Here is a 72,089-nt window from a genome sequence, read left to right on the forward strand (position 1 = left end):
CATGCAAAGGGGCAGAGAGCCATTAAGTTGGATTTTCATCCATTTAGCAACCCACCAAATTTTCTCACAGGATTCTTGGAATGCCATAAGAAACATCTGCCAGACTGCAGTGGGATGTATGTAAATGACTTCATTTGCAAAGTCTAACCCGAAATTTTAAACAAAAATAAATGCAGTCTGATGAGCCTCTGTGAAAACGAATCGAATCTCATCGTCACTGAGCAGCAAGCAGATGGAAAACTATTTTACTCACAATCATGCGAGGGTGTCATATTTTAACATTGTGAATCCAATATATGTACGGATAAATATCAGTAGATATACGTAGAGATAAACTCAACAAATCTCATCTACCTGGTATTCTACCTAGCCCAGCCTGGATTTGAAAGCTCCTAATGTCTGCATTTCTACTTCCCCACACCGATTAAAAAAATAAAATAAAACTTCATATGCAGGGACACAAAAGCAAAATACTGCGGATGCTGGAATCTGGAATAAAAACATAAAATGCTGGAAATCTCAGCGGGTCAGGCAGCATTTGTGGAGAGAAAGCAGAGTTAATGTTTCGGGTCGATGATCCTTCATCAGAACTGCAGGGAATCTGAAATCGAAACAGGGTCGAGTGGAACTACACTGCAGTCCGGGGGCGGGGAGGTGCTGACTGGTCTGCTGTAGTATCTCCAGCAGTGTCTGTCTGTAAGTCTCTGCTTCCCAATTTGGCAGATTACTCCAGGAGCCCGTCCCCCGTTTGTATAAAAGGAGTTCCGTCTGAAATCTAATCTGCATTTATTTTACACCAGAGGTTTCTGCGTGTGTTTGTGTGTCTCTGTTTGGGGAGGGGTCTCACTGCCGTTATTGACGTGATCCTGGGGAAACCGCCACAAGTCACCATATGCTTCTCGGGCCTTCTCTTGTTCCACCAGCCATAACTTTGCCAGAAGTACAGTGGATGATTTCACTTTCTATTAATAATCAAATGGCCAGAATTTGCTGAAAAAATAATGGTGAGTGAACAATGCTCATCATTATTAATGTGTAAATCAGCCAGCAACTTGTGGCGAGGAAGAGATACCCTATGAATTGCAAATCGCCACAAGGTGCTGGACGATTTGCACCACTCCTCATTAGCTTCGCACAAACGGCATCTCACACTTAGCCTCCCCGTGAGTTTCATGAAGTTGCTGCAGTTGCACATTGATTGCCCATTAAACTCACCACAGAAAGTTAAATCTAGTGACTAACAGTGTTAGTATCCTTTTAAAGACGTGTTAGTTGTTAATGACTGCAAATCAACTATGTTTCTATAGGAAAGGGGTACTGAGGGAATGATCAGCTATGATCTTATTGAATGGTGGTGCAGGCTTGAAGGGCTGAATGGCCTACTCCTGCACCTATTTTCTATGTTTCTATGTTTCTATGTTTCAACCTCCGGACCAGAAAATAAACAATTAAAAGTGTGGAGTCTCATTCCTTCATGCAGTGAATTATTGCAGGAGAGTTTAAAAATGTTAAATTTGGGGGAGAAAATTCTTACTTTCCTTTTCTGTCTCTTTTTATCTTTCCCTCTCAAACTAATCTTTTTTATCCACTTCACTTCATTTCTCTTCCTGTACCAGATTTGACATTGAATTCACCCACTCCAAGTCACCCTCCTTTTTAGTCATTCCTCTGTTTATTTCTCAAGCATCTAATCTCCCTGGTTAAGGATATAGATTATTGGTCCCGTTATTCACCGAGGTCCCAGATACCCTGTTGCCCTCGTTATCAGCTCGCACTTCCAGCAAGTTACAGGGAAAAACATGATTGATCTGAAGGGAGCGAGAAACAATCTAATGAACCGGGCATGCCACGAGATGAATTTTCCAGCAAATTCTGGCCCATTGAGTATCAAATGACTTTGCTTTCAAAGAATGTTAATCTTTATTTGTGTAATTCTCTGATGTAACCTTGGAGTCACATTCCAAAGATTAAAACATAATCTGTGCAAAACTTAACACTCCCATTGCACATAAATCGGAACCAGTCCTGGAACCGCAGTGCTGGACACAAATTGAGATTCATAGTGTTGCTTGGAACTAAACATTGTTCTTTAATTTTTAAAGAATGTCACTGTTTTAAAGGCAGGAAGGGATTGACTCCAATTCACACAGAATACCAACACTACTATCCAATACCGCACCAAGTCACACTCACCGACCACGCTTGTCATTCCCGCCCTCGCCAACTCCTCGCCCTTCAACACATTGATTCAAAATCCTTCTCCTCATCTTCAAATCCCTGCACATTCTCACTGCTCCTTATCTTTGCAGTTTCTCCTCCAGTCCTGTGTCTCAGCTTATTCTCTTCTGGACGTCTGTGCATTCTCCCTCCTCTAAGCTTCGCGCCGCTTCTGCCCCACCAATGATGGCACGGTCATCAGCACCGTCACCTCCCCCCCACCCATGTCGCCCCCAGCCCCCACCTCCTCACACTCTGGTGGTCTCTTACTAAACTCCTCTACTTCACTACATCTGCCCACCCTCAAAATCTTCCTTCAAAATGACTTTCTTTTTCTGTCTGTTCCTACAGCAACTTGTGTTAACTCCTTTGCCCTGTTGAGTTTGGCTCCAGCCCCCTCGCTCACCTATGAAGCCCCCTCCCAGTTGTTCACTAGTTCAAAGGTTCGGTACAAGTGGAAGTTGTTGTGGCTGTTGCTGGATATTTAGTTACGCCATCTTCTGGCGCTGATCGCCGAGTGTTTGTACATTATATATCATTTAAAAATATCCAATTGCAATTTGCTGGATTTCAACAGAAAGAATTAAACCAAAAAAAGCCCCTGGCAATAATTGGGTATTGAGTTTCTTCTTTGAAGAAAGGAATAGGAAGGGTTCCCTTTAAAGGATTTTTAAAAATCGTCCCTGCCTCTGTCAGTCCAGGGCTGTGGGCGTTCTCTGACTGAACGTCACTGGGAGGGAGTGAAGGAGGGGGGGTGAAATCATTCTTAAAAAGTCAGCCTGCAGACCAGCTGCCAGTAACAAGTCCCCAGCAGTCGCAGGCGGAGAGAGTGCCGAGGCCAGAAGGATGCAGCTGCCCATCTCCCTGACGCTCACGGCCGCCTTGTTTAGCTCCACTGCGCTGATCCCCGGTGGAGGGGAGCCAGTCTTCAAGAAAAGGGATCACTCCGACTCACAGCGTTCCAACCACCAAGCTCCCCGCGTACGCACCACCCAAACAGCAGAGGTGAGTGAGCAGAGACCACTCCTCCCAACCCTGATTCATATGGGAAGTGACTCGGTCGGGCGGAACCTAGACTCTGATCTTCTGTCTGAAATTGTATTGTCAGCTCTGAAGCTGAGGCTGTCAGGTTCTAAACCTGCAGTTCTGAAATTTCTCCTTTTCAATCTTATTTTGTTGTTGTTACTTGCTGCCATCCTGTTTTGACTGAGTTGGCAAGGTGTTGGTCGGGAAATGCATCAAACCACTTCCAGTGTTGCCATATGTAGATTTTTTAAATTTAGGTATGGGATGCTGGGGTTGTGAGCAACTGGTACTGGGGCTGAAGTTACACTGCACTTGGTGCAAAGTCAAAACAGTAATCCCCGTGAGGACCCTGGTTGCAATCTGTTTGTAACAATTGGCGAATTACAGGAGTTGCTCCCGCCATGTTTACCGTGCTGCTGACCCTTACCCCGCGGTTTATTTTTGACCTTGTACACTTTTGGGGTGAAATGTGTCTGTGTACGTTTCAGAGTAACAATCCCTTTCATTTAAAAGGACGTTAAAGTTTAATGCAAGCTCCCCCTGCTCCCCTCCTCCATCCGTCCGTCAGTTTTCTCCCCCAGAGGCATTGAAATCTGCCGGATTGCAGTTCCGTAGACACTGGCATCCCTCAAGCTCCTTGCCAAATTGCCCATTGGGAAAACGCAATTCTGTCTTCACCCATTGTCCGTGGGCACATAATTTTGGCTAGGAATCACCAGATGGCAACCACGAGTGTGGACACCAGCTGATCTTTCCCTCCCGCCTGTCCAACAGTGGCTCTTCTAAGTCTTCCGTCCGAGAGTGGCTAATTAAGAGTAGATTGGCAATCAATCCTTCAAAGGATGGATCAGCTATGCATTTGCTTTACCAGCTGAGCCACTGAGGGAGTTTAGCATCTGCTTCCCCATTCTGTATCTAACGTTTATTTGTTCTGACTCAAAACAACTTATGTCCCCACATCAGAGGAAATAGTTTCTCTGTATGTACCCTATTGAATTCTTTTAAGATATTAAACACCTCCATTAGATTACCCCTCAATGTTCCATACTCAAATGAATACAAGTCTCATAATTTAACCCTGTAAGCCCCAATATCATTCTGGTGAATCTGCGCTGTACTTCCTCCAAGGTCAATATATCCTTCCTGAGGTGCAGTGCCAAAATGGAACCAAGTATTCCAGATGGGGTTTCATTAAGGTTCTATCAGGCAACAGACGTGGGATCTTCCTGAGCTGTATGGCTCAGGAGCACCCAATAAACCAATGCTGGAACCCAATAATTGATCTTTGAAGCTACGTAATAGCTTCAGTGGCACTGACGTGTTCAAAGGTGAGAACAGGAGTTAACAGTGTTACATAGTTGCTGGACATTTTGCTGCTTTTTTGAGCAAACTTATATACTTGTCAAGTTGAGAAGTTTAGAGATATTAGTGATGGGGAATGGAATACCCCCGCATCCCCCCACCCCCTGCCACCCCCAGCCCCCCGCAGTGATACCATTAAGATCAAAATGTCATGTATTACAGTTAGCTATAGAGTAAAAGGCTCAATTTTCCCCAATTATCTGTGCGTTATTTTGGCCTGCAGTTTTTTTTGAGTAAATTAAAATCTCCAAGTTTCCCCAAAGTTTCTGCGCCTGTGTAATTCACTTAGGTAGGATTTTTTTTAAGGATACGATTTTTTTTACCTCATTGGGGGCATAACCTGCCACCCGCGCCAATTCTGGCCATTTAAGCCAGCTTGGCCAGCTCCGATTTACTCCAATCTTTCTTAGGACGGGGTATGTGACCACTCTGGAAAAACCTTCTGGGCAGTTAACAAAATCAGCGCAGGTAAGAGAATCAGTGCAGCAGATGCAGTTCCACGGCCCGGACAGCAGCAACAGAGTGGGGAGGAAGAGGAGAGGGGAGAGAGGGGAGAGGCCTTTCGGCCAGAGTTAGGAGCGGCAACCGCCACCGACAGGGGAGGGAAGCCTTTGGACCAGGGTTAGCCATGGCACACGGCATCAGGAGGGGGAGGCCCTTCGACCAGGGCTAGCAGCATCAACCGGCACCGGCATCAGGAGGGGAGGGAAGTCTTTCAGCCAGAGTTAGGAGTGTCACCGGGCACCGGGAACGAAGTGGGGGGAGGGGACAGGGGATAGACTTTTGGCATAAACATTTCAATAATTTAATGCTGCAATGCTGCTGCAATGTGCAAGGTGCTTGTGCAGGTTGCTGTGAGCTGGCCAGAATGTGTTGTATGTTTCACTTTCCAGCCTCAGCCCACAGTGTGTCCCTCATTACCCTGGCATCCTGACCTTTTTGGCACAGATCTTAGGCTCCACCCCCAAAGCTAAGGGACAGGCTCGGCGGCGCCAAAATCAACAATTCAAATGGGGAAAGTTGGATTTTTTTTTGCCGTAGTTGGGCCCCAAAAACCGGGCGTAACTCTTCAAGTACGCCAACAAACGGCTTTGGGGAAAATTGAGCGCTTAAGTCTTCCTCTGCTCTGCTCTGCTCTGCTATATTGCCTCTGATCCAAATCAATTGTTGCTCATTCACGTTCAGAAAAGTATTGATTTGGGAATGGACTGGACATAAAAGGGATAAGGAAGAGCGGCGATGGTCCATGCAACACAGCTGGGACTGGGGATCGGGATGGTAGAGGGAGAGATGTCCTAGGAGGGGAGTGGGAATCTGGAATTCTATCCTCCAAAAGGCTGTGAATGCTGACAATTGAAGCTTTTAAGGCTAAGAGGGCCAGATTTGGGTAAGAGCATCAGGGGATTTGGAGTAAAAGCGGGTGAATGGAGTTGAGGTATGGATCAGCCACAAATGAATTGAATGGCGGAGCAGGTTTAGAAACAGAAAGAGGCCATTCCGGCCCATCATGTCTGTGCCGGCCGACAAAGAGCCACATGGCCCTTGGTCAGCAGCCCTAAAGGTTATATATAAACCTATGAACAATGATGGAAAGGCAAAGAGCACCCAGCCCAACCAATCCACCTCACCACAACTGCGACACCCCTAAAACTAAAACATTCTACACTCCACCCCAACCGGAATGGTCTACTCCTGTTCCTATGAGGGCACCGGGCATGTTGGACATGTTGGACATAAATGTTTTAGAATTTTATTTGATAACCTTTGAGAATCAGGGTGTATTATGCAGCTGTTTGCTCAGGAGATTAAATGGACTATGTAGAGCCATGAGAGGCAGGCTGTACATGATCTATGAAAGGTTTGGGCTTGATAGGAAGCTTGGTCCTTTCTTACGCACTCAACATGTAACCTCTTCCATTCGCCACAGCAAAAGAAAGCAAAGAAGTTGCATTTAAATCGAGCCTTGTCACATCCTTCAGAAACATCCCAATAGTGATTCATGGGGATTTAGCGCCCCTGGCACTGAGCTTCACAAAACTGGAGCACATGTCAGGAATTTGAGTGCGAAGGTCAACGTGCTCACGCAACAAGGGATGGGATGCTGGCAACAGAATTCTGGTTGAGTTTATTTCAAAAATGTGTTCATTGCCATTTCCATTAGTCTTTAAGGTAATTTCTTTAAAAATAAGAAACTATCACCTAAAGCGAGCTAAGATTCATTTACTGTTAAAATATTCCCCGCAGGAATATTTGACAAAATTTGGATGGGACCAGCCCATTGATTGGGAGCATCAGGTGTCTGGGAAGGCCTCGGCTCCGCAAGAGGAAAACCCAGCTCCCAGAGATGTGCCTCATATCATGACTGAAGGACTTTCCGAAGAGTCGGTCACACAGGATAGTTCGAAGGAACCCATCGACAATCCTTCTTATCTTCAGCACCTCAAGGAGTTCCAGAAAGCCAACGGGTTGAGTCCCACTGGAGTCCTCGACAACGCCACCCTCGACATAATGAACCTGCCCCGTTGCGGCGTGCCCGATAAGACTCTGCTTGGGAACGACTCCCTCTCCAATGCGACGGCACGCAACGACTCTGACCGCATGTCCGCCGATGGTGGCTCAAACTCCACGCGGCCTGCCGCAGAGCCAAAACCCGTCAGGAAGAAGCGTTTCCTTGCCAGCTTGGTGGAGCATGCCAGGAAGAAGCGAGACAGCTTGGATGCCCTCGGAGGAGCCATCATCAGCCTAGGCTTCTCGAAGAACAAGCTGAAGTGGCGCCTGATGGATGAAGGCTTCACCATCCAAATGAGCATCGAGCAGCAGAAGAATATCTTGAGGCTGGCCTTTCGGATGTGGAGTGAAGTGACTCCGCTGGAGTTCGAGGAGGACTTGGTTTCTCTTCCAGTTGACATTGACATCAAGCTGGGCTTTGGAACAGGTAAAACTAAATGGGCACACATTGGCGCGTGCGCACGCACTTGTAAATTGTAAAGAGTGTCCCGGATTGAACCTCTGATCGGAGTTCTCTGCTCCAAACCAGAACAGTTACATGGGTGCTCAAAGGTGGGCTATTGATGAGGGAGTGGGGGAAACAGCCAGGCTCCCTCCTCCTCCACACTACGCCTCAACCTTTGCTGGAAAGTGATCATGTGCGAGCGTTGGTTGTATACAGGTAAGGGCTGGGCCGTGAGGCTTGTACATCCTGCCCACTGACCTTCATCGTCTGGGCTCACGTGTGAGCAATGCCCACTTGGGCACAGTACTGGGGGGCAGTGGGCACTCACAGTATTTGCACCCTAGCCTGAATCAGGAGAGGACAGTGGGACTGTGCAAGAACAAGAGAATAACCCTCACCGTACAACTTAGTACAACGTAGCCCAATCATAACGCCCCATAAATGGAGCCACTGAGCTAGTGACTGAATAAGTCACATTTATTATGTTTCCATTAAACTGAATGCCAGGATTTTTCCAGTGTTTTATAGATTGCATTCTTCAATGCTGTCCATTTTTTCCATGGAAACCGAAATCCAATGGATTTGCCCATAGTGTTTATGGGCTCAAAATTGGCCCACCCCTTTTTCCGGCACACTCACCAGGGATGCACCGACTTTGTGGGCTGAAAAGGGTGGCGATAAAATGTTCCCCAATTCTGGCCGCTGCGTTGCCTCTCCCGGGGCTTGGCATGAGGTGGCCAGTCGATTGGGGGGCGGAGCTAGGGCCCTGCGCGAGAAACATTGCCAGCAACTCTCCAGATGCGCATTGGAGTGTGCGCGCATGCGCAGTAGCTCCTCGCCCCAGCGCGTCCTGCAGCTTATGTGGGAAGGACCCGATGCTCGCTGCCCTTATCCCTGGCCGAGTGGTCTCACGTACCGGCCAGGTCCGCTATGGAACGCACTGAGCCCGATCCAAATGTTTACAAGTGTGAGTGTTGTGAAGCCGGGTGCTTTCTTCACAACAGAAGGTCGAGTCAGATATGAAAAACAATGCCACAAAAGTGTTTCAAATGAAGACTTCGTCAACATTCCTCACTTTTTAAACAAAAAGTGCCAGGCAAGACATCCTAAAGCTAGCTTTAGATAAGCTGAGTAGGAACAAGAGTGAGGTCAGACAGAGAGGATTCTTTAGGAAGGGATTGGAGCTGGGGCTGAGATAGGGCACCCTGGGACTGGAATCTGGATTTACTTCTGTTACACCGGCCGGCCTGCTGACTTCCCGAGGTAGGACTTAGTTTTATTTTTTATTTCTTCTTGAATGTTTCTATGTCTTCTTGAATGCTTACTACTTGTTGTGCTTTATTTAGTGCTTTGCAAAGTCCTCTCCACTTCCCTTCCCGCCCTTATCTCTGGACGATTGGCCTCCGATGTGCCTACCTGCTCTGATTTCTTAACTCTCAGCAAGGGCTTTCTGTGCGGCCACATACGCTGGCCTAAGTTAGTTTGGAGAAACCATTAGCTGTCCAAAGTGGCTTAAATAGCCAAAACGGGCATAGGTGGCTGGTACCACCCTCTTTTGAAAAAAAAACTAAACGAAAAAATCCTAACTAACTCACTTACACTGGCGCAAATTGAATGTGCAAAATGAGGACTTTTAAGATACTCCAGAAAAATCAAGTTGCTCCACAAAAAATGGAGCAACTCCTGGCCAATTTTGAGCCCTATGTCTTATATACAAGAAGAACAAAGAGAGTGAAAGGCTCCTGCCTGTTGGAACTCTTGCTCGCTTATCATAAAAGTGTTCCTTCAAGGATGTAAGTGACAATTATATAGAATTAAATTGAATGTACAACATAGAAACAGGCCATTTAGCCCAACAGGTCTATGCCGCCGTTAATGCTCCACACGAGCCTCATCCACCCCTCATCATTCAACACTATCAGCTTGTCCTTCGATTCCTTTTCCCCTCATGTGCTTTCCTAGCTTCCTCTTAAATGCATCTGTGCAACTGCTTTACATTCTCACCACTCTCTGGGTGAAGAAATTTCTCCTGAATTCATTATTGGATTTATTAGTGACTATCTTCTATTTATGGTCCCGAGCTTTGTTTTCCCAACAAGTGTAAACATCTTCTCTACGTTTACCCTATCAAACCCTCCCTTAGTCTTAAAAGACGACATAGAAAAGCCACTATTAAACAGTGGCATATTATTAATAAGTGATAAGCTTTGCATTTCCTATTGAGCCCTTGGTGCCACCACTTTACTATACTAATGGGGCTGTGTTTTTCGCACTTGTTAAAGGTGAGGATGTCAGTACAGGTTGTACCTCTCCAGTCCGGGACTCTTTAGTCCAGTAACATCCCTGGTCCGGCATGAGTTCTGGCATGGGTGGCGTTCCGTGCTGTTCGTTGAGGTAAGCGGGCCGGGCAAGGAAAGGGAAGGGAAGGGCAGATGGCTGACTGAGGCGCCAAAGCTGGGCCTGGCCCCAGGCTCTCTCTCTCTCTCTCTCTCTCTACCCCTGCCACCTGCCACCGCTACTACTGCTCTCCTGCCGCAGTGGCTCAGCAGGAGGTTTGGGACCCAGTCAGAGGCTCGGGGCTCGGCGGCTTGTGGCTCAGCTCTCTTTCTCTCCCTGCCCCATCGCCTCTGCTCTGGCCCGCCGCTTCTCTTGACTTCTGGATGACTAAATGCTGCACAGTAGGCCTCTGCGCAGCGCATGCGCAGAATACGTCCAGGTCATTGTCACCAGTTGACCTCCCATGATTCGGAAAATTCTTTGGTCCGGCATCGGTCAGGTCCCATGGGTGCCGGACTGGAGAGGTACAACCTGTAGTGGGGAACGGGACACTGCCTATGAACGTTAAGAGGTAAGGCAAATGTTTCATTTAATCTGCCGCAACAACAGAGGAGCACCAGTACCGACTGGGACGTCAACACTTCTCGCACCAGCCATCCTGTAGCCCCCCTGAGAAAGAGCGTCAAATTAGTGCTAAATGTAAGAATTTTTTTTGTGCAGTCGGCCCATGCCTACTGGAAACTTTTTGAAGCTGCCTTAAACTCACTAGATGTAAGACCTTTACGTCATCCCATCAATTTGAGCTAGATTGCCACCCAATCTAAAGGTGTAAAACCAGTCTCTGATCCATTGCCCCACCCAGTGCTTGTAATTTGGAATAAGATGAGTACTTGTTCCCTGGCACACTCAAAATATAATGGCGATATAAAAGTGCATTGGATTATAGTCAAATAAATAGCCATTGAAACAGCCTTACTATCCTGCATAATAATAATTGTGCTTTGATAATAGCCTTGCGTCTAACGTTTGCCTATCAGATACCAGATATCCCACTTTATTGCAATCTTTATTCGAAAACAGAGACAGACCGGGCATTTCATCTTGGATTCTTCTGACCTGCAGTTGAATTTACAAGCAGATTACTGACCTGTAATTGATCTCAGGGAATTGCAACCAGTTACAATTAGTTGAATCCCCATAGGAAGCATTCGAGCTCTTAAAGGGACAGCCTAGATTAGCAGTTAAACATCTAAAGCACGCTCCATGTCTGACATCATAGGTAATTAGCTTTTGCATTATGATGCGCCTTTTGTGTTGGAAAGACTCAAGATGCCTCAAGCAATGAATTACTTCTTAAAGGGTGACTACTGTTGTGAAGGTGAATTTCTAATACCAGAATGAACATCATTAAATGGAATAACAATATATTGTCCCTCAGTCTATGTCATGAATATACTCTCAATAAAGATTGCTTAACTAAAAAGGAGCCATTGGAAAATATCATCTTATAAATCGTCAAGTCTTAAGGGACTTGCACGTGAGTCTGAGTGTCCTGGTCAAGATTTATCCCTCATACATGCCTTGATACTCACCAAATGTCTCACAAATATATGGTGTGCTACTGAAGCACTTAAAAGAAAGAAAGGAATTGCATTTATAGAGGGTCTTTCACTACCTCAGGACATCCCAAAGCACTTCACAGCCAATTAAGTACTTTTGAAGAGTAGTCACTGTTGTAATGTAGGAAGTGCAACAGTCAATTTGCGGACAGCACGTTCCCACAAACAGCAATAAGAGAAATGACAAGACAATCTGTTTTTAACACTGTTGTTGGAGGAATAAATATTGGCCAGGACTTTCCTGCTCTTGTTCGAATAGTGCCATGGGATCTTTTACATCCACCTGAGAGGGCAGGCGGGGCCTCAGATTAATGTTTCACCTGAAAGACGGCACCTCCGAGAGTGTAGGGCTCCCTCAGTCCTGCAATGGAGTGTCAGCCTGCATTTAGGGGAAGTCACGGGCTGCAGGCGTGCAGACTGCTCACACTGCATGCAAGCTGCCACCTTACATCTGTGCCAGTGAACCTCATTAAAAGCTTGTTTTACAATTTGAACGGCTGGAGGTGACGTGAAAGGATAAAAGGGAAAAAACAAAGAATGAAATAAGGAAATATGAGAGTTAATTATCTAGCGCCACTTTTAGAATGTGTTGACTCCACCTTGCTGTGCTTTTGAGGCATAGAGTTCTCAAAGTACTTTATATTACATGACTGATAGTCCCTGACAATTCTTGTAAGCCTATATTATTGAAGTATATAGGGCAGATTAACTCCTTCACTGCCACAGCCTTATAGGGGCAGCCTCCTGTATGGTGTTAACCAGTTTTTACCTGTACCGCATGTCTTCCAAACTTAATGAAAAAGGACACTTGCATGCACTCCAGATTTAAAGTGGTCCACGGTCCGCTTCCCTGAAAGGCTGAATATCTGTAAAGGGGTCGATGAATAGAGTGTGCAATTGCACTGTTTCCCGTGTCAGCCATGGAGGATAGGCTTGTTCTTAAAGGAGAAGGTTAATCTGGCTGACTTCCATTGGGCTGAGATGGGACAGGCATCCTGCTCTGTCAGGTACACTCTGACTCCGACGCAACCAGAGGATTAGCTGGTTCAGTACTGGATCCCAGCCAGACTGGGAAGGCTGCCAGTCCCCTGTCAACTCTGATGGCTGCCGGCCAGAGATGGACCCAACAAATATGTCATCGGAGCAGGTTTTATCCGTTTGGAAGAGCTGACACGACTGGTCCCCACGAGGCTGCCAGATCTGAGAATATCTCCGCCCAGATAAGAAACATTTTAGCTGCGTTTACATCAGGCCTTCGGTTCAGGCCAACATCTGTGAGTCAGCTCCTGGTGTTTATGCTGTTGAAAGTCCGCTCTCTCACCGAGAGCAGGGACTCTGGGAGCTTGGGTCCCTGATACAAGGCATCCTGAAATCTGAATTTTAAAAGTGTTAAAAAAAAAGTTTTTGAATGATTTTGTTTTCCTACCAGGTCTTTCTTCACAATGAAGGTGCTTACCTTCGCCCCACAATTTTAACAGCCCTCTAATGGTTTCTGGCTGAATAGCTGATGTGGGAGCACAACAGTGGAGTAAACAATCACAAAAAAGGCAGAGCTTTTATGGCAGAACTTGTTTTTTCTAGAACTGAACTCGCTCCACACCTCCTCTTTATCATAAGCCAAAGTTGACCTGTAAGGCGCTGCTCATGATCCTGAAGCCGAGTTTCTTTCACTTCAACATCGCATAACTGATGAGGTACAATGGGGAGACTTTGAACAAAAAAGGTTGGCATTCACTGAGAAACAAGGGCACATTCCAGGCACACAGGCTTGTTCTTCACACCTGCAGAGAATAGGCATGTGGGAATCAATCTACTCTGCACAGCTGGCGTCCCCTAAAATTCCATTAGCACCTAAAAGAGACGAAAGTTCTGTACTGAGTTTCTTCGTAATTACAATCAAGAGTTTACGATTGATTTAGTATCTTATTGTGTTGCATAGAAAAAACAAATGTCATTTATAATCGAGCCTTCATTGTAGATAAACATACAACAGGGCCACCCATTAAACACAACACTTGAGATTCAGCTCCACGAACTGCAGTGGAACTGAGGACTAGGCGCTGCGTATAACAGGCGTCCGATCCCATAACGCCCCTTTTACACCAGACGAAGTTCTAGGCCCAAATATTCTGGTAAATCTCCAGTTTTTAGGTGGCTTATAGTTTACCCACCCACTAAGTGGCAGCTATAATTCACTGGTAGCACTCTCGCTTCTGCCTCACAAAGTTGTGGGTTCAAGTCCCACTCCAGAGAATTTAACCCATAATCCAGGCTGTTAGTCCAGTCCAGTACAATACTGTTGGAGGTGCTGTATTTCAGAAGAGATGTTAAACCAAGTCTGCCCTCTCAAGTGGATGTAAAAGATCCCATGGCACTATTTTGAGGAACAGCAGGTGAGATCTCTCTTGTGTTCTGGTGTTCTGGCCAATATTTATATAGAAATATTTACTGTGGAAACTAGTATGAAATGATTAGCTTTCTTTCTCAAGTTTCATATTTTGGACTTATTAAAGTGTGACAGTTGCTGTTAAAACTGCTATGTAATAGTAAGACTCCACTAGCACAGCTCACAATAAGGGTGGGATGTTTTATAAAGATAGGAACATGTTATGTTATTCTTTTATTAAAGTATATATGATTGGCCCTCTAAGGATAAATTGCTGTTAAATAAACTCTAAATTCATCCACTCAGCATCCATTTTTTGGTTGATAACTGGTCCAGTAAGCCCTCAAAGTAGCGGTCAGGAAGCACCCACACATTTCCGGCCACAAGTGCGACACCCACCACACATTGTGAAGGAAAAAAATAAGCAGACATATGAAATCGCCATTAAGCTTTTTCCACATACAAATAAGGGGCCTAACACTGGCTTGAGGTCCTGCCTCCACGATTGGTTTGCCCTGAGGTAGCCAGCGCCATTGCGGTCTTCACTCAGCAAAACCAGCCCCAGGGATCGCCTGACAAAAAAGAAAGTTAGTAGCTTACCTGAATCTAGAGCCGGAAGAGTAGGTGTGCTTCTCCCGACCCCACCATCAAGTACCCAATCGCCGTCACTCCACCTGCACCCCGCCCCCCCCACCCCCCCCCATTGCTGCCACTCAACTTCCATCGTTGCTGCCCACGACCCCGACCCCAGATCTCACCCACTCCTGACACCCCGATCCTGACCCCAACTCCCCATCTTCCCTGTTCATCGTCCAGACCCATGACCCATAGTCACCGCTGCTCCTGACCACCAATCCTCCCCCATGGCCTCCTCTGCTGACTATAATGTATTTGCTTCATGGGTGATTTGCTTAAGAATTCATAGCAAAAGCTATTGCTATTCATCATAGGCAGTCCCTCGAAGCGAGGGTGACTTGCCTCCATGCCGAAAAGGGATGATGAGTTCACAGGTGTTTCAATGAAGGATCTAATATTGCAGATCGCGAACTACATCCTGAAGGGTGGAAGATGCCTGTGCGTGGATTTTTTTAACGTGTGGTGGCCGTTGCACACCAGCCACCACACGGGCTTGACAGAGCTAGACGTTGGTCCAGTGGCGAGGGTTAACCAAGACAACTGGAGACCAGCTCTGCTGCACGGACCTAGTGCACACACATATCGCAGTGTGGGCTGGCCCGTGCTGCCCCGGGCCCTCGCCTCTTCTGGGCTCCAAACTCTTGCCTCTCTTGGGCCCCGATCACATCCCTCTACAAACTCTTGCCGCTCCTTCATCCCGACCTCGCCACTCCTGCTGTACCTGCCCACGCTCCAATCAGCCGTCGCCCTCCTGCAGCAGCACACGCTGCTCCCTGCAGTGCTATGCTGCTGCATGCTGTTCCCTCTAATGGCCCCGCCTGCTGATGGTCTTGCAGGCCGGGACTACGTCAATTTCCAGGCCGGACTGCCGCACGCTGCTCCCTCTAATGGCCCCGGCCTGCTGAAACATGTGCAATAACTGAGTGCCCAGCTTTCTTCACAGTGAGAGATGAACCCATGTCAAGTGGTCTCTGATCTGGGAAGCAACAGTAACCACCACCATTATTGCTATTCATTGCTATTAAGAACTAGTTGGTTTATTGGCAAAGGTTTAACAATCATGCTACCGCTACACATTACCAGTTCATCCACCAGGCTCACAACCATCTGCCTCATCATGGATCCCCTGAACCCAACTGGCTGGGGTTTTATTGACTCTTGTGACCATCACGTGACTGACTAAGCCACTCCCAACTGAATAGATCAACAAGCCTGTGAGCATACTCACAGGTACATATATTACATTGACCCTGATCCGATCCCCTCAGCCGTCCTCCGCAATCCCTAGACTCCCGATCCTGGTCTCACCTGATTCCAGAACCAACCACCAGATCTACTTACCTGAGGGCTGCCTGATATTACACAACTATTCGCCAACGGGCTCCATTATAATGAGGCCCGAGGCTCAATATCTGGGGCGCCCCGGGCCTCACCATTCAGGTACAGAGAATATACGCTTCGCACGCCCAGCACACTCGAATCTATGGGCCTAGTTTTGTACAACAATTAATTAAGAAGCTACATATATTCTGTCTCAATTATTTTATATTCTCAGAGAATTCCTTAGTTTCATTTTTTTTCTTGAAGTGTAATGGACAACTGAAGATAGAATGTATGTGATGGGCCTTCCAGGCAGTTCTGGTGGACTTTGGCCATAACTCCAGCTGGAGATTGGACTAAACTTGATCTCGTCTTGACCTTAGACAGAAGTTCCCAAGGAGCTTGGCAAAGGCAGGACCTCCGTCTGCCCCTTAACTGGCCAACCACGCTATTGGGACAGGGGCCAAGTGAATACTCCCAATGCTGGAAGTTTCTGCATCCTCAGACTACAGGGGATATCTCATAACATCGGGGGCTAGTATGCTCAAGGAGAAGAAGCCTTCATTCCAATGCAAGTAAGCATCAGAACATTGCACTGTCGGAGATACCATCTTTCAGTTGAGGCCCCGTCTGCTCTCTCAACTAGACGTAAAAGATCCCATGATACTATTTCGAATAAGAGAAGGTGTCCTGGCCAATATTTATCCCTCAATCAACATCACTAAGACATATTATATGGTCGCTATCTCATTGTTGTTTCTGGGATCTTGCTCTGGCCAAATCTGCTGCCGCATTTTCTACATTACAACTGTACTTTAAACGTTACTGTTGATGAATTTTCAGCAATATGCTTGGTGTACTGGCCAATATTTATCCCTCAACCAACACCACAGACTGTATAGTCAGTTAACTCATTGTTCCTTGTGGGAGCCGGATGTATTCAAATTGGTTGCCGTGTTACCTACATTACAACAGTGCCTACACTTCAAAAGTACTTCATTGGCTGTAAAGTGCTTTGGAACATCCTAAGATTGTGAATGGGGCTATATAAAGGCAAGTACTTCTTTCATAAGAAAGCAGGGAATGAGAGAAGTTCATTTGGTTGAATTAGATGGTAATTTATCTACATCCTACAATGTTTATTCTCAGTATGAGATTCCCAAGGTCCTTGGAGCTCAGGATACATAACCTTCCAGACAATGTCCAGGAATCTTTCTGTACTTATCTTTACAATCCTCAATCACTCTCTAAAGTGATCTTCCAAACTAGATCTTCAATTACCTCTTTTCTTTCTGACCATCGCATTACATCTTTAGCTGGGAGTCCTTTTCCCCATTTGCACTACTGCTGAGTGGTGAGCAGGGTGTCCTAGGGAAGAGTGTGGGGACCATTACTCTTTCTTAATTTACCTCAACAGCTTAGATTCAGAAGCTCAGTGCAGTTCGGTTACAATCGCAGATGATACAGAGCTAGGCGGGGTAGTTGATTCTGTTGAGGCAGCTCAGAGAACACAAAATGAGTTGGACAATATTTCATGGATTTTCCTGCTCCCGCTTGGCATTGCATTGGGATTTCCTTGCACTGGATATTAATATGGCAAGCCTCATTTCTGTTGCTGTGCACTAATTAAAGAAAAAAAAATCAGCAATGTTCTCACTGTTTTCCTTTGATTTTCAGAACTTGGAACTGGAGTGTCAGGAGCAATAGAGGGACCGCGCATGGACAAGTTTGGAAACCATGTTCTAATCAGATAGATTTGTGCTTGTGTTCCAGGGCAACACCTTGGCTGCTCTCAGGACTTTGATGGGACGGGACAGGTCTTTGCCCACGCCTGGTACTTGGCCGATATCCATTTTGACGATGCTGAACATTTTGTTGTCACCAACAACGGTCAGGGCATTAATCTCCTTACGGTATTTCATGTCTTTTTTTATACACTGCGATTCTGACTCTCCCTCAAAGCAGCAATATGCCTTAGAATCATAGGGAGTTATTTTGGCCAAAGGGTGAAAATAGGCACTCAATAGTTGCTGTGCTATTAAGCCACATCTGTTTGAAAGTTCTGGATCGCTGTCCGGTGAGCCCCGGCTAAAATATTCAAGTGCAGACATCAGGCGAGAGCGAGATTGGACTCGGCCCCAATGCCCTCCATGGTTGAATAGCCTACTGAATAGACTCAACAGCTTCAGTTAGGGGAAGAGAGGAGAAAACTGCCAAACCATTAAAATAAAGTGGTACAGCAGAGACAAAACAATCTTTGAAGCTGTAATGTAATATTTGGGGTCAGGTGACAGCTCGAAAATGCCTGAGCTTCGCTCTCAAGGTATCACCTGGACCCCGCAATTATCTGTAATTGTTCACATGAATGCAGTAATCTCTGTTTGCTGAAAATCAGTAAAGAGAAATCACGATGTTCTTGGAAATTACTTTGGTACGGATTAAGAACAGATTAGTTTAAAAAAAACGTTACAGTCAAACAGGCAGGATGGGATCAATCCAGCAGTTCATGAAAAGAATAATGTGCCTTCACTTTGTTAAACATCTCAATGAACCTCCACAAAAGCTGGAGGAAAAGGGATACTGCACCTTTAAGTAAACCTCATTGTGCTACCTTTTTCCTTTTAAGTAACCTAAACCAAGAAAATGATCTCCTTGTTGTACCTTGGGTTTGCAGACTACTTCCTTATATTCTTCTCTTTCAGGTCGCTGTCCATGAAATTGGCCATGCACTTGGTTTGTCCCATATCTACCGAACAGGCTCCGTGATGCACCCAAATTACAACACACGAGGTGAAAACTTTGAACTGGACTGGTTAGACAGAAAGGCGATGCAGACCTTATATGGTAAGTACAGGCACTGGAAGCATGTGTGCCGTTGAGGGGTAAGGGGACTATTCCATTTAACAAAGAGGAGAAATGGAGGGGTTGCACTTCTTACTGAAGTTGTCTACATCCTTCCTTTTCATTTAAATAGAACAAAAATCTCGTCCTAGATTTATTTAAATTTCTTTTGTCTCGGGAAGACTTTGGAATAGGATCTTCCTCAGTCCTAGGCCACTCCAGTGATATCACATTCAGGGGAAGCCCCATACCTCTCAGAGCTGCTCCATCACAAGCAATGGGAGCCTGCAGCTTTGGGAGAGCCAGATATAGCTGATCTTTGGGAAATCTGCAGCCCCAAGCCATACCGAAGTCATGGCCACTCTGCCCCCGCAATTTAAAATGGGACCCACTGCCCCACCTTATAATCAACAACTCTTGAGCAGCCAAGAAAAGATGGTCTTTAAGGTAGTGAAAGCTTTTTGCTTCAGGTTTATCAGGATAGTTGCCCCTACAACCACAGCCTAGTTATGGAGGTTGTACCCTATGCTGATGAAATGCCCTTCCACTTTGAGGAGGGCATTTCACCGTGCCCTCATCCAATCTAATACTCGATCAGCATCTGAAAATCTGTGTTAGTGCCTGTTCCACTTTCAATAAGAACAGCAATTTGCACTTATACAGTTCTTTTAACATAGGAAACATCCCAAGGTACTTCACAGGAAAGTAATAGATGGACATTGGCACCAAGCCAAAGAAGGAGAAATAAGAGATGTGACTAAAGGTAGATTTTAAGGAGGGTTTAAGGGAGAAGAGGTATGCAGAGATGTTTAGGGAGAGAATTCAAGAGGTTAGGGCCTAGACGGCTGAAGGCGAGGCCGCCAATGATGGGGTGAAGGGAGTGTGGGATGCGTAAGAGGCCGGAGTTGGTGGAGGGTTGGAGGAGACTACAGAGATAGGGAGGGGCGAGACCATGAAAGCATTTGAAAATAAATGATGAGAAATTTAAATTTAAGGTGGACCGGGAGTCAATGTAGGCCTGTGAGCACAGGGGTGAAGGGTGAGCTGGACTTGGTGTGGATTAGGCTACGGCTAACAGAGCCTTGAATGAACTGAAGCTTATGGAGGATGAAAGATAGGAGACCGGCTAGGAGAGCATTGGAATAGTCAAGTCTAGAGGTAACAAAGGTATGAATGAGGGTTAGGAGATGGGCTGAGGCAGGGGTGGAAACGTGCAATGTTACAGCGGTGGAAGTAGGCGGCCTTGGTGATGGAGAGGATGTGGGATTGGAAGTTCAGCTCAGAATCAAATAGGATACAGTTGTGAACAGTCTGGTTCAGTCTCAGGCAGTGGCCAGGGAATGGTGCGACGGGAATGGGGTTTGTGGCAGGGCTGAAGATAAATTTTTAAAAGACTGACATTTCTATAGCACCTTTCATGACTTCAGGATATCCCAAATTGCTTTACAGCTAATGAAGTAGTTTTGAAGTGTAGTCACTGTTGTAATGTAGGAAACATGGCAGCCAATTTGTACACAGCAAGCTCCCACAAACAGCAATGTGGTAATGACCAAATAGTTTTTTTTGGGGATATTGATTGAGGCATAAATATTGGTCAGCACACCGGGGATAACTCCCATGCTCTTCTTTGAAATAGTGCCATGGGATATTTTACGTCCACCTGAGAGAGTAGATGGGGCCTCGGTTTAACGTTTCATCTGAAAGACGTCCGTCAGTACAGCGCTCCCTCAGTACTGCATTGGAGTATCAGCCTAGATAGTCTCAGCAGTGGAGTACCCACAAGCTTCTGATTGAGAGGAGAGAGTGCTACCAACTGAACCACGACTGACAAACATTGGCTTTGGTCTTCCCGATGATTAAATAGAGGAAATTGCGGGCAATCCAGGACTGGATGTGGGTCAAGCAGTCTGATAACACAGAGGCAATGAAGGGATCGAGAAAGGTGGTGGTAAGGTCAAGCTGGGTGTCGTCAGCGTAAAAGTGGAACCTGATGTTGTGTTTTTGGATGATATCAACGAGTGGCAGCATGTAGATGTGAAGCAGGAGGGGGCCAATGATAGATTCTTGGCAGACTCCAGAGGTAATGGTGCGGGAGCGGAAAGAATAGTCACTGTAGGAAATTCTCTGGTGACAACTGGATAGGTAAGAGTGAGAGGTAAGCCTCCAACTTGGCCAGAAATTGCACACACTACAGTGCATTACTTATATGATTTAGGTACTTAGCAATTAAGCAATGAGTTAGATTCAAGCTGGAAAGAGAGTCAATCTGCAAGATAGAGTTTGTAACTGTTGTTTATCTGTAAAGCATGCACTCCCATGTTCCGCCACCAGGGAGCTCATCCCCTGAAGTCCCAAGGGATCCCAGCATCCCTTGGGAGCACTGTATATAAGCCGGCCCCGAAGGCCTGTTCCTCACTCTGGAGTATCTTATTAAAGACTGAGGTCACTGTTACTTTAACCTCATCTGTGTTAGGAACACAATAACTGGCGAAGAGAATACAAATCTAACGCAAAGATGCAGCAAACTGTGGGCATCCTGGAGAAGTTCTCGGAGGTGAGGACTGGGAAGCCTATGTCGAACGGCTAGACCAGTACCTTGTAGCCAACGAGCTGGATGGAGAAGGAAGCGCTGCAAAAAGGAGAGCGGTCCTTCTCACAGTCTGCGGGGCACCGACCTACAGCCTCATGAAGAATCTTCTGGCTCCGGTGAAACCCACAGATAAGTCGTATGAGGAGCTGGTGTACACTGGTTCGGGAGCATCTTAACCCGAGGGCGAGCGTGCTGATGGCGAGGTATCAGTTCTACACGTGCCAGCGATCTGAAGGTCAGGAAGTGGTGAGCTACGTCGCCGAGCTAAGGCGACTTGCAGGACAATGTGAGTTTGATGGCTACCTGCAGCAAATGCTCAGAGACTTTTTTGTACTGTGCATTGGCCACGAGACCATCCTACAAAAACTTTTGACTGTAGCGACACCGACCCTCAGTAAGGCCATTGCAATATTACAGGTGTTTATGTACACTAGTGATAACACCAAACAAATCACTCAGCACACAAGTGCTAGCAATGTTCATAAATTAACTGGAGCTGTGTTTGCGAGCAGAAATGTACAGGGCAGAACCCACGAGTCTGCAACTGCCAGCGGGCCTTAGGTGACCCAGATGATTCACTGTCCCCAACAAAGGATGAATGCAAGGCAAATCACACTTAGTGTTAGTGTTATGGAGGCTTACATTCAGCCTATTCATGCTGCTTCAAAGGGTATGTTTGCAAGAGCTGTCGAACAATGGGGCACCTCCAACAAGCTTGCAAACGAGCTGCAAACTCTGCAAAACCTGCAAACCACCACGTGGCAGAGGAAGATTGGTCCATGGTGGATCAAAGCAATTTCGATCCTCAGAGAGAGGAGACAGATGCTGAAGTACGTGGGGTGCACACATTTTCGACGAAATGTCCACCTATAATGCTAAATGTAAAATTGAAAGGTTTACCCGTAGCCATGGAACTGGGCACTGGCGCTAGCCAATCCATCATGAGTAAAAAGATGTTTGAGAGATTGAGGTGCAACAAAGCATTCAGACCAGCCCTGAGCCCCATCCACACGAAACTGAGCACGTACATCATAGAGCTTATCACTGTCCTGGGTAGCGCCATTGTCAAGGTCACCTATGAGGGCACAGTGCATGAACTGCCACTCTGGATTGTCCCGGGCGATGGCCACAAACTGCTTGGAAGGAGCTGGCTGGGCAAAATCCGCTGGAACTGGGATGACATCTGAGCGCTATCACATGTCGATGAGGCCTCATGAACCCAGGTTCTTAACAAATTTCATTCCCTTTTTGAGCCAGGCATGGGAAACTTTTCCATGGCAAAAGGTGCGGATCCACTTGGTCCCAGAGGCACGACCCATTCACCACAAGGCGCGAGTGGTACCTCACATGATGAGGGAGAGAGTGGAAATCGAGCTGGACAGGCCGCAACGCGAGGGCATCATCTCCCCAGTGGAATTCAGTGAGTGGGCCAGCCAGATTGTTCCAGTACTCAAAAGTGATGGCAAGGTCAGGATTTACGGCAATTATAAAGTAACTATTAATCGTTTCTCGCTACAGGACCAATACCCGCTACCTAAGGCAGACGACCTATTTGTGACACCAGCAGGAGGCAAGACGTTCATCAAGCTCGACCTGACTTTGGCCTACATGATGCAGGAGCTGGAGGAGGCTTTGAAGAGCCTCACCTGCATCAACACGCCCAAGGGACTGTTTATTTACAATAGATGCCCATTTGGAATTCGGTCGGCTGCAGCGATCTTCCAGAGAAACATGGAGAGCCTATTCAAGTCGGTACCACACACGGTGGTCTTTCAGGATGACATATTGGTCATGGGTCGGGACACCGCCGAGCACTTACAAAACCTGGAGGAGGTCCTCCAGCGACTGGATCGTATAGGGCTGTGGCTGAAGAGGTCGAAATGCATCTTCACGGCAACAGAAGTGGAGTTTTTGGGGAGAAAGATCACGGCGGACGGCATTCGACCCACAGACGCCAAGACAGAGGCTATCAGGAATGCACCCAGGCCACGGAACGTCACGGAGCTACGGTCGTTCCTGGGACTCCTCAACTATTTTGGTAACTTCCTACCGGGGTTAAGCACCCTCTTACAGCCCCTACATGTGTTATTGCGCAAAGGTGAGAAACGGGTATGGAGAAAAAAAACAAGTAATTGCATTTGAGCAAGCCAGAAACATTTTATGCTCCAACAAGCTGCTTGTATTGGATAACCCGTGTAAAAGACTTGTGCTAGCATGTGACGCGTCGTCGTATGGAGTCGGGTGTGTATTACAACAACCTAACATTGCGGGGAAGTTGCAACCTGTCGCCTATGCTTCCAGGTGCATGTCTAAGGCCGAGAGGGCCTGGAGCATAATTGAGCAAGAGTCATTAGCGTGTGTGTTCAGGGTAAAGAAAATGCATCAGTACCTGTTTGGCCTCAAATTTGAGCTGGAAACCGATCACAAGCCCCTCACATCCCTGTTCGCTGAAAATAAGGGGATAAGTACTAATGCCTCAGCCCGCATAGAAAAGGTGGGCACTTGCGCTATCAGCATATGACTATACCATCCGCCACAGGCCAGGCAACGAGAACTGTGAGGATGCTCTCAGTCGGCTACCAATGCGCACCACGGAGTGGAAATGGCTCAGCCTGCAAACTTGCTGATGGTGGCGCAGCCCGCAGACTTGTTGATGGTCATGGAAGCATTTGAAAATGATAAATCACCTGTCACGGCCCGCCAAGATCCTCTGCTGCCCCGAGTAAAAAACTGTGTACTGCATGGGAGCTGGGCCAGCATTCCCGTTGAAATGCAAGAGTCAATCAAGCCGTTCCAGCGGCGAAAGGATGAGCTGTCCATTCAGGCAGACTGCCTGTTGTGGGGTAACCGCGTAGTGCTACCAAAAAAGGGCAGGGAGACGTTCATCTCAGATCTCCACAGCACACACCCGGGTATAGTAATGATGAAAGCGATAGCCAGATCCCACGTGTGGTGGCTGGGTATCGACTCTGACATAGAGTCCTGTGTATGGCAATGCAGCGTATGTGCTCAGTTGAGCAACGCGCCCAGAGAGGCACCACTAAGTTTGTGGTCCTGGCCCTCCAGACCATGGTCGAGGATCCATGTCGACCATGCGGGCTCGTTTCTCGGTAAAATGTTCCTGGTGGTGGTGGATGCTTTTTTCAAAATGTATTGAATGTGAAATAATTTCTGGAAGCACTGCCACCGCCACCGTTGAAAGCCTGAGGGCCATGTTTGCCACCCATGGCCTGCCTGACATACTGGTCAGTGACAACGGGCCATGTTTCACCAGTGCCGAATTTAAAGAATTCATGACCCGCAATGGGATCAAACATGTCACCTCGGCCCCATTTAAACCAGCCTCCAATGGGCAGGCAGAGCAGGCAGTACAAACCATCAAACAGCTCATTCAAAACCCGCCTGTCCCGAGTACTGCTCAGCTACCGCACGAGACCCCACTCGCACACAGGGATGCCCCCGTCTGAGCTATTCATGAAAAGGACACTTAAAACCAGACTCTCGCTGGTTCACCCCAACCTGCATGATCAGGTAGAGAGCAGGCGGCAGCAACAAAATGTAAACAATGGTCGCGCCACTGTGTCACGGGAAATTGATCTGAATGACCCTGTGTATGTGCTAAACTATGGACATGGTCCCAAGTGGATCGTGGGCACGGTGATAGCTAAAGAAGGGAGTAGGGTGTTTGTAGTCAAACCAGACAGTGGACAAATTTGCAGAAAGCACTTGGACCAAACGAGGCTGCGGTTCACAGACTGCCCTGAACAACCCACAGCAGACACCACCTTTTTCGAGCCCACAGCACACACCCAAAGGTTCAACGACACCATGCCGGACCAGGAAATTGAACCCATTGCGCCCAACAGCCCAGCAAGGCCAGGCTCACCCAGCAGCCCTGCAGGGCCAACAACACGCCAGCGCAGCGAGGGCACAGCCAACACACCAGAACAGACATTCGTACCGAGGCGGTCCACCAGGGAAAGAAAGGCACCCGACCGCCTCACCTTGTAAATAGTTTTCACTTTGACTTTGCAGGGGGGAGAAAAGTGATGTTGTGTATCTGTAAAGCATGCACTCCCATGTTCCGCCACCAGTGAGCTCATCCTCTGAAGTCCCAAGGGATCCCAGCATCCCTTGGTGGCACTGTAGATAAGCCGGCCCCAAGGCCTGTTCCTCACTCTGCAGTGTCTTATTAAAGACTGAGGTCACTGTTACTTTAACCTCCCTGTGTGCAGCCTCATCTGAGTTAGGAACACAATAGTAACAAAGCAGAGAGACGTCGAATGCACTTGTATGTAAAGTTGTTTCGCACTACCAGAAATGTAGTTATTTTTACGTGATCATTGGATGCTGGATTCTAGGGAACCCTTACAAGAGCATAAGGTAAGAGGAGCACGTGATATCAGAAGTGCTGAATTAGAAAAGTGGATAAGTGAAAAATAAGTCAATAACCGAAACAAAAAACCAGTGCTAAAAATAAAAGAGATGTTAATCTAGATATAGATTCATTGTACTCTCCCTTTGGTGACTGGAAATTCTGCAGAAATTTAGCAACATTTTAAGCAGTAACTGGAGTTCCAAAAAAACAAAATGGAAATGTAAGATTTGCCCGCATCTTATCGGAACAGTCGTAGATATTTACAATAATGCTTTCAGCTTTGAGGAAGGGAGAATTTGGTGCTGCATGTAACCGTTTGAGAAATACCACATAATGGGACCATTAACAGGCACAATCTTTTCACGTGTGTGTGGAATCCAGTGGTCAGTATGCAACTGAATTAAAATTAAGACCTGTGAATTTTGTGAACTGGCAGAATGACTAACAAGCGGCAGAATAATTTGCGGAAAGCCTAATAATTCTCTGAGGGAAAGGTTATTGAAGAAGCAAGCTGGTGTTGTCCAATATTTATCCCTCAACCAATAGTTGCGACTACACTGCCTGTATGGAGAGGAATTTCACCTCCTCACTGTTTATGTATGGAGAGGAATTTCACCTCCTCACTGTTTAGGGTCACGCATGAAGAATGGCTACTAAATCAATATAGTGATTGGACTGTTGGTACCTGTGGGAGCAACATATGGTATTTGATCATTTAAAGGTACTGGGGATGGATGGGTGGGGTGAGGGTGGTGTAGAATTGTTCTCATCACTATGTGTAGCATTGGGTTCAGTAGTGTAGTGGTTATGTTACTGTCCTAATAATCCAGCAATATGATTTCAAATCCTACCACAGCAGTTGAAAATTTAAATTCCGTTAAATATAAAAAGCTGCGATCGGGGAAAAAAAAGTGACCATGAAGCTTTTGGATTGTTGTAAAAACAAAACTGATTTACGAATGTCTTTTGGGAAGGAAACCTGCTGACCCTTACCCAGTCTGGCCTACATGTGACTCCAGTCCCACACCAATGTGGTTGACACTTAACACACCTACAGTAGTTCAGGAAACAGGCCCACCACCACCTTCTCAGGGTCGGGATGCCAGCCTTGACTGCGAAACCCATATCCCGAGAATGTATGATAAAAAATAAAATGCAATTGAAAATCTCAGTAAAGTACTGACCAGGAAACAAATCTTCAGCAACATATTTGTGTTCTGGCTTATATCAAGCAGCTCTTCTGGGATTCCACTTGGCCTACACTATACACGTTGTTTGCACTGAGCTTACATGTGACCTCTTCTACAAATAGTCGTGGCTGTTCTGCTTTCGGTGGTGAGGGATGCATTTTGGTTATGTGCAGTCAGCATTGGTAACATACTGTTCCTCCCTTGATTCACAGGTGTTTGTGAAGACACTTTCAGTACGGTTTTTGACTGGGTCTATCAGCATGTGAATTCCGTTGGCACTGTAACTTATCACTTCAATACGTACTTCTTCAGGAAGAGCTGGTACTGGATGTATGAGAACAAGAGCAACAGGACTCGCTACGGAGATCCAATTCCTATCTCCACAGGATGGCGCAATCTCCCTGATTCAGATATAGATGCGTTTGTTCATATCTGGACATGGAGTAGCAATCATGAGGCGAAGAGAGATGAACAGTACTTCTTCAAAGGTAAAATACATCTTGGTCACTGTTTATAGGAAGGTTTGGTTGAAGGGGACGATTACAATTCCCCAGCCCCTAGTTACCTTAATGATAAATGTGCTGCCAGATGTGAATTTGAATGATTCGGGCTAGAAAGATCCCACGTTCCATTTTCCAGGTTGTGCTGAGTCAGCTAAATTCAACATGTTGCTACAATTGGCCTCAGCTCCAATGACGTAATAAAGTCAAAATAATCAGTCTTGCTTCCAGCTCCCAAGCATTATCCAAGAAAGAACTTTCATTTATATAGCACCTTTCACAATCTCAGGACGTCCCAAAGTGCTTTACAGTTTTTCACTGCAATCAATGTTGTAATGTAGGAAAATAATCAACCAATTTATACACAGCAAGATCCCACAAAGAATAATGAGGTCACGACCAGATCATCTGTTATAGGTGTTGGTTCAGAGATAAAAGTTGTCCAAGGCACCAGAGGGCACTTCCCTGCTCCTCTTCACAACAGTGTCCTGGGATATTTTACGTCCACCTGAGAGGGCAGACAGAGTCTCAGGTTAATATCTCATCCAAAAGACAGCACCTCCAACACTGTAGCACTCCCTCAATACTGAACTGAAATGTCAGCCTGAATTATGAGCTGAAGTCTCTGGGGTGGGATTATGAGCCCACAACCTTCAATACTCAGAGGTGAGAGTACTACCCACTGAGCCACATCTTGCACTCAAAGTAAATCAATTGGCTCTTGCTGGGATTTGTATGCCTGTGGATGACAGGTGAGAACGTGGTTGAGCTCATTTGTAATATCTTCTACAGTTGAATAGGCCACCAACCCTAATTGTCTGGGCTTACGTACGAAGAATGGCAACTTCAGTGAAGTCCCAGGTGAGGTGCCCACCTCTGCACCTTTAGGGTAGAAGAGAGACTTTCATATGCTAGTAAATGGAACATGGGAGTGTGTCCCTCTGGGCTGGATATAAATACGATGGATTTGTGAAATAAATGCTGGGGTCAGTTAGAGATCTGAACCCTGGCTTTGTTTGACTGACAAGTCAATTCAGAGTTTGCCGACAGGTGTGTAAAGGAAAATGTGCAGCAAATTAATATTGCTTTGCATCTGCAAAAAGGAAGTCAGGATCAGGAAGTGAAAAATGAAAATTAGTCTAATTGTAAGAATTATTGAAAAAATGCTAAACTTTCTCACATTTACACCCAGCTTGGAAATGTTCAATTGTTTTTAAACTTACTTTTCCATTGTCTACTATAGTTGTCAAGAGCAAGGAACTCGATCATGTGGAAAAAATGCTCCAAATTAGGTGTAGATTAATTAAATATGCCTAGTAAATTTGACCAGGTTAGAATGCATTTGACAAGGATTGTGTCTGAGAAATGTTTGGAAAGAAACATAGAAACATAGAAAATAGGTGCAGGAGTAGGCCATTCAGCCCTTCGAGCCTGCACCACCATTCAATAAGATCATGGCTGATCATTTTTGCAACTTCAGTACCCCATTCCTGCTTTCTCTCCATTCCTCTTGATCCCTCTGGCCGTAAGGGCCACATCTAACTCCCTTTTGAATATATCTAACGAACTGGCCTCAACAACTTTCTGTGGTAGAGAATTCCACATGTTCACAATTCTGAGTGAAGAAGTTTCTCCTCATCTCAGTCCTAAATGGCTTATCCCTTACCCTTAGATTGTGACCCCTGGTTCTGGACTTCCCCAACATCGGGAACATTCTTCCTGCATCTAACCTGTCCAATCCTGTCAGAATTTTATTTGTTTCTATGAGAGCCCCTTTCATTCTTCTAAATTCCAGTGAATATAAGCCCAGTCGATCCAGTCTTTCGAAGGGTTACACAAAAAATTTGCAGGATGTTATAAATAATTTAGCTTTATAAATAGAGGCATAGATTACAAAAGCAAGGAAGTTATGCTAAACCTTTATAAAACATTGGTTAGGCCTCAGTTGGAGAGTTGCATCCAATTCTGGGCACCACACTTTAGGAAAGATGTCAAGGCCTTGGAGAGGGTGCAGAGGAGATTTACCAAAAGGGAATTGAAAATGAAAAAATTACAGGGCTATGGGGTAAGAGCAAGGGAGTTGGACTAATTGACTAGCTCTTTCAAAGAGCCATCACTGGCGCAATGGGCCAAATGGCCTCCTTTTGTGCCGTAAAATTCTATGAATGTATTCTATGATTATAAGTGTCTGGTGGGGCATGTTACATGCAAGTCTTTTAATATATTGCTAACAGATCTCCCCTGCTGTTGCTCATTATGAGTGTGTGTAAGTGCTGTATTATAACAATAAACTGTGACAGGTAAAGTGTTACAGGAAATGAGTGTGACATTAACAGGATGTGCATGCTACGTGCAAGACTCTTAGGGGCCAAGACTGCCCCTTTCCTTAAGGTCTCTTAACATCAGAAAGTGGCGGCCGTGCTGCAAAGTGCAATGACCGCCGACTTTTCGTGTAATGGCCGCCATTATCGAAATTCCACTCCCATATTGTCCCAGCGATGACCCATTCCCCTCCCCCTACCGCTCCGCCGCTGCCGATCCGTGTTATGTGTGTCATAGTCACACTGCCGATCTATCCCCCTCCTCCAATCCCCCCCAACAGCGAAATTCCGCTGTAAAAATCTTCGGCCCGCCCGACAGTGCCAAAACAAGCTTTTTCCCGGTGGTCCAGTGAGGCTGTGGCCTTCTGTAATGGCGGTGCAGCTTCCCTTAAAGGGGAGGACCCACTGCCACTGCCACCATTTTTTTTTGTCGGCCGACTGCCATGTCGGCCCAACAATTATGCCTCTGGGTTCGGCTGGGCTGCCAGTAGGCAGCCTGGCACCCCCTCTTGGGTGCCAGGCCGCTGGCCTGGCCGAAACCTTCCCTGGTGGCCCAGTTGACCAAAGTTTTTTAAATCGCGAAGGCGCTACCCTTTAAATGAAGGGGAGAACTGTGGTGATGCGGCACTGTGATGATGTCATCGCGGTGGTCACTTCTGCCCCTCTGGTGTTGCCACTGCCGCGTATCCGCCTCCATTAAGAGAGACTTCCGAATCCAAGAGAAAAAAAACAAAGAGTGGAATTTCACTCAAGAGGCGACCTCAACCACCGCAGCGGTAAAACACACAAAACAGGATGGGAGCGCCCCGTTTCGGGTGGGGGAAATTTCGGCCTCTGGCATTGCTCGTGGTGAATCCTGTGATTCCTGATCTCTCTTTCTCCCACCTGTCTATTTTCTGTGATGTCTGTTTCTTTCTTTCATAATCTATTCTCCCTCTCCCTCTAACTCCTTCTGTCAGATAAAACATTAAACCGAGACTCAGTCTGCCTCTCAGGTAAAAGATCCCATAGCACAATTTCGAAGACGAGCAGGGAAGTTATCCCCGGTGTCCTGGTTCACTTTATAACTCAACCAACATCACTAAAAGATTATCTGGTCATTATCACATTTCTGTTTGTGGGATCTTGCTGTGCACAAATTGGCTGCTGCATTTCCTACCTTTACAACAGTAACTACATTTTAAAAAGTACATCCTTGGCTGCAAAGTACTTTGGAACATCCTGAGATCGTGAAAGGAGCTATATAAATGCCATGTCTTTCTTTTTCTTTTTTAAAATCATTATTTATCATGCAGTGCAGGCCTCCCAACAGTAGGTGACACCAGTATTCCAGCATCCACAGTATTTTGCTTTTGTATTAGGTGACACTGTTGCATCTGTTATCATCCAGCCACCGTTCTGGCCCATATCGTTATCTGTGGGTGCACTGCTCATCCTCTGCTCCTGGGCCATTTCTCTACTCCACCTAACCTGTTGCGTGTCCTCTCGTTATCCCTGGCATGGCCTGCCTCCGTCCTCTGCCTCTCTCAGGCCTCCTCCTCCACTTTCTCTGGTTGTACTGGCCAGTCCTGCTCTCAACTACAAGCCGGAATCAACACGGACTCTTGTACTTCTCAAGCCTGCCTTCCTGCTCCAAGCTTGATCTTCACCTGAACTGTCACCTTTCTTCCTGACCTAATCATTCAAGCTCTAACCCCCACCCCGCAGCCCCTAATATATCCTTACTATGCAGTATAAATGCACACAAGGCCCATACTTGAGATAAGATCACTCTGTGACCAGTTACCTTTATTACTAAGACCTCAAGAGAGAGACGGTGGGTGGAGCTTCCCCTTTTATACCGGAAAGTCCAGGTTAGGAGCGTCTCCCACAAGTTCGCCCCATGTGGTCAGTGTTCTCAAGGTGCACAACGCAGGTCAGCTTATACATGGGTTACAATGACAGTTGAATACATGACATCACCTCCCCCCCAAAGTCTTATTGGGATCACAGGTTAAGGCTCTCTGGTGGTTTACGCTCCCTTGTAGAGTGCCTGAGTTGGGGCTCCGGTTGTTGGGCGCTAGCCTGAGTGTCTGCTGTTTGCAGTGCCTCAGGCATGTCTGGACTGCCCACAGTGACTGGGCTCTCCTCCCTTTGGTTCCAGTGTTCGGTCACCTGTGGTGGAGTAAACTCAACGTCGTGTTCTTCCTCTGCTTCTTCTATGGGGTTGCTGAACCTCCTTTTAGTTTGTTCCACGTGTTTGCGGCAGATTTGTCCATTGGTAAGTTGAACTACCAAAACCCTATTCCCCTCTTTGGCAATCACAGTGCCTGCAAGCCATTTGGGCCCTGCAGCGTTATTAAGGACAAAAACAAGATCATTGACATCAATACATCGCGCCCTCGCATTCCTGTCATGGTAGTCACATTGTGACTGATGCCTGCTCTCAACAATTTCTTTCATAGTAGGGTGTATAAGGGATAACCTGGTTTTGAGCGTCCTTTTCATTAGCAGCTCTGCGGGTAGAACTGCTGTGAGCAAGTGTAGTCGGGATCTATTGGCCAATAGGAGGTGTGATAAGCGGCTTTGTAGGGAACCCCCTTGGATTCTGAGCATCTCCTGTTGGATTATCTGCACTGCTCATTCCCCCTGGCCGTTTGAGGCCGGTTTGAACAGTTCTGACATGGTTGATTCCATTGCCTGCCATGAAGTCCTGGAATTCAGTGTTTGTGAAGCACGGGCCATTGTCGCTGACCAAGACGTCCAGTAGACCATGGGCAGCGAACATTGCCCGCAGACTTTCTACCGTGGCAGAGGATGTGCTTGAATTTAAAATGTCACACTCAATCCATTTGGAATAGGCGTCTACTGCAATCAAAAACATTTTTCCCATGAAAGAACCTGCGTAGTCCAAATGGAGGCGTGACCATGGCTTGGAGGGCCAGGACCAGGGGCTAAGGGTGCGTTGCCCAGCTGAGCACACGTGTTGTCCCTGCGAACACAAAGTTCCAGGTCTGCATCTATCCCTGGCCACCAAACGTGTGACCTGGCAATTGCCTTCATCATGACAATGCCCGGGTGTCATTGTGAAGTTCTCTGATAAACACCTCTCTGCCCATCTGGGGCATGACTACTCGGTTTCCCCACAGTAGGCAATCGGCCTGAATCGAGAGTTCATCCTTACGCCTATGAAATGGTTTAAACTCCTCAGGGCATGCCCCGTACGTGGCTGCCCAGTCCCTATTCAGGACATATTTCTTAACTAAAGACAGTAGCGGGTCTTTATTTGTCCAGACTTTAATCTGACAGGCTGTCACAGGTGAGCCTTCGCTTTCGAAAGCTTCAACAGCCATGACCATCTCAGCATAGTGGTGGCTAGTGGTAGCCTGCTGAATGCATCGGCACAGTTTTCAGTGCCCGGTCTGTGCCGAATTGTGTAGCCATAGGCGGCTAACATAAGTGCACACCTCTGTATGCGGGCCGATGCATTCGCATTTATGGCCTTATTGTGGGCCAAAAGGGATGTTAGGGGTTTGTGATCAGTCTCCAGCTCAAATTTCCTGCCAAACAGGTACTGGTGTATTTTTCTTTACTGCATATACACATGCTAGCGCCTCCTTTTCTATCATCCCGTAGCCCCTTTCTGCCCGGGACAGACTTCTGGAGGCATAAGCTGCTGGCTGTAACTGACCATTGGCATTCTGCAATGCTGCAACACACACCCGACCCCATAAGATGACGCATCACACGTTAAAACTAGTTTCTTACATGGGTCATATAACGTTAACAGTTTGTTGGAGCATAACAAATTGCGTGATCTATCAAAAGCACTTTCCTGGCTGCTCCCCAGACCAAATCGTGACCTTTGCGTAGGAGCACATGTAGCGGCTTTAACAGTGTGCTCAATTTGGGAAGAAAGTTGCCAAAGTAGTTCAGGAGCCCCAGGAACGAACGCAGCTTCTTCGTGTTACAGGGTCTGGGTGCTCGCAGGATCGCTTCCATTTTGGACACAGTAGTTCTGATCCCGTCTGCTGCTACCCTCCTCCCCAGGAATTCTACCTCTGGAGCCAAGAAGTCGCACTTCGACTTTTTCAGTCGCAGCCCTACCTGGTCCAGTCTGCGTCGCACCTCCTCCAGGTTTTGGAGATGTTCTTCAGTATCACGAACCGTGAGGAGGATGTCGTCTTGAAAAACCACCATCCTTGGAATCGACTTGAGGAGGCTTTCCATATTTGCTGAAAAATCGCGGCGACCGAACGAATCCCGAACGGACATCTGTTGTACTCAAACAAGCCCTTGTGTGTTGTGATGGTGGTCAGCTTCTTCGACTCACTAGCCAGCTCCTGGGTCATGTAAGCCGAGGTCAAGTCCAATTTTGAAAAAAGTTTGCCACCGGATAGCATCACAAAGAGGTTCTCCGCTCTTGGTAGCGGGTACTGGTCTTGGAGTGACACCCGATTGATGGTGGCCTTGTAATCGCCACATATCCTGACCAACTCATCCACCTTGAGCACCGGCATGATCGGGTTCGTCCAGTCACTGAATTCGACTGGCGAGATGATGCCTTCCCTCAGCAATTCGCATTCTATCTTTACCCGCATTACATACGGCACCACTGTGGCCTTGTGGTGTACTGGCCTGGCTTCCAGGTTTATGTGAATCACTACCTTGGTCCCCATGAAAGTGCCGATGCCAGGTTGAAATAATGAGTCAAATTTGTCCAGGACCTGTGAGCATAATACTCACTCCACAGAAGAAATTGCATTGACATCGCCCCATTTCCAGTTCATGACAGCAAGCCAACTCCTCCCTAGTAGTGCGGGACAGTCCCCCGGGACAATCCAGAGTGGCAACTTGTTCTCCAAATCTTTGTGGGACACGCCTACCGTGGTGCTGCCTAGCACCGGAATGATCTCCTTTGTATATGTCCGTAGCAGTGCGCCAATCGGCAATAATTTTGGCCTCCTGGCCTTGGGCACCCACAACCTTTCGAACTGTTTGATACTCATCAGGGACTGGCTGGCCCCCGTGTCCAGCTCCATTAATACCGGGATGCCATTGAGGAGCACTTTCATCATTATCGGTGGTGTCCTGGTATATATACTCCACATGAACTCGCTGAACTTCAGCTCCCAACGATTTCCCCCAGTATTCATTTGGCCTCGTAGGGCTTACATCGAGCCCGTCCTCCTCGTACATCAACCTGGCTGCAGGCTTCCTGCACGTACGCGCCAAGTGGCCGCTGACGTTGCAGTTTCTGCGAGTATATAGCTGATACCTGCAAGTTCTGGCTGGGTGTTTGCCTCCACACCTCCAGCATGAGCTAGAGGCCCATTGGCGGAAACAAAAGGTCCATTACCAGTCAATCGTCTCTGACTGTCTTTGTAACTGTCCTTAAACGCACCATTAACAGGTGTTGATGGCCCCATTACTGGCCGCATTGTCTATTGTGATGGCATGAATCACCGTTCAGCTAGCCATTGTCTCTGTTGAATTCCCCCTTTGGGTTCGACTGCATGCTGGGGCATGTCGGATTGCCCTTGTCTGCCTAGAGAACTGTGTGCCCCGTTATCAATGTTGACTCCCTGGTCGTTTGCCGCATTTGAGCCAAGATTTTTGCCATAAATCATTCTGGTCTCTTCCTCCCCTGAGATAATTGTTTGGGCTATCAGAGCCGCCGCTTCTAAGGTCAAGTCTTTGGTCTCAATCAGTTTTCTGAAAACCCCAGCGTGCTCGATGCCCTCAATAAAAAAGTTTTGCAGCATCTCCGCTCTGCATGCATCTAGGAACTTACATAGGCTCGCCAGTCGCCTGATGTCTACCACGAAGTCTGGAACACTTTGCCCTTCTCGCCGCCGTGCATGTAAAACCGGTGTCTCGCCATGTGCATGCTGCTCGCCGGTTTAAGGTGTTTCCCAATTAACTTACTGAGCTCTTCGAACGTCTTGTCCGCCGGCTTCTCTGGCACTAGAAGGTCCTTCATCAGGGAGTACGTTCTAGATCCACAAACCGTCAGGAGATGAGCCATGCGTTTGTCGGCCGAATCCTGTCCCAACCATTCCTTAGTGACAAAACTTTGCTGTAGTCTCTCAATAAAGTCGTCCCAATCATCACCAACACAGTACCTCTCTTCTGTGCTGCTAGTGGCCATGCTCGCGTGGTTTAAATCCCAGTTTTTCGTCGCCAATAATATGTCCTTACTATACAGTATAAATGCACACGAGGCCCATAGTTGAGAGAAGGTCACTCTGTGACCACTTACCTTTATTACCAAGACCTCAAGAGACAGACGGTGGGTGGAGTTTCCCCTTTTATACTGGAAAGTCCAGGTTAAGAGTGTCTCCCACAAGTTCGCCCCCTGTGGTCAGTGTTCTCAAGGTGCACAACTCAGGTCAGCTTATACATGGGTTACAATGACAGTTGAATACATGACAGCCCCCTTCACCTCCCCCTGCCCCTCCACCCACACCCCCACCATCACTGGAGTCTGCTTCAGATATTCCACACAAACTTAAGGAGGACACAAAGCCAGTGAGACTTAGAAAGGAAGAGATCGAGCAACAGAAAAAGGACCTGATTGGCATTGTGGTGTACAGTGTATCCTTATACTGTGAACAGAGATTATCTCATTGTTGGTACTGTTTGTGTGCAAAACATTTCTTTATCCTTAAAAGACTGTTTAAACGACAGGTTTATAAAACAATTAAAAATACTAATGGATTGTTAGTCTTTATCTTAAGGAGGCTGGAGTACAAAGTGAGGCAAGTTACATTTCCTTGATCAGACCCCATCTGGCGTATTCCGTTTAGTTCTGGGCACTACATCTCAAAAAAGATGTATTGGCCTTGGAGTGGGCGCAGTACAGATTGATACTGAGGAATAGAGCGTTAAACTATAAGGACAGGTCGCATAAATGTGGCTTTATTCTCTTGAGTAGTGAAAATCTGAAATCTCTCTCCCAAAAGGCTGTGGATCCTGGGGGCCAATTGGAACCTTCAAGGCAGAGATGGCTAGATTTTTGTTGGGTAAGGGTATCAAGGGATATGGAGCTAAGGCGGGTAAATGGTGTTGAGATACAGATCAGCCATGATCTGACTGAATGGCTGAACAGGCTCGAGGGGCTGAACGGCCTACGCCTGATGCTAATTGTTCAATGTTAATGAACCTGACTGAAATGAATTAAAACGCTGTGGAACACACTCATGGCCTCTCCATTTAGGCAACTGAGGAGAGAAGGAATCTGGGGCACAGGCAAAGACTTTGAGCGTCGGCTATCTTTACTTATGACCATCTCCTTTGCAGGGACGCAGTATTGGCACTATGACCCCATCAACGACATGGCTTTTACTCGAGATGCACATGGCAACAGCTATCCCAAGCTCATTAGTGAAGGGTTTCCCGGTGCTCCCAGCCCAATAGACACGGCTTATTTTGATGGAAAAGACCGGAATATTTATTTTTTCAGGGGCGATGAGGTAAGCTCAGCTATCATGTTTCTACACTCTGTTCACATCACCCATAAACTGTACTTCGTACATGTCAAAGTCCAGAAGTTGAAGCTTTAATTCACTTATAAACCCACATATAAGACCAAGATTATAGGTCCTGCAGGTTGTCACCCCACAGGAGTCATTGCAATAGATGGTACTGGAGCCCAATCCAGAGAGGACTCTGGCCTGCTCCTGCTCTAGACCCTCAGGGGTTGCTCATCTCTCTGAGGTTTCAGAGCTCCTTCTCCCCTTTCTCAAATTCCTGGTCTCTCGCCCTTCCTTTCAGGTTATGGTCTCTCACTCACTTAGACTCAGGACTTGTCCCTCCCCTCTCTCAAACTCTCAGTTTATCCAGCCCTTCTCTCAGTCTATCGCTCTCCTCTCTCAAACTCTCAGTTTATCCAGCCCTTCTCTCAGTCTATCACTCCCCTCTCACGGTCTCTTTCCTCTCTCTCAGACTCTCAATTCCCTCTCCTAATCTATCCATCCCCTCTCTCAGTCTATTTGTCCCCTCCCTCAGACTTGAAATAGTATCATGCGATCTTTTATATCCACCTGAGAGGGCAGAACTCCATTTAACATCGCATCCAAAAAGACAGCATCTCTGCCAGTGCAGTACTCCCTCAGTACTTCTTCAGTACTGCACTAGAGTGTCGGCGCAGATTATGTGTTCAAGTCCCTCAAATGGGTCTTGAACCCACAACCCTCTAAAGTAAATGCTGGTCCCTTAGAAGATGAGAAGGGGGATTTAATAATGGGAACTGTGGAAATGGCTGAGACCTTAAACAATTATTTTGCTTCGGTCTTCACAGTGGAAGACACAGAAACCATGCCAAAAATTGCTGGTCACAGGAATGTGGGAAGGGAGGACCTGGAGACAATCACTATCACTAGGGGGGTAGTGCTGGACAGGCTAATGGGACTCAAGGTAGACAAGTCCCCTGGTCCTGATGAAATGCATCCCAGGGTATTAAAAGAGATGGCGGAAGTTACAGCAGATGCATTCGTTATAATCTACCAAAATTCTCTGGACTCTGGGGAGGTACCAGCGGATTGGAAAGCAGCTAATGTAACGCCTCTGTTTAAAAAAGGGGGCAGACAAAAGGCAGGTAACTATAGGCCGGTTAGTTTAACATCTGTAATGAGGAAAATGCTTGAAACTATCATTAAGGAAGAAATAGCGGGACATCTAGATAGGAATAGTGCAATCAAGCAGACGCAGCATGGATTCATGAAGGGGAAATCATGTTTAATTAATTTACTGGAATTCTTTGAGGATATAACGAGCATGGTGGATAGAGGTGTACCGATAGATGTGGTGTATTTAGATTTTCAAATGGCATTCGATAAGGTGTCACACAAAAGGTTACTGCAGAAGATAAAGGTACGCGGAGTCAGAGGAAATGTATTAGCATGGATAGAGAATTGGCTGGCTAAAAGAAAGCAGAGAGTCGGGATAAATGGGTCCTTTTCGGATTGGAAATCGGTGGTTAGTGGTGTGCCACAGGGATCGGTGCTGGGAGCACAACTGTTTGCAATATACATAGATGACCTGGAAGAGGGGACAGAGTGTAGTGTAACAAAATTTGCAGATGACACAAAGATTAATGGGAAAGCGGGTTGTATAGAGAACATAGAGAGGCTGCAAAGAGATTTAGATAGGTTAAGCGAATGGGCTAAGGTTTGGCAGATGAAATACAATGTCGGAAAGTGTGAGGTCATCCACCTTGGGGAAAAAAAACAAAAAAAGGGAATACTATTTGAATGGGGAGAAATTACAACATGCTGCAGTGCAGAGGGACCTGGGGGTCCTTGTGCATGAATCCCAAAAAGTTAGTTTGCAGATGCAGCAGGTAATCAGGAAGGCGAATGGAATGTTGGCCTTCATTGCGAGAGGGATGGAGTACAAAAGCAGGGAGGTCCTTCTGCACTGTATAGGGTATTGGTGAGGCCGCACCTGGAGTACTGCATGCAGTTTTGATTGCCTTACTTAAGGAAGGATATACTGGCTTTGGAGGGGGTACAGAGACGATTCACCAGGCTGATTCCGGAGATGAGGGGGTTACCTTATGATGATAGATTGAGTAGACTGGGTCTTTACTCGTTGGAGTTCAGAAGGATGAGGGGTGATCTTATAGAAACATTTAAAATAATGAAAGGGATAGACAAGATAGAGGCAGAGAGGTTGTTTCCACTGGTCGGGGAGACTGGAACTAGGGGGCACAGCCACAAAATACGGGGGAGCCAATTTAAAACCGAGTTGAGAAGGAATTTCTTCTCCCAGAGGGTTGTGAATCTGTGGAATTCTCTGCCCAAGGAAGCAGTTGAGGCTATCTCATTGAATGTATTCAAGTCACAGATAGATAGATTTTTAACCAATAAGGGAATTAAGGGTTAATGGGAGCGGGCGGGTAAGTGGAGCTGAGTCCACGGCCAGATCAGCCATGATCTTTTTGAATGGCGGAGCAGGCTCGAGGGGCTAGATGGCCTACTCCTGTTCCTAATTCTTATGTTCTTATGTAACCCTCTGACCCAGAAATTAGTGCATTACTGACTGAGCCACAGCTGACACCTATCCACCAATAATAAGTCATCTCCTTCAGAAAACGAGAAAAATAGGAATGAGGAGTGGGGTGGGGCAGGGAAGGGGGCCGGGAAATACTGCGGGTGCCTTAAATTCAAAGCAACAGGATGTGAACCCAACTTCAGTGTAATAAAACTGGCCTGTTTTTTTCCCGATCCGTCGCACACATTAGTCCTTTTGTTGCATTTCTACAGGTGACCGCCTTCACCATCGATCTTAACCAGAAGGTTAACGGGTTTCCCAAAAAGATTGTGGACTTCTTCCCGCCGGTAGTGGCCGGCGACCATCCCGTGGGGAACCTGGACGCCGTCTTTTACTCCTACACGCACCGCACACTCTTCTTCATGAAGGATCAGTATTCCTGGAGGGTGGTGAGCAAAGTGGAACGCCAAGTCAATCCCGCACTGCCGGTCCGGGGCTTGCACGGACGCAGTCGGCTGTCCAACCAATGGTTCTCCATCTGTGATGTCCACGCGTCGATGCTCAGCGTGTCGTCCAGTTAGGGATTACAACTGACGCACATTCAAGACATAACGTCACCGTTGCAGGTGACCGTACCTACACTTAAGGCAGGGGTGAAGGGCAGGAGTGTGGGATGGGGGGGAGCTAACTGAATGGACTGTACGTGCATTTTGTAAATAAGCTCTGGACATCAACGCTAGATGCCTTTTGTCAAATACAGTTTTAGTTAAACGGGCGGGGGTTGGGTTGGTGGGGGGTATTTTGTCGGTTTTTAATGTAGCCCTGTTTCCTGGTCTCTTTAAATTTAGCAATTTGAGCTAAGAGACTATGAGACCAGTGTAACAGTCTTGGGTAAGCTGGAGTAATCCCGGGTTGACTAGGGTAGCCACCGAGGAAGTATCGCAGGTAGGCTGCGAGGGGTTCTCAGGGAGGCAGAAGCAATCGGAACACTGGTGAGGACAAAAGTGCGGCATTGGTGAGGTGACACATCATCGCTGCCCACGGCCATGCCGCGACAAAGGTATCAGTCCACAGTGAGAATGAACCTAAAAAGGGTAATAAACTAACTGGAAAAGACAAAGTTAAACTGCATTTTTGTATATGTAAGTACAATATGTATCGAGGACCAGTGTTTAAAGAAAATTACCTCCCATCATTACTACTGATCTCACTCACAATGCCAGCGCTCCTGTTTGGTGGCCCGTGAAGCGCCCTGGGACATTTTACTACGTTAACGATGCTGTATAAATACAAGTTGTTGTATAATTTGATGCGCCATTCTGTGTACTTGGAGCATGCTGATCATTTTAGATGTTTTTTCTTTTCCTTTCCTCATCAAGATAAGGCAGTGGACTCGTGGTTATGGCCTGGCCCCCCCCGCAACCTCCAGTCCTGTCACATAGGAACATTAGAAACAGCAGTCGGCTATTAAGTCCTCTCAGGTCTGCTCCATCATTCAGTTAGATCATGGAATCCCTGGCCAAAGACCGCCCTAAATGGAGGAAGAGCATCTGGGAGGGCGCTGAGCACCTCGAGTCTCATCGCCGAAAGCATGCAGAAAATGGAAGGAGCGTGCGGCAAACCAGACTCCCCAGCCATCCTTTCCTTCAATGGCTGTCTGTCCCACCTGTGACAGAAACTGTAATTCCCGTATTGGACTGTACAGTCACCTGAGAACTCACTTTTAGAGTGGAAGCAAGTCTTCCTCGATTTTGAGGGACTGCCTTTGATGATAAGCTGATCCAACCCTCAACTCCACTTATCTGACTTTGTTCCAGATCTTGTGATACCCTTGCTCAATAAAAATCCATCGATCTCAGTCTTGAGTGCTCCAAGTGTCCCAGCGTCCACAACCTGTTGGGTGGGGGTGGGTGGGAGGGGAGCGGGGAGAGCATTGCAGATGTCCACTACCCTATATGTGAAACTTGAGGGTCACTTCTGGGCCTGTGTAGGCCTGTCTATGTTCATGACCCTCTTCGTTGTGCCATGTTACCAGAGATGGGACTCAGTAGTGTCCCATCTTCTCTAGATGAGCGCCAGTAGGGAAGATACCATTAGGGAGATCAATCTTCACCACCTGTTGACCATGTGAAAGATTGCTGTTCAAACTTTCATTTCTTGTAGGTTTTTCATTTGATCTCCTTCCTGTGAGGCTGCGATACAGCTGAAACCAGGAATTTACTGCAGTGGAATCAACAATAACAACTTGCATTTAATTAGCGCCTTTAATGTAGTAAAACATCCCATGGGCTTCACAGGGGTGTTATAAGACAAAACAAATAAATTTGACGCCAAGCCACATAAGAAGATGTTACAGCAGATGACCAAAAGCTTGGTCAAAGAGGTGGGTTTTAAGGAGCGTCTTAAAGGAGGAAAGAGAGGTAGAGAGGCAAAGATTGTCTAGGGAGGGAATTCCAGTGCTTAGGGCCCAGGCAGCTGAAGGCACGGCCACCAATAGTAGAGCGATTATAATCATGAATGTGGATCCACATCTCATCGCTGCAGGGCCGTTCTTGGGAGCCGGGCTTGAGCTGTTTGAGATTGTCGCCGCTATCCAACTGTGGTAGTTCTCAGTGTCACCATCAGGCCCTCTCAGGCTGGCTGCCCCTAATCTGCCCCAACAACATGCTCAGCCACAGTCCCAGAAATGCATCCCTGTTGCAAAAAAAAATGGTCCTTCCTCACACTAATAATTTACTGAGGTTGTCTCAGTTTGGGCTGAGTGCAATCCAAGATCCCATGGTGAACAGGGAGTATTGGCAACCCAGTTATCAGGAACCATCCTTTTGTGTCTTTCCGATTTTATCAATGGGGCCGTGACCAGTGCCCCTCTTGTCTCCCCTCTCGTGTTCCTCCAAATATACCAACCTGCACATTCCTCTTCCTGCCTCACTACATTGTAGGGTTGACAACTCTGGTTGGATGTATTCCTGGAGATTTCATCGTATGATCTCCCGCCTCCAACTGCCCCGCCCAGTCAAACGGCCTTTCTCCCCATCTCCAATATTTTTATAACTAACAAACAAAAGTGTTTCAAAGAAAATGGAAAAAACACACAATTTTTTTATATGCCCCATCAATGGATTGTCTTGAATCCTCCCCCCCCCCCCATAGCCCCCTTATCTTCCCTTCCTCAAACACACAGGAACTTTATACTCCATACTCATGGCCTGGGAGACAGGGAGAAGCTAGGGATGAGTTGCTGCTTGTGGTGGGGAACCTCTGTCAGAACACTGTGCTGCCAGGTGGTCTGCCTCCCTGGTGTAGATCTGCATTTGACCCTGGTTTCTGGAGTCTGCTCCTCGTCGCCAGTTTTTCCTGATTTTATTTTGACCACCTTCAATGATTGTAAACTCTTTGGGACTGCCTGAGGTCGAGAAAGGCGCGATGGAAATACAGGTCCTTCTTCGTGTGTGTTTCTCTCCCCCCCCCCCCCCCACCCCCCGCCACCTCCCTGTTCTTTTATTCTGCTCCTTTTTGAATGCTGTTCATCTCCAATCTCTTCTAGTTTGATGAAGAATGGACACCCAAAGCATTAATTCCTCTGGTCTCTCTACAGAGGATGCATGAGCTGCTGAGAGTTTCTGTTTTTCTGTCAGATTGCCAACGTTGACAGTTTAGGTGTTGATCATATAGTTCGGACTCAGTAACAGATTCTGCTAGTCAGTTAATCAATTACGGAAGGCAATTCATCTACCCGCCTCAGCTGGCTTTCAATGCGATATGTGCGGCCATACATGAGGCCTCAGGATTGGGCTCTTCTCCCACCAGTGCACCCATAACAACTGAGACACATCTGTCAATTGGACAAGAGAACACATCAATCATTATGCACCCAATCAGGACAATTTGAACCGAACCAAATTACACTAGTCCAGATTTACACTAGAAAGAAAGACTCATTTATATAGCGCCTTTCACAACACCAAACGTCCCAAAGCGCATTACAGACAATGAAGTATTTTGAAGTGTAGTCACTTTTGTAATGCAGGAAATGCAGCAGGCAATTTGCACTGATGCACCTGGAAGTTATCTTCATTAGGTAAAACCAGGATGTTAGCTGCCAAAACCAGCAACAACCAAAAGTAAAGCTTACACCATCAAAACCACAATTCATGTCTGAACTAGTTTACTCTTTGGATTCAACTGATGAGCTGCCTAGTTTAAGCATCCCCCATCTAACAAGGGGACTGACACACCCATAGACAGAACACCCAATATCAGTGTCAGTCATGGCACTCTCAGCTCTGAGTCAGTAAAGGTATCGGTTCAATTCCCACTGCAGGGACTTTGAGCACACAATCTAGGCTGATACTTCAGTGCAGTACTTAGGCAGTGCTGCACTATCAGAGGTGCTGTCTTTCAGATGAGACATTAAATTGAAGTCCTGTCTACCCCATTAGGTGGGCCTAAAAGATCCCATAGTGCTACTTTGAAGAAGAGTAGCGGAGTTATCCTGTGTCCTGGCCAATATTTATCCCTCAACCAACATCATTAAAACAGATGATCTGGTTATTATCTCATTGTTGTTTGTGAGAACTTGCTGCATGCAAAATGGCTCTACATTTCCTACATTACAACAGTGACTACATATCAAAAGTATTTTATTGGCTGTAAAGTGCTTTGGGATGTCCTAAGGATGTGAAAGGCGCTATAGAAATGCAAGTCTTTCTCTCTAATGCTGCGTTGGTGGATTTAACTGGTCGCTTTAATGATTGATGATTGGGAAAAAAAACAATCACCTCCCAGTGGATCAGTGCAGGAGAAAGATTGGCAGCAGCCAAGGAGGTATCTGCAGATCCGAGAACTCCCATCTGCCCATTCATGGTGCATTCAAGCTACAACTGTGGCATCAATCCACGTTAATGCTGTAGTGATATTGTAGCTGCAGCCAGGACGTGACCCAGAGTGAAATTCCCTTGGAGACATTGGCTTCGCTCGAGTTCACTCCAGAAAACAGTTCAGGATGATTTACACACTTCGAGCTTAAAGTCCGCACCAAGCCAAAACTCATTTTGCGCAGACGCTAAGCATATAGCATGAGTGTGCTGTAAGGTGAAGTGCGAGGAATCTCTGAGGGAAGCACGGATCAGATACAAGAGGGGGGTAGGAGGGAGAATGAAACAGGTGGATGTTGAGAATATAAAATATCCGGTATTCTCTTTTGCTTTTTTCAAGAAAAATGGGAGGGTTTAGTTGAACGCAGCTTGGTTGGTTGAGCAATGGCAGTTGTTCCATGATTCCCATTGATCTTTGACTGTGCCACTCGGTTCATGGCTCCCTTCAAGGCCAGTTGTTAAATGTGAAGTTCTGTATAATTGCTGAGAATTGAAGATATTTATTTTTGAATCGTTGATGTATTTATACCTTGTGCAGTGTTTTTTTTTGCTTTTTGCTTTTTCATCCAGATTCTACACTTTGCAGGTTTGAGGACACGTGATGTATTGGAAAATAGTTTTATTTTAATATTACTCTGACCTGCTGGGTAACCACGCCAGTTAAAATTGAATGTATTTATGTACCAGACAAATTCATAGCTCCCCTGAAAGCTCAGCTGGTTAAGGCAATGAGTAACTGAGCTATACAGTGCAGGAGAGCCCAGTGTTCAAACCTCAGCCTGTGTGGTATTGGCTGCTCTCAGCTGGGGTAACAGTAAGGGGACTGCAATTGGCTTCAGTTTCCCCATGATCGGGAGGGGGAAAGGCGATCAGCCTTCTTGCTTCTAATCGCTATACAGTGGCCCCATGTGCTGGAAAAGCCCACCTGTGTGGGGGTGCACTGGGTAAGCACAGCGTCAGGCCTGACTGCGATGGCGCCCCTCACAGTCTAGGTTCGCACGTGAAGAACGGTCTCTTGGGTGAGACAGAAACCGTTGGAAAATACTCCGGCAAGGGACTCATGCTCTCAGGAGAAGAGGCGAGAAGATTGACAGAAAACCAAACCAGATTTGAGTCTGCAAACAGACTGTTTGGGTTCAGGAACTGGGTAAATTAGATGGTCAATATACTGTTTTATCTCTGACAAGTGGCACATCTGCCATGCGCTCTGTATCTTTATTGTATGGCTGATGTAGAATCCGATAAATGTTTTCTCTGAAAACCGTTATGTGCATTTTGCTCCTTCTTGTCTCAACTCAGAAGCGGTTAGGCTTCAGCTGGAGGATCGTGTTCAATTCTGGGCACCATATTTTAGGCAGGGTGTAAAGGCCTTGGAGAGGGTGCAGAGGAGATTTACTAGCATGGTACCTGGGATGAGGGACTTCAGTTACATGGAGAGACTGGAGAAGTTGGGGTTGTTCTCCTTAAAGCAGAGAAAGGTAAGGGGAATTTTATTAGAAGTGTTCAAAATTATGAAAGGTTTTGATAGAGTAAATAAGCACTGGCAGACGGGTTGGTAACCAGAGGGCACAGATTTAAGATGCAAAAGATCAGGGGAGAGATGAGGAGAATTTTTGTACACAGTCAGTTGCTATGATCTGGAATGCACTGCTTCAAAGGGTGGTGGAGCAGATTCAATAATAACTTTCAAAAGGGAACTGGACAAATACTTGAAAAGGAAAGATTTTCACAGCTATGGGGAGTCGGACTATTTGGAAAGCTCCTTCAAAAAGCAGGCAGAGGCACGACGGACTGGATGGCCTAATTTTGTGCTCCATGATTCTAATTGCAAGACACATTTATGCGGAACGAGAGGGGTAAATCTTATAATGTGACACACCCACTACCCCCCCCAATGACAAGCCTTTCACGACAGAGGCATACATTGGCTGTGGAGATGAAATGTTTTCTCTGGAAATCGTTATGTAGCGGGTATTCTGCTTCTTGTCTTAAATCAGCTGGAGTATTGTGTTCAATTCTGGGCACCACATTTTAGGGAGGATGTCGAGGCCTTGGAGAGCTTATGTAAAATTGTCCATCCAATCTAAAGTTCATTGAGAGGAGGGGCGGGGGTGGATGGGGGAATGGGGAAAAGACCTCCTGGCTCCAATTCCTGATTTGCCACAGAGAGCTCCGTATTTGCCACCCTAGGTTCGTTACCGTTGCACAACTCCGGGGCGTACGGTTTCCATGCGAACATACACGCAGGAATGACCAGCTGGTCCATCAAGCCTGCCGCACACCAAGATGGCCAGCGCATCATAACTAAAAACTTCTTCCTGCCCAGCCCAGCTCCCCATCTCCCCACTCCCCCACCCACTCTCTCCTCCCCTCATCACCCCCTCCACTCACCCCACCACCACCATACTGCGGCCATGTAATCCCCTGGGAGAAGCAGAAAAAAGAGGGAAAAAATAGGGCCAAGAGGGGAAAAAAATACCCTGGAAAATTCCTCTCCCACCTCCCCAGCTGATCAAACCCAGTCCAGGGGATCACACGGACCAAGTGTTATTGATAAAGACACTTACCTGCTATACAATGCGTTCTTTGCCCCAGTCAAGAACGGGTCCAGCTCTCTCTTGAAGGCATACAGAATATCAGCACCCACCACACCAGCCAGTAACACTTTCCAAAGATTTGCTGCTCTCTGGAAAAAGGGCTACTGCCTAATATCCATCTATTCCTATCTTACATAGTTTTACATCATGTACCCTGGTCCTCTCCAATCTGTTAAACTGGAATCATCTATTTGCAGTCACGAGTTGTTTACCTGAGGTGATCAGTCATAACATAAACACAACTAAAGCAGCGAGCTGCCTCTATCCCGTGAACAACCATCAGGCTAAATACATAGGGTTGCAAATTCAGTTGGAGGCTAATTAGGGCACTAATGGCGGCGGGCGCGTCTGCAGTCACAAAATTCAGCAGCTGAGCCCCAAGTGTGGGGCGGAATGCAAAGGGAGACATTCCACACCTCTCTTAGGGCTGAGCAACTGAAAATCCCGAGCTAAAGAACCGGCCTCGGAGCGCCCCAAGACAGGCTTCCCTGGGAACCCCCTCTCCCCCACAAAAAAAATTCCCAATACCTTGCTCACCCCACATAAAGATAAATCTCAAACATTTTTTTAAAAAACAATCACACTTAGCTCATATAGGCATTCCTCCCCTCACCGCCGCTGGAATAGCTCGGACCGCCTGCTTTCCGAGGCAGTCACACTGGGGAGCGCTATGGGGTCAGCACAAAACAACAATCATTGCAATGTCAAAACCGGGGGCGATGCACACCGACCGGCTCAACGTTCTCAGGTCAGTGCCGTCGGCAGCGGCACAATGAATGTGCCGAGCGGCGCGAATGCCAGCACTCACGGCTCCGACCCCTTTAACGCCCCTGTTCAGACTCTTTCAGGGGCGCTAAGCCACCGAATTTCTACCCCATATTTTCCCCTCCTTTTTATTCATTTCCACCCCCTTACTTCTCAGGTGTCAGCCATGGTTCAATAAAAGCACTCTCACCTCTGTGTCAGAAGAGCATGAGTTCAATTCCCATTCCAGAGACTTAAGCACATAATCTAAGCTGACATTCCCAGTGCCAGTACTAAGGGAGTACTGTCGGAGGTGATATCTTTTGGATAATACTCAGACCCAGGCTCCATCTGCTTTCTTAGGTGAATGTTGTTATATATGTATAATATAGATATACTCTCTGTGTAGTCACTGTATAGTTGCATAACATGGAGACTTGTTTACCAGAGTTACCATCAAAAAGGTTCACACTGTATACACTATGCTGGCACCATCAGAGGGTGCAACTGGTGGAGGCCCAGGGGTCATCTGTACACCACAGGTACCCAGGTACAAAAGGGAGTCCACCATGTGGTATCCTCACTCTAGAGTTATATTAAATGGACTAAGGTCACTACAGTTCAAGTACAATACTTTGCCTCGCGGAGTCATTATCAGAGCATCTAAACACATACCAATTGGCAACGAGTTTATGGACTTTCACCCGATAATAGCTAACCTTGGTACGTTGCAGCAGTTCACCGATGGGGATGATTGGGATGCCTTTATAGAGAGGATCGACCATTTCTTCACAGTAAACGACCTGGCAGGTGACAATCCGGCCACTCTGGCTGATAAGCGCAGAGCTGTCCTGCTAACCAGTTGTGGGCCCACCATCTATGGCCTCGTCAGGGACTTGCTGGCACCAGCGAAGACAATGACCAAGACATAAGAGGAGCTTGTAACGCTGATCCAAGAACAACTCAAGCCCAATGAGAGCATCTTCACAGCCAGACACTGGTTTTACACCCACCGACGGCCCGAAGGCCAGGAAATCACGAAATATGCTGCAGATCTCAGGAGGCTGGCGGCACCATGTGATTTCGGCGACCACCGCACCAAAGCGATGCGGGATATCTTTGTCATCGGAATCACTGAGGGAGTGCTGCACCGTCAGAGGTGCCATCTTTCGGATGATACTTTAAATCCAGGCCCAATCTTCCCTCGGATGTGGACAAAAAAGATCCTACAACACTATTCAAAGAAGAGCAGGGAAGTTCTCCCTGGTGCCCTGGCCAACATCCCTCAGCCAACATCCCTCAACCAACATTACTAAAACAGATTAGCTGCTGACTATCTCATTGCTGTGCCTAGGATCTTGTTTTGGCAAATTGGCTGTTGCATTTCCTACAGCTCAACAGTGACTACACTTCAAAAGTATTTAATTGGCTGTAAAGCGCTTTGGGACGTCATGAGGCTGTAAAAGGCACTGTATAAAAGCAAGTCCTTTCCTTTCCTATTTGCATAAAAGGCGCAGGCTCATGAATCATTTACACTGGGGGAGCCCACCCTGCAGGAACAATGGAGTTTCCGCAGGGGAGGCAATAGTGGGAATACTCAAAGAGAAAATGACAAAGATTGGCCATTTTTCTAAGAGCATTACGGCTCCACTTACGGCCATTGTGTAGAATCATGCAGGCCTGCTTTCTGTTGGCAGTACACAGGATGAAGCTGGTGAGATTTCTGGGGGAGACCAGCAAACTATCAGTACTGTGGCATCACAAGGGAACATAGAATAGCGGTCCGCTTCTCTCCGTCAGAACTGCCCAAAGTGGCCAGACAGGGTGGAAAAGGATGTTGCCCCCTGTTCCTCACCCCGTTGTGCCAATTCTGCGCCCAAACCGGCCTGGAATCTGTAGGCTCTGGTCTTCCTCCATCAGTGGTGCTCCGTAATGCAGACCAGCCTTGGCGTCCATGAGCCAGCAGGATCACAGCACCCTGAGAGATGTGGCTCGATCATTGTGACAATGGGATCAGGGAGTGAACTTCCGTTGGATGACCACGGGGAGCCAGGCCTGTCTGTGTGGGAGCACTGTGTAAAAAGCAGAGCCAACCTGCCCACTGAGATCACTTCACCCACAGAGCAACACAAATACCTCACTCTCCCAAAACTAGAAAAAGTTAAGCGTGAATATTAAACACCTTATTCAATCTACAGCAACTCTGTACCAAGTTATACTGGCAAGGCTCTCAACAAATATTGTGGAATATTTAGGCCTGATGCATATCTGTTCTATAGGCCCATTGCAACTCTCTCATATTAACAATTTACTATCCATTATCTAATTTCTCCCTAAAACCCCTACTTATAGATTCTTCTGACTGGTACTGAGACAGACTGACCAGGAGCATCTCAAGTTCAATCTCCGATCTGTCCTGCATGCAATAGGAATATGGGAATTGCCAAATGAAAAAAAGAGCAAGGTCCATCTAGTTTGCCTTCTTCCATCCTGGTTATCATATGATACAATGATACTGGAGTTGTTGAGCAACAATAGAGGAGCAAAAATTGTTCTTGGGCCAGGGAGAAGAAATCAGCCAGGATTGCCACACCCGTTCACTACCGAGTGAATGCGGCACATGGGTATGGATTTGGGACTCGTTGGTGGGACCATCTCCACCGCCCACCATGGTCAAAATATCCACTATCACTTGGGTAAGGTAGCAATGGATGGTGGGTACCCAAGAGCACTGCTGTTGAATCATTCTTTATTGTATCTCCTCTGCCAACTCTCCTCACTGTCATTAAAACAATGTAGTTTTAATTGATGCTTAACACACCTTTAATGAACCAGAAATTGATTATCTGCTTTGCCTCTGGGATCAACTTTGAGAGCATATGCCAATGCATCAAGTTAATTTGTGTTAGAAACATAGAAACATAGAAAATAGGTGCAGGAGTAGGCCATTCGGCCCTTCGAGCCTGCACCGCCATTCAATGAGTTCATGGCTGAACATGCAACTTCAGTACCCGATTCCTGCTTTCTTGCCATACCCCTTGATCCCCCTAGTAGTAAGGACTACATCTAACTCTTTTTTGAATATATTTAGTGAATCGGCCTCAACAATTGTTTGTGGTAGAGAATTCCACAGGTTCACCACTCTCTGGGTGAAGAAGTTTCTCCTCATCTCGGTCCTAAATAGCTTACCCCTTATCCTTAGACTGTGACCCCTGGTTCTGGACTTCCCCAACATTGGGGACATTCTTCCTGCATCTAACCTGTCTAAACCCATCAGAATTTTAAACGTTTCTATGAGATCCCCTCTCATTCTTCTGAACTCCAGTGAATACAAGCCCAGTTGATCCAGTCTTTCTTGATATGTCAGTCCGGCCATCCCGGGAATGAGTCTGGTGAACCTTTGCTGCACTCCCTCAATAGCACACTTAACGTGACACACAGAGTAATTTCACCCTGTGATGTGAGACTGCCTCTAGGATAACAGGGATTTTTGTTTTAATTGTTTTTCTTTTAAATCAGTTTCCCCTCCGCTTCACTTACCAAACGTTAACTGGGTTATGGTTCCATAGATGCCAGCCAGTTGTATTAATCATAGATTCATAGAATAATACAACACAGAAGGAGGCCTTTGGCATATCAAGTATGCACCGCGCTTTCAAAGAGCAATCCAGTTAGTCCTACTCCCCAGTTCTTTCCCCATAATTCCAGCAATTTTTTCCCCTTCAGGTATTTATCCAATTCCCTTTCGAAGGTTACTATTGAATCTGTATCCATCACCCTATCAGGCCGTGCATTCCAAATCTGAACCACCCGTTGCATATAAGGTTTTCCTCATGTTGATTCTGGCTGTTCTGCCAAGCACCTTTAATCTGTGCCCTCTGGTTAGCGACTCTTCAGCCATTGGAATTAAATTCTCCTTATTTACATGATCTAAACCCTTCATGATTTTGAACACCTCTATCAAATCTCTTAACCTTCTTATCTCTAAGGAGAACTGTTGTGTTCCTAACACAGATGAGACTGCACACAGGGAGGTTAAAGTAACAGTGACCTCAGGCTTTATTAAGACACTCCAGAGTGAGGAACAGGCCTTAAAGGCCGGCTTATATACAGTGCTCCCAAGGAATGCTGGGATCCCTTGGGACTTCAGGGGAGTGCATGCTTTACAGATACATAACATCACTCCCCCCAAAAGTCAAAGTGAAAATATTTACAAGGTGAGGCGGTCGGGAGCCTTTCTTTCCCTGGTGGACCGCCTCGGTACAAATGTCTGTTCTGGTGTGTTGGCTGTGCCCTCGCTGGGCTGGTGTGTTGTTGGCCCTACAGGGCTGCTGGGTGAGCATGGCCTTGCTGGGCTGTTGGGTGTGATGGGTTTGATTTCCTGGTCCGGCTTGGTGTCGTTGATTCTTTGGGTGTGTGTTGTGGGCTCGAAAAAGGTGGTGTCTGCTGTGGATTGTTCAGGGCAGTCTGTGAACCACAGCCTCGTTTGGTCCAGGTACTTTCTTCAAATTTGTCCATTGTCTAGTTTGACTACAAACACCCTACTCCCTTCTTTAGCTATTACCATGCCCGCGATCCACTTGGGACCATGTCCATAATTTAGCACATATACAGGGTTATTCAGATCAATTTCCCGTGACACAGTGGTGCGACCATCGTTTACATTTTGTTGCTGTCGCCTGCTCTCTACCTGATCATGCAGGTTGGGGTGAACCAGCGAGAGTCTGGTTTTAAGTGTCCTTTTCATTAGTAGCGCAGACGGGGGCACCCCTGTGAGCGAGTGGGGTCTTGTGCGGTAGCTGAGCAGTACTCGGGACAGGCGGGTTTGGAGTGAGCCTTCCGTGACTCGTTTGAGGCTCTGTTTGATGGTTTGTACTGCCCGCTCTGCCTGCCCATTGGAGGCTGGTTTAAACGGGGCCGAGGTGACATGTTTGATCCCATTGCGGGTCATGAATTCTTTAAATTCGGTACTGATGAAACAAGGCCCGTTGTCACCGACCAGTATGTCAGGCAGGCCGTGGGTGGCAAACGTGGCCCTTAGGCTTTCAATGGTGGCGGTGGCGGTGCTTCCTGACATTATTTCACATTCAATCCATTTTGAAAAAGCATCCACCACCACCACGAACATTTTACCGAGAAACGGGCCCGCATAGTCGACATGGATCCTCGACCATGGTCTGGAGGGCCAGGAACACAAACTTAGTGGTGCCTCTCCGGGCGCGTTGTTCAACTGAGCACACATGCTGCATTGCCGTACACAAGGCTCTAAGTCAGAGTCAATATCAGGCCACCACATGTGGGATCTGGCTATCACTTTCATCATTACTATACCCGGGTGTGTGCTGTGGAGGTCCGACATGAACATCTCCCTGTCCTTTTTGGGTAGCACTACGCGGTTATCCCACAACAGGCAGTCTGCCTGAAAGGACAGCTCCTCCTTTCGCCGCTGGAATGGCTTGATTAGCTCTTGCATTTCAACGGGGATGTTGGCCCAGCTCACACGCAGTAAACAGTTTTTTACTAGGGACAGCAGAGGATCTTGGCTGGTGCAAGTCTTAATCTGGCGGGCCGTGACAGGTGATTTATCATTTTCAAATGCTTCCATGACCAACAACAAGTCTTCGGGCTGCGCCACCATCAACAAGTTTGCAGGCTGCGCCATTTCCACCCCCGTGGTGGGCAATGGTATCCGACTGAGAGCATCCGCACAGTTATCGATGCCTGGCCTGTGGCGGATGGTATAGTAATACGCTGATAGCGCGAGTGCCCATCTTTGTATGCGGGCTCAGGCATTAGTATTTATCCCCTTGTTTTCAGCAAACATGGATGTGAGGGGCTTGTGATCGGTTTCCAGCTCAAATTTGAGGCCAAACAGCTCCTGATGCATTTTCTTTACCCCGAACACACATGCTAATGCCTCTTTCTCAATCATGCTGTAGGCCCTCTTGGCCTTAGACAAGCTCCTGGAAGCATCGGCGACAGGTTGCAACTTCCCCACAACCTTAGCTTGTTGTAATACACACCCGACACCGTACAACGGCGCCTCACATGCTCGAACATGTCTTTTACACGGGTTATACAATACAAGCAGCTTGTTGGAGCATAGAATGTTTCTGGCTTTCTCAAAAGCAATTACTTGATTTTTTCCCCATACCCAGTTTTCACCTTTACACAATAACACATGTAGGGGCTCTAAGAGGGTGCTTAACTCCGGTAGGAAGTTACCAAAATAGTTGAGGAGTCCCAGTAATGACCGCAGCTCCGTCACATTCTCTGGCCTGGGCGCATTCCTGATAGCATCTTTCTTGGCGTTTGTAGGCCAAATGCCATCGCCGCGATCTTTCTCCCCAAAAACTCCACCTCTGGTGCCATGAAGATGCATTTCGACCTCTTCTGCCGCAGCCCTATGCGATCCAGTCGCTGGAGGACCTCCGCCAGGTTTTGTAGGTGCCTGACGGTGTCCCAACCCATGACCACTGTGTCTTCCTGAAAAACCACTGTGCGTGGTTCTGACTTGAGCAGGCTCTCCATGTTTCTCTGGAAGATCACTGCAGCCGACCGAATTCCAAACGGGCATCTGTTGTAGACGAACAGTCCCTTGAACGTGTTGATGCAGGTGAGGCCCTTCGAAGACTCCTGCAGCTCCTGCGTCATGTAGGCCGAAGTCAGGTTGAGCTTGGTGAACGTCTTGCCTCCTGCCAGCGTCGCAAATAGGTCATCTGCCTTAGGTAGCGGGTATTGGTCCTGTAGCAAGAAATGATTAATAGTTAATTTATAATCGCCACAAATCCTGACCGTGCCATCACTTTTGAGTACTGGAACAATCGGGCTGGCCCACTCGCTGAATTTCACTGGGGAGATGATGCCCTTGCATTCCAGCTCGATTTCCACTCTCTCCCTCATCATGTGAGGTACCGTTCGCACCTTGCAGTGCATGGGTTGTGCCTCTGGGACCAAGTGGATCCGCACCTTCGCCCCGGAAAAGTTTCCAATGCCTAGCTCAAAAAGGGAAGGAAATTTGTTCATAACCTGGGTATATGAGGCCTCATCGACATGTGATAGCGCTCGGATGTCATCCCAGTTCCAGCGGATTTTGCCCAGCCAGCTCCTTCCAAGCAGTGTGGGGCCATCGCCCAGGACAATCCAGAGTGGCAGTTCGTGCACTATGCCCTCGTAATTGACCTTGACCATGGCGCTGCCCAGGACAGTGATAAGCTCTTTGGTGTACGTTCTCAGTTTCGTGTGGATAGGGCTCAGGGCTGGTCTGAGTGCCTTGTTGCACCACAGTCTCTCAAACATCTTTTTACTCATGATGGATTGGCTAGCGCCAGTGTCCAGTTCCATGGCTACGGGTAAGCCATTCAATTTTACGTTTAGCATTATAGGTGGACATTTTGTCAAAAATGTGTACACTCTGTGTACTTCAGCATCTGCCTCCTCTCTCTGAGGCTCAAAATAGCTTTGGTCCATCATGGACCGATCGTCCTCTGCCACGTGGTGACTAGCAGGTTTTGCAGAGCTTGCAGCTCATCTGCAAGCTCGTTGGACGTGCCCCATTGTTTCACAGCTCTTGCAAACATACCCTTTGAAGCGGCATGAATAGGCTGAATGGAAGCCTCCACAACGCCAACAAGATGTGAATTGCCTTGCATTCAACCTTTGTTGCGGACTCTGAGTCATCTGGGTCACCTGAGGCCTGCTGGCAGTTGCACATGAATTCTGTCCTGTACATTTCTGCTCGCAAACACAGTTCCAGTTAATTTATGAACATTGCTAGCACTTGTGTGCTGAGAGATTTGTTTGGTGTTATCATTGGTGGACATAAAACCTGTGCTATCGCAATGGCCTTACTGAGGTACGGTGTCTTTACAGTCAAAAGTTTTCGTAGGGTGGTCTCGTGGCCAATGCCCAGTACAAAAAAGTCTCTGAGCATTTGTTCCAGGTAGCCATCAAACTCACATTGTCCTGTAAGTCTCCTTAGCTCGGCGACGTAGCTCGCCACTTCCTAACCTTCAGATCGCTGGTACGTATAGAACCGATACCTCGCCATCAGCACGCTCTCCCTCGGGTTAAGATGCTCCTGAACCAGTGTATACAGCTCCTCATACGACTTATCTGTGAGTTTCACCGGAGCCAGAAGATTCTTCATGAGGCTGTAGGTCAGTGCCCCGCAGACCGTGAGGAGGGTCGCTCTCCTTTATGCAGTGCTTCCTTCTCGTTGGCTATAAAGTAACCGTTCGACATAGGCTTCCCAGTTCTCACCCTCTGAGAACTTCTTCAAGATGGCCACAGTTTGCTGCATCTTTGCGTTGGATTCGTGTACTTGTCGGCAGTTATTGTGTTCCTAACACAGATGAGACTGCGCACAGGGAGGTTAAAGTAACAGTGATCAGTCTTTATTAAGACACTCCAGAGTGAGGAACAGGCCTTACAGGCCGGCTTATATACAGTGCTCCCAAGGGATGCTGGGATCCCTTGGGACTTCAGGGGATCCGCTCCCTGGTGGCGAAACATGGGAATGCATGCTTTACAGATACACAACAAGAACAACCTCAGCTTCTCCAGTCTATCCTCGTAACTGAAGTCCCTCATCCCTGGCCTATTCTAGTAAATCTCTTCTGTGCCCTCTCCAAAGCCTTCACATCCTTCCTAAAGTGCGGTGACCAGAATTGGAGACAATACTCCAGCTGGGGCTGAACGAGTGTTTTATATTGGTTTAGCAAAACCCTTTGGCTTTTATTCTCTATGCCTCTATTTATAAAGCCCTGCAGGGGCTGGATTTTCCGTTTTGACGTTTTTAAGGCGAAAACGGAGGCGGGGCAGGGAACTTACCTGCCGGGAATAGGTTGCGCTGTCGTAGTAAATTTTTGCCATATTTGGGCCCTGCGCCAGGGTACACAGTGCGAAGGGAGGCGTTGTACTACTTTTGCGGCACAAAAATGGGAACTTCACCAACTAAAGTGCCGGGCCGGGAGCGCTCCGAGAGAGGCCTTGGGGGTCGGGGTCGGGTGGAGGGGGAAAAACCTAAAAAAAACCCAGAATAATTGTTATGTATGCAACAACTTGTCAGCAGCATTCTACCGCCACCAGAGGGCACATCTGTTAGAGTCCCAAGGGATCCCAGCATCCCTTGGGAGCACTGCATATAAGCAGGCCTCTCATGCTGTACCGGAACTCTGGAGTCAGATTAAAGAGACTAAGGTCACACTTACTCAAGTCTACAGTACTCAGTCACATTGCTTTATTTGAGACATAACAACTGGCGACGAGGATGAGTTGACGAACCATCATACGAAAATGCAGAGAGCTGTTGGTATCCTGGAGAAATTCTCAGAAGGTGATGATTGGGAATCCTTCATAGAGAGCCTTGACCAATATTTTGTGGCCAACGAGCTGGAAGGGAATGAAAACGCTGCCAAACAAAGAGAGATCCTCCTCACCATCTCCGGGGCAACAACCTATGGCCTCATGAAGAATCTTCTTGCTCCGATGAAACCAACAACCAAATCGTATGAAAAACTGTGTATACTGATCTGGGAGCACCTAAATCCGAAGGAGAGCGTTCTGATGGCAAGGTATCGATTTTATACATTTCAACGGTCTGAAGGTCAGGAAGTGATGAGCTACGTCACCGAACTAAGGCGCCTTGCAGGACATTGCGAATTCACTGGATTCCTGGAGCTTATGCTAAGAGACATTTTTGTGCTTAGCATTGGCTATGAGGTTATCCTTCGCAAACTATTGACTGCTGAAACACTAAACCTGAGCAAAGCCATACGATAGCCCAGGCATTTATGTCCAACAGCGAAAACACCAAACAAATTTTGCAGCATAAAGATGCATCGGCAAGCACTGTACACAAAGAAACTTTGTTTTCAGGCAGGAATGCATATGGCAGAACGTACACGCCTGCAGCTGCATGACCTCAGATGACTCAGAGTCCGCCATCAAGAGTGAATGTGAGATAATTAGCACCTTGTTGCCGCTGGGGAGGTGATATCGAGCCCATCAATGCCACTTCAAACACCTCAAAAGCTGTGGAACAATGGGACACCTCCAGCAAATGTGCAAATGAGCTGCAAACCCTACAAACCACCACAGAGGAAGACCAATCCATGGTGGATCAAACTGAACTAGAGATCGAACCGAGGAGGCAGAAGTGTACAGGGTACACACCTTCACCACGAAATGTCCACCGATCATGTTAAAATTTGAACTGAACAGAATTCCAGTATCCATGGAATTGAACATGGGTGCGAGTCAGGCTATCATGAGCAAAAAGGCCTTCGAGAGGCTGTGGTGCAGCAAGGCACAAAGGCCCAAGCTGAGCCCTATTCATACCCAGCTGAGAACTTACACTAAAGAGCTGATCCCCATAATTGGCAGTGCAGCAGTAAAAGTCTCCTATGATGGAGCGGTGCACGAACTATCACTATGGCTTGTACCAGGAGATGGCCCTACACTGTTCGGCAGAAGTTGGCTGGGAAAAATCCATTGGAACTGGGACGACATCCGAGCGCTTTCGTCCGTTGACGACGCCTCATGTGCCCAGGTTTTAAGCAATTTCCCGTCGTTTTTTGAGCCAGGCATCAGAAATTTCTCTTGGGCGAAGGTGCAGATCCACTTGGTTCCCGGTACACGACCCATCCAATACAAGGCACGTGTGATGCCATATATGATGCGAGAGAAAGTGGAGATCGAGCTGGACAGGCTGTAACGAGAGGGCATCATCGCACCGGTTGAGTTCAAGGAGTGGGCCCGTCCGATTGTTCCCAAGGGCGATGGCACGGTCAGAATTTGTGGGGACTATAAAGTAATGATTAACCGTTTTTCGCTGCAGTACCAGTACCCGCTCCCCAAGGCAGACGACCGACTTGCAATGCTGGCAGGAGGGAAGACATTCGCAAAGTTGAACCTGACCTCGGCCTACATGACGCAGGAGCTGGCAGAATCAACTGCATCAACACGCACAAAGGTATGTTCATCTACAATAGATGTCGGTTTGGGATTCGATTGGCCACGGCAATTTTTCAAAGGAACATGGAGAATCTGCTCGTCAGTTCCATGCACCCTGGATTTCCAGGACGATATATTGATCACAGGTCAGGACACCATCGAACACTTGCAGAATCTGGAAGAGGTTCTAAGTCAGCTAGATCGTGTGGGACTCAGGTTGAAATGCTTGAAGTGTGTTTTCCTGGCACCAGAGATCGAGTTCATAGGGAGAAGAATCGCGGCAGACGGCATCAGTCCGACCAACGCCAAGACGGAGGCCATCAAGAACGCGCCGAGACCACAGAACGGAGTTGCGGTTTTTCCTGGGACTTCTCAATTATTTTGGTAATTTCCTACCCGGGTTAAGCACCTTGCTAGAACCTCTACATGTGTTGCTACGCAAGAGAGATCACTGGTATGGGGGAAATCACAAGAGACTGCTTTTAAGAAAGCCAGAAATCTGTTATATTCCAACAAACTGCTTGTTCTGTATGACCCATGTAAACGTTTAGTGTTAGCTTGCAATGCGTCTTCGTATGGGATCAGGTGTGCGTTACAGCAAGCAAAGGAATCGGGAACATTGCAACTGGTCGCATACTCGTCCAGAAGTTTGTCCAAGGCCGAAAGGGCCTACAGCATGATTGAAAAAAAAGCTCTGGCATGCGTTTACAGGGTGAAAAAAATGCACCATTATCTATTTGGGCTTAAGTTCGAGTTAGAAACTGACCATAAGCCGCTCATATCGCTATTCTCAGAGAGCAAAGATATTAATACCTCTGCTCGCATCCAAAAATGGGCGCTCACACTGTCTGCATATAACTATGTAATTCGCCACAAGCCAGGCACAGAGAACTGTGCTGATGCTCTCAGTCGAGGTGGAAATGGCACAGCCTGTAGACTTGCTCTTAGTGATGGATGCATTTAAAAACGAAAAATCACCCGTTATGGCCCGCCAGATCAGGACCTGGACCAGCTAAGATCCTTTACTGTCCCTTGTAAAAAAGCTGTATCCTCCATGGGAACTGGTCCAGCATCCCAGCGGAGATGCATGAAGAGATCAAGCCGTTCCAGCGGCGCAAAGACGAAATGTCCATACAGGCAGACTGTCTTTTGTGGGGTAATCGCGTGGTTTTGCCTAAGAAAGGCAGGGAAATGTTCATATACGACCTACACAGTATCCACCCAGGCATAGTAATGATGAAAGCTATAGCCCGGCATCGACTCAGACTTGGAGTCTTGCGTATGCCAGTACAACACTTGCTCTCAACCGAGCAATGCACCCAGTGAGGCACTGCTAAGTTTGTGGTCATGGCCCTCCAAACCGTGGTCTAGGATCCATGTTGCCTTCGCTGGCCCATTTCTCGGCAAAATGTTTTTGATTGTTGTGGATGCTTATTCAAAATGGATTGAGTGTGTAATAATGTCTGTAAGCACGTCCACTGCCACCATCGAAAGCCTACGAGTCATGTTTGCCACGCACAGCCTGCCTGATGTCCTTTTCAGCGACAATGGGCCGTTCTTCACCAGCGCTGAATTCAAGGAATTCATGACCCGCAATGGGATCAAGCGCATCACATCTGCCCCGTTCAAGCCCGCATCTAACGGCCAGGCAGAACGAGCAGTCCAAACCATCAAGCAAAGCTTGAAATGTGTGTTGGAAGGTTCCCTGCAGACCAGCCTGTCCTAAGTCCTGCTCAGCTACCGCACAAGCCCCCACTCGCTCACCGGGGCTCCCCCTGCTGAACTGCTCATGAAAAGGGCACTCAAAACAAGGCTCTCTCTAGTCCATCCTGATCTCCATGATCATATCGAGGGCAAGCGGCATCAACAAAGCATGTACCATGATTGCGCAAATTTGTCACGTGATATTGAAGTCAATGACCTTGTATTTGTACTCAACTATGGACATGGTCCTAAATGGCTTGCTGGCACTGTCGTAGCCAAAGAAGGGAGTGTTTGAGGTCAACCTTGCAAATGGACTAACTTGCAGAAAGCATTTGGACCAAATCAAACTGCGATTCACAGACAGCCACGAGCAACCTGCAGAGAACACTACCAACTTCGACACTCTGATATATACACAAGTGGCAACCGACATCACAGTTGACCATGAAGCTGAACTCATCATCCCCAGCAGCCCAGCAAGGCCAGCTGTGCAACAGCCCAGCGAAGGCCCTACCAACTCACCTACACCTGTGTTTGTACCGAGACGATCGACTAGGGAGCAGAAAGCCCCAGATCGTCTCACACTGTAAATAAGTGTACTATTGACTTTGGGGGGGAGTGATGTTATGTATGCAACACCTTGTAACCAGCATTCTACCACTACCAGAGGGCACAACTGTTGGAGTCCCAAGGGATCCCAGCATCCCTTGGGAGCACTACATATAAGCAGACCTCCCATGCTGTGCCAGCACTCTCGGGTCAGAATAAAGAGACTAAGGTCACACTTATTTCAATCTACAGTACTCAGTCACATTAGTTTATTTGATACATAATAATAATATTCCCAAAACATTACCCACGCCACCACAACACAAATCGCTAAAAGAATAAACACTTGCACTTACCTTTTTTGCACTTTACCTACCTCACTGCCGCCGGCACTGCTGGAGCGCTCTGGTTGCCCTGGCGGTCATCACGGGGTGCCTCAGGTGCAAGACAAAACTCGCGCCGGTTTCGCAACGAGAGGCATTTTACACCCGGCGCAGCTCTTCACGGCGGTGCTTCTAAGCGCCGCCGCAAAACCCATCCCAAAGATCACAACCGGACGCAGAAGACCTCGTCGCCCCATATCTCGTCGCTCTGGGGTGCGACCTGGAGCGTAAAGGACCTGAAAACCCAGCCCCGGAACGCATACGCTTTATTAACTGCCTTGTTAACCTATCCTGCCACCTTCAAACACCCCCAGATCTCTCTGTTCTTGCACCACCTTTAAAACTGTACCGTTTATTATGTATGGTCTCACCTCATTCATGCCGCCAAAATGTATCGCCTCACACTTCTCTGCGCTGAATTTCATCTGCCATGTTTCTGCCCATTCCATCAGCCTGTACACTTCCAAGTTTTGTGCCCTGTGCAAATTTTGAAAATTGTGCACAGTAACCCCAAGTCCAAGTCATTAATGTATATCAAAAACAGCAGTGGTCCTAGTACTGAACCCTGGCAAACACCACTGCACACCTCCCCCCAGTCCGAAAGCAGCCATTCAATACAACTCCCTGTGTTTTATCCCTTAGCCAATTTTGTATCCATTCTGGTACTTACCTACATGGCCATCCTTCCATTTGACAGCACAGATGCTGAATGCCAGTCGGCTATTTGGTCGCGTGGGTCAGGAGGACAGGGGGAGTATAGCTCCTGAGTATAGTCGGACCTCAGATAATGTCCACACACGTGAACTTCCCGGTAAGGACCCTTGGATAACAATAAGGATAGCCCCCAGCCCAGCAGCACTGAGGCTGATTGTAGCCCCTGTACCACTGCTAATTCAGCACCGACCTGATAGGAGAGAGGGAGCCTTGAGGAAGCCAGATCTATTCAGTTAAATAGGCTTCAGACTAGCATTATAAACGTCGCCCCAAGTCTGCTTTCACATTCCTCTCAACCCATTGAGTTATCACCATGGCTTCGACGATCAGTCAGCTCTTTATTTTCTCACGCAAAATGATTTTCAGGCTCCTTTTGTTCGCTGGCTTCCAACGACTCTTAGCCTGTGGGCTCTTAGGAGGTGCTGGATAATGGTGTGCACGCAAGGCTAATTCTTTCACCAGTGAGGCGTGAATGGCAAAGCATAACAGATAAGCTTAGCCAAGTGAATCCTCACACACACACACTGAGAATGTAACAGTCTCAGCTTTCAGGTGCGTGCGGGTGGGAGGCATGTCCAAAATGTTCTTTCTCACATCGCAGGAGATCTGCAACCCTTCAATGAATGCTCTTCTCAAAGTAGTGCGAGGCCCAGCAAGGGGGATCCACACACATATTCATTCAGCAAAAATAAGCTACTTTTCTGCAGGAGTAAATAGTTTGTAGCGGTAGTGAATAAATGTACCAGCCCATGAGCAACTTTGTTCATTAGTCACTCTCAGGATGGGGGCATCTCTGGGAGGCTGACTTTTATGGCCTATCCCTGGTTGCCCTGAGAAGGTGGGCCTTCTTCTTGAAAGTGGTTTGATGCAACTGAGTAGGGCAGTTAAGCGTCAACCACGTTGGTGTAGGTCTGGAGTCACATATAGGCCAGACCGGGTATGGACGACAGCTTTCCCTCATTAGTGAACGGGTTTGGATTTTACGACAATCCGACAGCTTCGAGTTCACCTTTATGACAGCAGATTTTTTTTTACACTGAATTCAAATCCTCAATCCGCCCTTTTGGGATTTGAATTTCTGTTCTCTCGATTACTTGCCCAGCAACGTAAGCACTATTCTACTGTAATCCATCTTTTGAGCCGTAAAGATATGGACATTCCAAAGGCCAATCCCTCTGAGTTCTGAGTCAGCTGATCTCAGCTGGTCTGCAGTAAATCCGTTTCAGTTACCCTCAGCACTTCAAAGGTTGAGGAGATTCAGGGGTGAAAGTGGAAAATCAGCCACATTATGTTGGAAAGTGCCCATGTGTCAATGTCGGTGAGGACAGTGTTGAGCTTGATGTGATGCCCCTCATGGTTAAATTGCTGGCCTACACCCACTATCTGGGCTAACACATGAAGAATGGCCACTTGGGTAAGGCACCAAAGAGCATCTGGTTGCCTGTAGTTATGAGGAGAGATTTGAGACATTCAAACTATTTGCACTGGAGCGGAGAAAGCTCCATTCCCCCCTCATGCCAGAAAACCTGGCCGGTGTGCAATGGTCAGCCAGCAACTCTGCAGGTTGTGCCGCGAAACGCCAGTACTACCATCCTGCCGTGTCATTGGCAATGTACCCAGGGTGGCAGACAATGAAGTGAATGGAGTACTGAGTTTAGTTCTGGGCACTGTATCTCAGGAAAGATATATTGACCTCGGAAGGGGTACAGTGAAGTTTCACCAGAATAATACCAGGGCTTAAATAGTTAAATTATGAGGGCAGGTTGCATCAACTTGACTTGTAGTTAGAAGGTTGAAAGTTGATCTAATCAAGGTGTTTAAAATGATTAAGGGATTCCATTGACTGAGAAATGATTTCCTCGGATGGGGGAGTCCAGAACAAGGGGGAATAATCTTAAAATTAGAGCTAGGCTATTCAGAAGTGAAACCAGGAAGCATTTTCCTTATAAGAAATCTGGAACTTTGCTCCCCTAAAAGAGTGTGGATGCTGGAATCAGCTTTCAAGACTGAGATAGATTTTTATTAGGTAAGGGTACCAAGGGACATGGCACAAAGGTGGGTAAATGGAGCTGAGGTACAGATGAGCCATGATCTGATTGAATGTTAGAAGAGGCTCGAGGGATTACAATGGGCTCAATTTTGCCCAACCCCTTTTTTCAGCGCACTTACCTTAAAAAAAGTCGCCCCATCCTGGCCGCTCTTCCGAGCCTCCGGTGTCCAAGCGTGGCGTGCATTGTGCAGTGGGGGGCGCAGCAACAGGCCAGCACAGAAAATTGTGCCAGCAGCTGCGCGCATGCACAGTGCAGTCTGCGCGCATGCTCCTGCCCTCCCAGCGTGTCCTGTGGGCTGTGAGCAGGACCCGATGCTCACAGCCCCTATCCCCGGCCGAAGGGACACCCCGATCTCGCCTCACCCTATCCCTGGCCGAGTGGCCTCCCACACCAGTCGGCCAGCCCGCTGAGTTCCCGGAACGAGGTAGGATTTCAGTTTTATTTTTTATTTATTGATGGTTGTGTTTGAGAGTTTTGATTGGGAGGGTGGAGGGTGGGCGGGGGGATAGGAGGAGAGTTTTGGGGGGGGGAGAAAGAGTGTTTTGATGGGGTGGAGGGAACTTTAAAAAAAAACTTGATTCTGGCATAAAGGTAGGACTTCTATTTTTGATTTCTTATTGATTGATTGCTTATTACTTTTTGTGGTTTGTTTAGTGCTTTGTAAGTCTTGGTGCTTTAAATGTACTTACCTGTGCCGACTTCTTAACTGCCAGCTTTTTCAGAGCTGGCCACATACGCTGAATTAAGTCGATTTGGAATAATTTTTAGCTGGCCAAAGTGGCATAAATGGCGTAAGTGTCTGGGAACACCCCCTTTTGAAATAAAACAAAAAAAAATCGTACCGAACTGACATACTCTGTGTTGTGTATCTGTAAAGCATGCACTCCCATGTTCCGCCACCAGAGAGCTCATCCCCTGAAGTCCCAAGGGATTCCAGCTGGCCACCAAGGCCTGTTCCTCACTCTGGAGTGTCTTATTAAAGACTGAGGTCACTGTTACTTTAACCTGTGTGCAGCCTCATCTGTGTTAGGAACACAACAACTGGCGACGAGAATACAAATTCAACGCAAAAATGCAGCAAACTGTGGGCATCCTGGAGAAGTTCTCGGAGGGTAAGGACTGGGAAGCCTATGTTGAACAGCTAGACCAGTACTTTGTAGCCAACGAGCTGGATGCAGAAGGAAGCGCTGCAAAAAAGAAAGCGGTCCTCCTCACAGTCTGCGGGGCACCGACTTACAGCCTCATGAAGAATCTTCTGGCTCCGGTAAAACCCACAGATAAGTCGTATGAGGAGCTGTGTACACTGGTTCGGGAGCATCTTAACCCGAGCGAGAGCGTGCTGATGGCGAGGTATTGGTTCTACATGTGCCAGTGATCTCAAGGTCAGGAAGTGGCGAGCTACGTCGCCGAGCTAAGGTGACTTGCAGGACAATGTGAGTTTGATGGCTACCTGGAGCAAATGCTCAGAGACTTTTTTGTACTGGGCATTGGCCACGAGACAATCCTACGCAAACTTTTGACTGTACAGACACCGACCCTCAGTAAGGCCATTGCGATAGCACAGGCGTTTATGTCCACCAGTGATAACACCAAACAAATCTCTCAGCACAGAACTGCTAGCAATGTTCATAAATTAACTGGAATTGTGTTTGCAAGCAGAAATGTGCAGGGCAGAAACTACGAGTCTGCAACTGCCAGCAGGCCTCAGGTGACCCAGATGACTCAGAGTCCGCAACAAAGGATGAATGCAAGGCATTTCACACGTTGTTGGTGTTGCGGAGGCTTCCATTCAGCCTATTCATGCCACTTCAAAGGGTATGTTTGCAAGAGCTGTGGAACAATGGGGCACCTCCAACGAGCTTGTAAACGAGCAGCAAGCTCTGCAAAACCTGCCAACCACCACGTGGCAGAGGAAGATTGGTCCATGGTGGATCTAAGCAATGTTGAGCCTCAGAGAGAGGAGGCAGATGCTGAAGTACACGGGGTGCACACATTTTTGAAGAAATGTCCACCTATAATGCTAAACGTAAAATTGAATGGCTTACCCGTAGCCATGGAACTGGACACTGGCGCTAGCCAATCCATCATGAGTAAAAAGATGTTTGAGAGACTGTGGTGCAACAAGGCATTCAGACCAGCCTTGAGCCCCATCCACACGAAACTGAGAACGTACACCAAAGAGCTTATCACTGTCCTGGGCAGCGCCATGGTCAAGGTCAACTACGAGGGCACAGTGCATGAACTGCCACTCTGGATTGTCCCGGGCGGTGGCCCCACACTGCTTGGAAGGAGCTGGCTGGGCAAAGTCCGCTGGAACTGGGATGACATCCGAGCGCTATCACATGTCGATGAGGCCTCATGTTCCTAGGTTCTTAACAAAATTCCTTCCCTTTTTGAGTCAGGCATTCGAAACTTTTCCGGGACGAAGGTGCGGATTCACTTGGTTCCAGAGGCATGACCCATTCACCACAAGGCGTGAGAGGTACCTCACGTGATGAGGGAGAGAATGGAAATCAAGCTGGACAGGCTGCAACACGAGGGCATCATCTCCCCAGTAGAATTCAGCGAGTGGGCCAGCCCGATTATTCCAGTGCTCAAAAGTGACGGCACGGTCAGGATTTGCGGCGATTATAAAGTAACAATTAATCGTTTCTCGCGACAGGACCAATACCCGCTACCTAAGGCAGACGACCTATTTGCGATGCTGGGACTGTTTATCTACAACAGATGCCCATTTGGAATTCGGTCGACTGCAGCGATCTTCCAGAGAAACATGGAGAACCTACTCAAGTCGGTACAAATCCTGGAGGAGATCCTCCAGTAACTGGATCGCGTAGGGCTGCGGCTGAAGAGGTCTTCATGGCAATAGAAGTGGAGTTTATGGGGAGAAAGATTGCGGCGGATGGCATTCGGGCCACAGACGCCAAGACAGAGGCTATCAGGAACATGCCCAGGTCACAGAACGTCACGGAACTGCGGTCGTTCTTGGGACTTCTCAACTATTTTGGTAACTTCCTACCGGGGTTAAGCACCCTTTTAGAGCCCCTACATGTTTTATTGTGCAAAGGTGAAAACTGAGTATGGGGAAAAACACAAGTAATTGCTTTTGAGAAAGCCAGAAACATTTTATGCTGCAATAAGCTGCTTGTATTGTATAACCCGTGTAAAAGACTTGTGCTAGCATGTGACGCGCCGTCGTACTGTGTCGGGTGTGTATTACAACAAGCTAACATTGCTGGGAAGTTGCAACCTGTCGCCTATGCTTCCAGGAGCTTGTCTAAGGCCAAGAGGGTCTACAGCATGATTGAGAAAGAGGCATTAGCGTGTGTGTTCGGGGTAAAGAAAATGTATCAGTACCTGTTTGGCCTCAAATTTTAGCTGGAAACCGATCACAAGCCCCTCACATCCATGTTCTCTGAAAACAAGGGGATAAGTACTAATGCCTCAGCCCGCATATAAAGGTGGGCATTCGCGTTAACAGCATATAACTATACCATCCACCACGGCTAGGCACCGAGAACTGTGCGGATGCTCTCAGTTGGCTAACCATTGCCCACCACGGGGGTGGAAATGGCGAGTCTGCAAACTTGTTGATGGTGGTGCAGCCCGCAGACTTGTTGATGGTCATGGAAGTGTTTGAAAATGATAAATCACCTGTCACGGCCCACCAGATTAGGACTTGGACCAGCCAAGATCCTCTGCTGTCCCTAGTAAAAAACTATGTACTGCATGGGAGCTGGGCCAGCATCCCTGTTGAAATGCAAGAGCCAATTAAGCCGTTCCAGTGGCAAAGGGACGAGCTGTCCATTCAGGCAGACTGCCTGTTGTGAGGTAACCGCGTAGTGCTACCAAAAAAGGGCAGGGAGACATTCATCTCGGATCTCCACAGCACACACCCGAGTATAATAATGATGAAAGCAATAGCCAGATCCCATGTGTGGTGGCCCAGTATCGACTCTGACTTAGAATCCGGTGTACGGCAATGCAGCGTATGTGCTCAGTTGAGCAACGCGCCCAGAGAGGCACCACTAAGTTTGTGGTCCTGGCCCTCCAGACCTTGGTCGAGGATCCATGTCGACTATGCGGGCCCGTTTCTCGGTAAAATGTTCCTGGTGGTGGTGGATGTTTGTTCAAAATGGATTGAATGTGAAATAATGTCGGGAAGCACCGCCGCCGCCACCATTGAAAGCCTGAGGACCATGTTTGCCACCCACGGCCTGCCTGACATACTGGTCAGTGACAACGGGCCATGTTTCACCAGTGCCGAATTTAAAGAACTCATGACACGCAATGGGATCAAACATGTCACCTCGGCCCCATTTAAACCAACCTCCAATGGGCAGGCAGAGCAGGCAGTACAAACCATCAAACAGAGTCTTAAACGAGTCACAGAAGGCTCACTCCAAATCCGCCTGTCCCAAGTACTGCTCAGCTACCGCACGAGACCCCACTCGCTCACAGGGGTGCCCCCGGCTGAGCTACTCATGAAAAGGACACTTAAAACCAGACTCGCATTGGTTCACCCCAACCTGCATGATCAGGTAGAGAGTAGGCGGCAGCAACAAAATGTAAACGATGGTCGCGGCACTGTGTCACGGGAAATTGATCTGAATGACCCTGTATATGTGCTAAACTATAGACATGGTCCCAAGTGGATCACGGGCACGGTGATAGCTAAAGAAGTGAATAGGGTGTTTGTAGTCAAACTAGACAATGGACAAATTTGCAGAAAGCACCTGGACCAAATGAGGCTGCGGTTCACAGACTGCCCTGAACAACCCACAGCAGACACCACCTTTTTCGAGCCCACAACACACACCCAAAAGATCAACGACACCACACTGGACCAAGAAATCAAACCCATCACTCCCAACAGCCCAGCAAGGCCAGGCTCACCTAGCAGCCCTGCAGGGCCAACAACACACCAGCCCAGCGAGGGCACAGCCAACACACCAGAACAGAGATTTGTACCGAGGTGGTCCACCAGGGAAAGAAAGGCTCCCGACCGCCTCAACTTGTAAATAGTTTTCACTTTGACTTTGTGGGGGAGTGATGTTGTGTATCTGTAAAGCATGCACTCCCATGTTCCACCACCAGGGAGCTCATCCCCTGAAGTCCCAAAGGATCCCAGCATCCCTTGGGAGCACTGTGTATAAGCCGGCCCCTAAGGCCTGTTCCTCACTCTGGAGTGTCTTATTAAAGACTGAGGTCACTGTTACTTTAACCTCCCTGTGTGCAGCCTCATCTGTGTTAGGAACACAACACTCTGGAGCAAACTTTTGGGGGGAAATGGCATTTTTTAACATATGCCAGAAAAAACAACTGACTCCAAAACAGTGATGTAAGTCATTGCCAAAATTGGGCCCTATATACCTATGAATAATCTGAGCATGAGTTATCTGGCCTCAATATGTCTCTCGAGAAATTAGAAAGAGGAAGAATCATGCGCCTTTCATTACATCAGGATGTCCCAAAGTGCTTTACAGCCACTTTTTGAAGTGTAGCCACTTTTGTAATGTAGAGAAGCACGGCAGTCAATATGCTCACAGCAAGGTCCCACAAACAACATTGAGTTAAATAACCAGATAATCTTTTTGAGGTGTTGCTTGAGGGATAAATGTTGGCCAGGACACAAGGCATATGGAGGACTGCAACTTTGTGGAATTCACAGATTCTGTGCAACAAATACAGCTTGTGGATATCATATGGCCCTGCCAATAATTGCAGACAATTCAGCAACAGTGACTTTTATCTCCGAGGTGTTGTACACCTGTCAAACTCTTGCCAGTAAATGAATGCTTACACTGCTCTCTATAGTTATGTTTCATTAATGCAGGCATATCCTTGCTGTGTAATACAGCTTTTTAACCCTGTGTGTAGTTAAAATAAGTCTGATAGATCCTCCATGCCAATCTAAGCAAACTATTTTTCTCCCAACAACAATAGCTATTTATATAGCCACTTCAGTGCAGTAAAACATCCCAAGGTGCTTCACAAGAACGTCATCGGATAAAAGATTAACACCAAGCCATAGAAGGAGACATCAGGACAGGTGACCAAACGCTTGGTCAAAGAGGTAGCCTTTTAAAGGAGAGAAAGGTGAGGGGCAAAGAGGTTTGGGGAGGGAATTCCAGAGCTTAGGGTGTGGGCGACTGAAGTCACGGCTGCCAATGATGGGGCGAAGGGAGTGGGGTGCACAAGAGGCCAAAGTTGGAGGAACGCAGAGTTCTGGAAGGTTGTAGGGATGGAGGAGATTACAGAGATAGGGAAGGGTGGGGCCATGGAGGGATTTGAACTTAAAGATGAGAATTTTAAATCACGAAGTTGGTTGACCGTAATTCAATGTATGTCAGTGAGCACAGGGGTGATGGGCGAATGAGACTTGGTGCGAGTTGGGATCCCATCTAATTTTATTCATCCTCTTCAAATGTCCAAACTTAAAGCCAAGACTTCTGAGAAAAACAATGAAATGTTCTAAACAAATACTTCAGCCAACAAAACATTGGCTGCATCTACTTTTCACCACAACCTTTTTGTTTGTTCTGTCCTCTTGAGTCAAAAGAACAAAACTGTTCAAAGTGTAAGCACGCCATGCTAATGGCAGCATTAGGGGCGCGGGGGGGAGGGGGGGAATCCTTTTCGGGTGAACTTCTGTATGATAAGGCCTTCGTCACCTTGGGTTCTCAATAAATAAAGAACTAATTCCACACGGGCTACAACCATGTTGGTCTTCCAGTGCCTAGACCTTCTTTGGCACTGCGTAAAACATTGCTTGGGTCTCGCAACGACTCCCCTTCTAGTGTCAGCTGTGGCTCAGTGGGTAGCACCTTCACCTCTGAGTCAGAAGGCTGTGGATTCAAGACCTACTCCAGGAACTTGAGCACATAAATCTAGGCTGACACTCCAGTATAGTGCTGAGCGAGTGCTGCACTCTCGGAGATGAGTCTTTTGGATGAGACGTTAAACCGAGGCCCCATCTGCTCTCACAGGTGGACGTAAAAGATCCCATGGAACTATTTTGAAGAAGAGCAGGGGAGTTAACCCGGAGTCCTGGCCAATATTTATCCCTCAATCAACATAACAAAAAAACAGATTATCTGGTCATCACGTTGCTGCTTGTGGGAGCTTGCTGTGCGCAAGTTGGCTGCCGCATTTCCCACATTCCAAAAATGACTACACTCCAAAAGTACTTCATTGGCTGTAAAACGCTTTGAGACGTCCGGTGATGATGAAAGGCACTACAGGTATATAAATTCAAGTCTTTTTTTTTCCCATCCGACAAAAATAAGAAACCCGAGGTGGTTTGAGGAGTGGACAAGGTTGCTAGGTGAGGTAACCCACAGTCATAGTACAATGTGGCAGGTTAAAATTATCTCTTGACTTTCATCCAGCACAGAAAATATGTCTGCAAGCTGGCTCGGACACACGCTACAAGTGTCAATCACAACGCCTGTTTACTCATTTGCACTTGCAGTCACAAAATCTCTCTCAGATCACCCACTTTACACACAGGTGAGCTGCTGCCATTTCATTCTTAAATCTGACATATTTTACTGAATTATATATTAGGCAGACATTCTTTCGTGTTACAAAAAATCGGTAACTCTTAGCTTGCTGGCATGGCTTATTTCTCAAGTTGGCCCTTTTTTTCTAAACACATTTTCAGCTCACATACTGCAGCATAGAAACAAACAATAAGGATACAGTAACAGAGCTGTACAAAATATCCTCACCAGCTGTATAGCTGCAATATTAACTCTCTGCTACTGAACCAAGAAAGTGCTGGCGAGCTCAGCTGGTTGAGTGCTGGACTGGGAACCAGTAAAGAAAGAATGAACTTGCATTTATATAGCGCCTTTCACAACCTCAGAAAGTCCCAAAGTGCTTTATTGCCAGCAAAGTACTTTTGCAGTGTTATCACTG

At 47.2% G+C, this 72,089-nt stretch overlaps 1 protein-coding gene across 1 annotated transcript; it reads left to right on the top strand.

Moving 5' to 3' along the window:
* Positions 1–3,053: 3,053 nt before the first annotated feature.
* On the top strand, positions 3,054–40,172 carry LOC139262167 (matrix metalloproteinase-21-like). The gene is made up of 7 exons (XM_070877313.1): positions 3,054–3,222; positions 6,850–7,540; positions 17,570–17,709; positions 18,499–18,640; positions 27,008–27,283; positions 36,898–37,070; positions 39,864–40,172. The coding sequence occupies exons 1-7, from the start codon at positions 3,064–3,066 to the stop codon at positions 40,170–40,172; spliced, it is 1,890 nt and encodes a 629-aa protein (XP_070733414.1). The 5' UTR covers positions 3,054–3,063.
* The last annotated feature ends 31,917 nt before the right edge of the window (positions 40,173–72,089 follow it).

Source organism: Pristiophorus japonicus, chromosome 4 (genome assembly GCF_044704955.1).
Source record: "Pristiophorus japonicus isolate sPriJap1 chromosome 4, sPriJap1.hap1, whole genome shotgun sequence".
NCBI lineage: Eukaryota > Metazoa > Chordata > Chondrichthyes > Pristiophoridae > Pristiophorus > Pristiophorus japonicus.

What these genes read in the sequence shown, in the direction of transcription:
- LOC139262167 (XM_070877313.1), top strand. Translation starts at nt 3,064, where the DNA reads ATGCAGCTGCCCATCTCCCTGACGCTCACGGCCGCCTTGTTTAGCTCC. An exon ending in AGGGCATTAATCTCCTTACG is followed by an intron (nt 17,710 to 18,498) that starts GTATTTCATGTC and finishes CTTCTCTTTCAG; the next exon opens with GTCGCTGTCCATGAAATTGG. An exon ending in TGAACAGTACTTCTTCAAAG is followed by an intron (nt 27,284 to 36,897) that starts GTAAAATACATC and finishes TCTCCTTTGCAG; the next exon opens with GGACGCAGTATTGGCACTAT.